At 42.2% G+C, this 72,089-nt stretch overlaps 1 protein-coding gene across 1 annotated transcript; it reads right to left on the bottom strand.

Moving 5' to 3' along the window:
* Positions 1 to 29,380: 29,380 nt before the first annotated feature.
* Positions 29,381 to 54,661, bottom strand: LOC147452456 (Cyclophilin-like peptidyl-prolyl cis-trans isomerase family protein). Its single transcript, XM_086518144.1, has 7 exons — positions 54,445 to 54,661; positions 54,206 to 54,245; positions 30,715 to 30,774; positions 30,540 to 30,625; positions 30,269 to 30,406; positions 29,769 to 29,919; positions 29,381 to 29,691 (listed from the first exon to the last, which is right to left on the bottom strand). The coding sequence occupies exons 1-7, from the start codon at positions 54,594 to 54,596 to the stop codon at positions 29,605 to 29,607; spliced, it is 714 nt and encodes a 237-aa protein (XP_086374270.1). The 5' UTR covers positions 54,597 to 54,661; the 3' UTR covers positions 29,381 to 29,604.
* Between the last annotated feature and the right edge of the window lie 17,428 nt (positions 54,662 to 72,089).

Below are 72,089 nucleotides of genomic sequence, written 5' to 3'. Positions count from 1 at the left end.
GCAATGAATGACGGTCCCTCTCACTCCCGTCGTAGAGTGTCTGTAGTTACCTCCACACACAAGTACGTCTTGTACTTGAAGGATGTTCCTTTTCACACATCCTTATATGAGACATATTCCACATGTAGAGAATATGAGTCTCTGGACTGACACTGGTGCCATTATGTTAATTATGTGTCACGACAAAGTCCCTAGGTGCTGGTCACATCTGTTTTCTAGACCATTTTTAGCACGACGTATCAGGAGCAATTTCATGGCCAGAAATTGTCGAATACTTAGAATGACTTGTTAAGATACAAGTATTGCTAAACAACATTACAGATGGTTGTTTATACATATAGCAAACGCTATAAGCTGTTAATGAAAAAGTTTCATTTTCTGTATCTAGAAGTGATCAATGTTTCACCTTTTATTGTGATTCAGACGTTTCAGCAAAGCTTGCAAACTAAAAGTATTTAGTTTCTTTTCAGAACTATTTACATTCCTTTTATTGCGTGCTAGGCGCATCACATTTGCCATAAGTATTGGTAAGCATCATTATGGATATACAGGTTCAGTTAGTTTTTGCTAAATGCATGCACACTAGGTGTTATGGGCCCTAGTGTTTAGCAAGGGCTGATTTAGAATGGCATGCATATTCCACAGATTGTTGCTTATGAAGCATTTTGCACTCTATGTGCACTATCTCTATGAGATTACTTTTGGATCCACTAATCACCAATAGAGGTCATGGCTCGGTTTGGGCGTTTGTGGATTTTTTTCCAATTAACCACGATGGTTATTTCAGACATTTTTTATTCTTCAACAATGTTAAACACTACTGTGATTTCCCGTTTACCAGTCATCTGGGACGACTGTCTGTAAACCGTGAGGAAAACACACCTCAGTACTGCCAGTTATCCAAGGGGATAGGCAGATTACAAAGATTACAAAGAGTAATCTTGTGTTAAAGGATCTGCTAAGAGCATACGTTAGCACAACGCATTTCTAGATAAATGATTTTCTCCCTATTCTATAATTTCCTTAAGTACGATTTTTGACTTTGAACACCTCTTGTGGTGAGGTTGGAGATTGTGTCAATACTTTCATACGTCAAGGACTTACCAGGTGTGCTGACAGGCCCACGTTGGCACGTAACCTTCATTAGGGATGAACATGTAACGGACTTTCAAAATACTCAAGCGAGTTGGTGATCGTGCCTACAAGCTACTACTACCATCACACTCTCGCATTCATCCGGTGTTTCATGTAAGCCATTTATGCAAGCGATTACATGGGGACGACAACGTCGTCGATCAACAGGTTTTGGTCGACTACATTGAACCTCCTACGTTACCGCATGAACCTGAACATGTTATGGATTACCATGAGTTGCGTACACACCATCATGTACGACAACAAGCCTTAATCAAGTGGAAAGACCGACCTGAAGAAGGTGCCACTTGGGAAAACATTAGTGTTCTTAAGAAGACGTTTCCCACTTTTTTTTTTGAGGACGAAAACTCTTCTTTAAGGGGGGAGCAATGTCAGGACACGGGTCCTGTACCCTAAGAACTAGGCTAGGCAAGGACTATGGCCAAGGGCCGGGCTAGGCAGTGTGGACAGGGGATCCGTCTAGGGCAAGGGGCTAGGAGCCCACCTATAAAGGGAGGTTGGGAGGAGGATCCAGTAGAGCCTAGTTGCCTAGTTCCTTACAAAAATCTCTATTTTTTGCCTCTAAAAGACACCGAAACGCTTCCCAGAAGCTTTTGGGACTTTAGGCATCAAAAAGAGTTAACATTCTAAACTTGCAAAAATTACAGCAAGCTATAATTCTCTATTTTGGGCTTCTTCTCTAATTGTGCATACCTATGAGTAGCCCTTGAGTTGGGTATCACAATTATATATTCAAACACACACACACACACACACACACACACATAGTTGCACGAGAGTGGAATCGTCGTGTTTCATAGAACATAGGAGAAGGCAAGCTTTCCATTAAAGTTGTGATCACCTGCGCCAACTACTCACACACACAATAGTTCACTTATGAATTCAAATCATCCCTCCTCTCTCTCTCTCTCTCTCTCTCTCTCTCTCTCTCTCTCTCTCTCTCTATTGATCGATCGATTTGGGATGCCCAACCTAGCTAATCTGTTTGGCAGAATGCTCAGGAGCTACCATGTGTCCAGTTTTTTGTTTTGAGTCAATTTACTAGTATCCACCAACTTATATAGAGTAGCGTTGAATTGAGCCTAGCCACCATTTTACTACTCCGATTTTAGTGTTGATTGGACCAACCATCTTGTGGTGACCTGGCCTTCGCTGTTATGTGTGATACTCTCAACCACCGTGGTTATTTCACGTTGCCACACAATGTTCAGCCATTTGTGACTTCAACAAGAGGGTCCCAAAAATTAAATCAAAGGGAAAGAGACCAACAACTAAGTTAGTGGTTGTCATAGCCTCGTTGTCATAGTGGTTGTTTCACCTTGCCACACCATGTTCCGGCATTTGTGACTACGAGGGTCCCAAAAATTAAATCAAAGGGAAAGAGACCAACAACTAAGTTAGTGGTTGTCATAGCCTGGTGACAGACATTGCTTACCTTTCTATTCTTCTCTTGTGCCTTGTGCCTTATTGCCATCAGAGGAGAATCGATGGCCTCTCGCTACCTCGAGTGAATCTCATCAATTAGTTATTTCTTTAGGTGATTCACATATTTTGGATCTCTCAATACTTAATCAATCTTTTCACATGTGCTAACCTGCAGATGACGTTTGTATTTCACTCTGGAAAAATTCCCCACTGGAAATTTGCCTAAATCTCTGTTGGTTTTTTCAATTTCCATATTGGGTTTCAATTTTTCTTCATCTTCCTTGTTAGGTTTCATCGATTCTTCATCTCCCCTATGACCCACAACCATAGGGGTGTTGTCTCTGTTGGATTCTCCATGAGAACCCATGTGTGTTGTAGAAGGTATCGGATCCTCCGTAGAAGAAGAATCATTTTGCGCTCTGATACCATTGTTTCAAGCTTGGACACTCCAAGGAAGAAATCAATAGCAACACATGAGCACGGAACTTGACTAGAGAGAGAGAGAGAGAGAGAGAGAGAGAGAGAGAGAGAGAGAGAGAGAGAGAGAGAGAGAGAATGAGAGTTGACATGGCATGGTAGAGTTCCAATCAAGATGCACTGGCCCCAAAGACTAGCACCCTTTCCGGTATTTCTTTATTATTATGCTTGCAAAGTACAACTCCCAACGGCACTTATATATAGTATAGGGGGTGCCCAAAAGCACTGCAACCAAAAGCAATTTCCCTCAAAAGCTTATGTAAAACTGCCCAAAATAGCCTACAAAGAAAAATGCAAAAATTTGTAAGCCTGCCACATCAGCATGTCGAGGTGTTTTACAAAAATCTCAGCCAGAGATCAAGCTTTTGATTTTTAGGGTTTAAGCCCCTCGACCAATGCTCCATAAATTCTTTAAGTTGGTGGGTTAGGTTTTAAAAATTCTATTCCCCTTTTTTGGCCCCTTGGTCCAAACTTCTTTGAGGCTCTTAGGGATTCAATTTCTCTTGTCCACTGTCACAAACAAGAGCGTCCCCCCTTAAAGAGAATTTTTCTTAGGGAGAATCTTTTTACAAGCATAAGAACCACAAAAACCCCTCCATTCTAAATCTCAAACTAGATGGTCAATTCCTTCCCGTGCGGGAAATTTCAAGAGGCAAGCTCGAAAAATTCTTTTTTCGTCTACATTCAAAGCGTGAAACTCTGCAAACCGTTCCAAATTTTGTTTCCAAAATCCCCAAGCATAGCCTCTTTCCTCTTTCTCCACAATGCAGTACCTGCAAAAAGCACAAACGTGAAAGAAAAAACTTGTAGAGTGTATTCACAAACTTTGCATGTCGCTCCAAGTATGGAAAAGTGAACTTGACCGTATGATGACTTCACACAAGCAATTGCAGATTCTTAGTAGCAAGGACTCCTTGTGCTAGCGCTAGCAGAACTGGGTGAAGAGGGAATGCTCGGACTGCTTATATAGGCTCCAAGATGTGGCAGGAATAGCCAATGGAGTTTTGCAACAATAGTAGGGGCCAGGTAGTGTTGGAAGAGAGAGAGAGAAAGAGAGAGCTTGTGATTTTCAGCCATACGGGCAATGCTCTCTTCTTTTTTTATAAGCTTTCTTCTTATTTTATTAAGTGGCTGCCCACTTATTAAGTGGGCGGCCGGTCTCTTAATAAAAAAATGTGAACTTGTTAAAAACTGGTTGAGCTAAAAACCAATGCTACACAACACTTCCTAGGCATCCCTGGATGCAATCCTCAAGTACAAATGCTATGCAAACATAGATTCCTTGTGAAAAAGCATCTGCTTCCTTTATCCAATTTGGATTCCTCCCAAACCAATAAAATATTTCTTATCTGATGCTCTGATTACCCATCATGTGACACATCGAGAATACCCATTTCACTATCTCTCCCATCAAACTGACGGTACAACACTCTTACGATGCTTAATGCCACCCATCCTATGGCATATCAACGTTGTTCGTTCCTTATGGCTTTTATTAATCCCAATAAATCTACAGTTCCCAACTTTTACAATTCAAGTGTACACATTTAAATATCCCAATTTTAGTAATAGAAATTACTGTAAATAATAATAAAATAGTCATTTAACAACATCCCTCTAGATTCTAAGTATTTGTCCTCAATTGTAGTGCTTGTACATATCCTTTCAAAATCTTGGGATAAGACCCTAATTCTTCCTCGGTCAATAATTCTTGAAGTTTACCAAATATTTCCGTTTAATCTCTCCACACTTTAGTGGCAGCTCTTGATGATGAATGATCTACTCTAGTTGGAGTATTTCTTCTGTTTTCTCAACCTCAAGAGGTTTCTTAACAATAGGCTGACTTGGATGCGGTCCCATATGTAGCTAGAGTAAACCAACATGGAAAGCATTATGAATCCTCTAATTAGGCAATAGCTCTAATTGGAATTTCACATTGTTCACTTGGTCAATTATCTTAAACGGCCCATAGTAACAAATGAAAATTTTATCACTTTCCCTTTATGAGTCTCTTGTTTCTTTAGTCTTGCCTTCTCAAACTTGAGTAAGAAAAATTGACCGAAAGTTAAGTCCAAATTCTTGTGTGCTTGTCCACAACTTTCTTATGTTTTTCTTGAGAACGCAATATTACTCTCTTAACTTCATAGGCAGTGTCAATGTCCTAGAAAAACTCATCTGCTGCAAATATCTTATCCTTAGTCAAAAGGATTATGGGAAGCAAAGGCTTACCATAAAGTATCTCAAAGGGTGCTATAGGTGAATGTACGTATGTCACTACGCGTACTTAACAAGGGGCAAATACTTCTCCCAATCAAACTGCCTATCCAACATACAGGATTTCAACATATCCAATACTTTGGAATTGGTGATCTCACTTTTCCCATTGGTTTGGGGATGGTATGTAGAAGAAAAATTCAACTTTGTACCAAGGTTATCAAACAAAGCATGCCAAAATTTTCCTATCATACGAGGATCGCGATCACTCAAAATAGATTAGGCATCCCATGATTATTGAAGATTTGTACTAGAAAAACCCTAGCCATGTGGTCTGCTTTGATTTCTTTCCTGACTAGAATAAAGTGAGTTTGTTTGCTAAATCTATCCACAATGGTCCAGACCTCATCATTTATAGTCTGAGTCTTTGGGACATACATAATAAAATCCATGGTAATGCTCTCTAAGGGTTGATCCAGCATAGGCAAAGGTTGGAGTAGCCAAGGCGTTTTATGCCAAATGTATTTGACTTTTTGGCAAACCAAGCATTGCCTGACATATGGATTGATATCTGCTTTAAGTTTTTATCAAAAGAAATATCTTTCCAATGCTAAGGCCGTAGGGAAAATACCCCAATGACAGGCATTAGGCGAAGCATGTGCTTCATCCATTTTTCTCCCTCAACATTAGGAAAAATATGAACCCCGAAAGAGCCCTTCAGGGTCAAATATGTTTTTGGAATATATTCTCTACACCAATGAGAATGGGCTTGTGGCCACGGTCCCACCAATTTTGCATTTTTTTGAATGGCCATAACTTAAGCATTTTAACTTCAAATTTATCGGACAAAAGCGCATTTGGATCCCATTGTCGAGCTCTTTCCATAGATATGTTACATGACATAGTTTTGAGGTACGTAGATATAGGCTATCCATGGCCCCTCTTATGTCCTATTATTGAGTGAAATCTGATTGGTTGCTCTTCCAAGGCCCTTTTGGGGTTCATATTTTTCATAATGATAGCACTGCCATGCAAATTGCTTGGTCGTGGTAGAGGTAAGCATCTCGAATGGAATAGGGATATTCATTCTCTTCATTATGTAATTTGCTCCAAATAGAGACGAAGTCTGGGTCGTTCAGATAAAAATCTAGAAGCAATTCTAGTTTTTGGTGATATACAGAAGTAATTGCATTCTCCCTTGGTCGTCTCGACAATGCGTCCGCAACCACATTCTTACTCGTAGCCGTATGAAGGATTTGGAACTGAAACATAAATAAGAAGTTTGCCCATCTCATCTGCTTCTCAAATAATTTTTGTTGTGTGAGGAAATATCTCAAACTCTAATAATTGGTTTTGATCACAAAATCCGCTCCTACATGATAATGCTTCCAGGTAGACAAGGCGTGAATCACAACCATAAGATATTTCTCGTTGATTGAAGCATGCAATTATGCATCCTTAATCTATCTACTTTCATAAGCCACTGCATGGGCTTCTTGGTTAAGGATTGCACTGATACAATCACTTGAAGCATTGCAGTAAACCTCCGAATGGTTTCCTTAAGTCTAGCACTATCAAAATAGGACCATGGCTTAGTAAATATTTTAGCCTATCAAAGGCTCCTTGTTGTCTTGTTCCCCATCAAAATGGGATCTTCATTCTTGTTAGGTCATGAAGTGTTCTTGCTACATGACCAAAGCCTCGGATAATAGGAACACAATCCCAAACTGCTATGTACATCATGTATTGTAGTGGGAGTTGGCCAGTCTTCTACCACCTGGATCTTCACAGAATTCATACTCACTTGGTTGTGAGAGACTATATGGATGAGATAGTGTCTCTATGAGAAAGAAATCACTTTTATTTGCATTTACGTTGTCGAGAAATTTGCGGTCTTGCCAGGAAAGCACCCGGCTTATGGCTGTGAGAGTTTGTGAGAGAACTCAACAAAAACTATATGAAGGAGTTAAACCATAGATGCCATGAAGACTAGGGTGGAAAGAAGTGCAATCAAAGAAGACTCACTCTTTCTCTCTTGCATTCACACACACAAAGAAAGAACGCAAAAGAGAATGTCAAAACAATACGAAGATGAAAACATCAAGGCTATGGTCATATCGTATCATGGGTAATATGAAAGGGTTAATGGATGAGTTAATGGCATTCAATCTTGGCTTACCAAATAGGCTACGAATTGTTCTTTGGAATTGTAGTTTTGTGCTTACCATAATATATATATTTTGTCTAGTGATTGGGATTAATTGTGTGTACAAATCCTCTTGGTTCATAGCAAGATAACTACGCTTACATCAAAAGAAAAATTATAGTCTATGAGAGGTAGTATGATGGGATCCGGTGATAGAAGTATTTCATTGAGCCTTTCAGGGCCGAAGAGAAACACTATACGTTGTTGAAAGTGTATTTTACGGCTAATCCATACGTTAATTCTAATAGATCGTACAGAGTGAAAGCGATAGAAATGATCATCATGTGGGTTATTCATCTAGGATAGTATGTAAGAAATGTAGATATGAGAGAAGTGAAGAGATGAGAAGTTTCCCTCCCAAGCCCTATTCTTGCCCGTAGGCAATAAGGATACTACGGGGAGAGATGTACCTGTAGCAAGAGAACCTAGAGAGGATGAATTACTAAGAATGAGAGAGATAGGTTTGGTTAAGGAGATGAGATTAGATATATATATATATATATATATATATATATGTTGGATTAGAGATGAAAATGAAAACAACAAGAAATCAAGAAAACATCAATGTAGAACACATCTTACTTGAAACCCTTCGGCACCATTATTGATGGGAGAGAGAAGAAGAGTGGATAATTCCACTTTGATTGATACACCAAGTGCAAGACCTTCTTTTATTAGAGTTGATCTTCCAAGGTTAGCTTGTTGCAAGAATGGCTAGTCTCCCTCTAGGAGAAAGTGTAGGCTAGGGCTTATGTTAATGGCTAAGTACAATTAAGCATTACCACTCACTCCCTCAAGAATTCCTCTCATCAATGGCTTGAATGCTTGAGTTTTTTTTCAAGGAAGAAGAGGTCCCCTTTTATAGGTGAAGGGAACCCCCAAGGGTTTACACAAGAAGAGAGGAGCCAGTGTGAACAGGAATTGGAAAAGTTGGAAATGAGTTGTCCCTGCATGATGTGGGCAGACTGGGGTCCAGTATTTTGATCATATCTCCTCAACCGTGTCTCCAAATAAAAAAGTAAAAATATGGGCAGAAACTTCAGCTCATTAGCTACGATTTTCATTTTAAAATCATTCTCCAATTCGGATTGGAAACTTGTGTAAAAAATTCATCAAAATAGAGTCCATTTATGGCAGCAAAAGTCTTCATGTGGTCTCCTTAGCCTAGACTTTCATTTAATTCACAAGGACACCTCATGCCATATGAAAGCATGACATTGCTCCTTGACAAAGATTTGTAATCATGCTTACAATAATGCATTAAAATAAGTGTATCTTTGAAATCATGCCACCTAGTGTCCCACTAGGATTTGATTCTCTCCTAATAGCTATTTAAAAAGAAATATAAGAAAAGTATAAAAAATACATAGAATATATATATATATATATTGGAGTTTACCCTAGATATAGGATCTAGCTAGGGTGTGAGATGATAATGAAATAGTAGAAATAAAGAATCAATGCTTTTTGCCCCAAGTTAAAGAGGCGGAGCTATTGAAGCTTTTCCCATAGTATTTTCTGATGGTAAAGTAAGGATATGTTACCCTTGAGAAAAATAATAGGATGAGATTGAAGGCTTATTATTATACTTAAATATGCATATGTACACTATAGAAAATATAATTATGTATCTAAAAAAATACAAGATAGATCTTGTAGCATGCGTTCCCACTATGTACGTGTCACAGCACGACATCCACCCCCTCTAAACCTGCACATCCTCCGGTATGTGCCACATTGTCTCTTTGTAAGATTAGACCTCTTGTACATCTTCCTTGTCTTCTTCTTCACTCGATGATTCCAGAGCTTCATGTTCACTTTGATCTTCACCTGTGTTTCTCTCTTCTTCCTCATCCATATCTTCTAGATCATTGTCTCCTCTTCTCTTAAACATTTTAATCCTTTTTCCTGCAATGGGAATCTTTACTTCTGTACCATCTAGTTCAGACAAGCTGTAAATAGCATTTTCATGCACATGCTTTACAACATACGGTCCAAACCATCTTTTTGAGAACTTACGCATGACTGTGTGCTGGTTATCAAGGCTACTATCATACACTAAAACCCAGTCACCTTTGTCAATTGCTTTGCTCCTGAGTCGATGTCGCTTATCAAAATAGTCCTTGTTTTTCAACCTTGCATTTTTGAGTCGTTCTTTTGCAGCTTCAATGTCTCCAGGTCTTCTCTCTAGCTGCCTTATACGCAGTGCAAGGAGATCTTCCCTACTAAGCCCCTCTTGCCAAGGTAGTACATTCCATGTGGGAATTGTATCCTCAATCGGCATCACTGGCTTTTGACCATGCATTAGCTCCGCAGGCATGTAGCCAGTTACTGAGCTATGTGTTGTACGATCAGCCCATAAAGCATATGGTAACAATTTTGGCCACTCACCAACTCTTCCTTCGCAAGCCTTGGCCAAAGCTTTGATGATAGGAGGATGCCCTCTTTCACTCTTTCCATTGCCTTCAGGGTTGTAAGTTGTAGTAAGAGAAAGCTTGATCCCTAATCTAGAAAAGAACTCCCTTGCTTCTTCGGCATCCAGTTCACCTCGATCTGCAGTGATTTTTCCCACACAACCATAACGGCAAATCACCTCATCAAGAAGGAATTTGCACACAGCTTCTGTGATCTTAGCTCTTAATGCTCTTCCTTCAACCTGGTTAGTTAGGTCCTCTCGTGCAAGAACCAAGTATCTTATCTGCCAGAGTCCTAAAGGCATCGTGACTCGATCCACAACCCATTTATAGTGCATGGCTAGTGGATATGTAGGGTGCAATCCATCACGATGTCGAACATTTGAATACATTTGACAAGTTACACATGACTCTACAAACTGAGATACATCTTTATATATACCCTTCCACCAGTATTTTTCTTTCAACTTGGAGAAGGTTGCCCACACACCCCTGTGTTCAGCCCATAGACTCTCATGAAACTCTTGCATGAGCTTTACTTGAGTCTCTTTTTTACATATAACACGTTGTGGTGTAGCACCCTTTTGTTTAGGATGCTTCCACAAGTAACCATCCCTTAAAAAGTACCCATATGCTTTCCTGCGTATCCTCTTGAATTCTTGTTCAGACCAATCATTCTGTTTTGTTAGAGTACTCAAGTACCTTCCAATAGAAAGCCAAACACCTTCATAAAGATCTTTCAAGAACAATTCAAGTGAATTAGTCATGCAGACATTGTTACCTTTGACATGAGAGATAGAATAGAATTTTGTGCCTACATCATCTCCCTCATCAATCATTTGTGACTCGTCTTCATACCTTGCCCTTGATAGCATATTTGCCACTGTATTGTCTTTACCTGCAATGTGCTTAAACTCGGGATTTAAGGACTTAATGTAGGCAATCCACCGCAACATAGCAATGTCTGGTGTTGAGCAGCTTGTAATCATCCCAAGAAGTGGTAGACAATCTGTTTCTACAACCACACATGCACCAATTAGGTACTCTTTCCCACTTTTCAAGGCTATAACCATACCCCATAACTCTCTCTTTATCTGTGGATAGTTTCTTTGGCGAGCACTTAGTACCTTTGCTCCAAATCTTACCACATACCTGTGTCCTTCTTTGTCATCTTGCCCTATTGCCCATCCAATCCCTGTAGGACTGGTATCTACTGTCACAATCACTGGCCTTTGACACTTATAGTCTACCTTTCTCAAAGTCGTTGCTGACTGGAGTAACTCCTTTAGCTTTTTCAAGGATTTTACATGTGCTTCTGTCCATTTAAACTTTTGATTCTTTCTAAGCAACTGATAAAGAGGATCAGCTACATGTGCATAATGTGGAATCCAAATAACATAGAAGACACATGCTCCCAGAAACCTTCTAACCTCAGTGATGCTAGTGCATGTTTCTTTCATTCTTTGGATGGCATCTACCTTTGATGGACAAGGTTTCCTACCATATGGCCCGCACATGTGCCCCACAATGAGCACTTCTTTGACACCAAACATACACTTTTTTTCTGACAATGTAAGATTCCCTTCTTCCAACCTAGACAAAATTTTATCACAATCATTTATGTGATTTACCACAAACCTGCGACATCCCTTGAGATCCAAAGCTTCATCTTTGTCACTTTCTTCACATCCTTTGATAGGCAAATCATCAATGAAAGGCATTGTGATTTGAGGAATAAAGTCACGTAAGACCTTATTCATCCCATTCATCATATGTGCAACCGAGTTGGTTGCTCCCTGTGGCAAGGTACACATCCTTACCAAACCCAAAGGTGTCCTCATGGTTGTCAAGTCTCTGCTTTCGATTGCAAGCTGAAATTGATCATACCCTGAGTAGATTGCCCTCCCTGCAAACGCCTCTGCAAATTCATCCACAATTGGACCTGTACCTACATTTCTAATTGTCACCTTGTTCACTGGTTGCATATCTTGGATGAAGCGTAGAGAACCATTCTTCTTTGGAACTGTGAACCACCTGTTTGAGTATGGAGCACAAGAAGGCTCCAAGATTCCCATTTTGATTTTCTCATTCAGTAGCTCTACTAACTTTGGCAAATGAGCCTTTGGAACCGGAATAGGCCGCAGATTCCAAGGCACATGAGGTATTGTGAAAATTACCATAGGAGCTACAATATAAGGATCAACACATCCTATTTCATGTGGCTCAAATGCAAAAGTCTTACCATGCTTTGAAAGCATTTCTTTGAAGCACTTTGTCTCCGCCTGTGTTAGAAACTCCTCGCAACCAATCTGCAACTCTTGAAAGGACTCCTTTGTGAAGGTATGCCCGATCTTTTTAGGATTCCGCAAACTTGGTTGTAAAGAAGCCTGTTCAATATTTTCCGTGTTGTTGGGTGGTAAGGGTGATGCTACTGGTTTCACCTTCTTTGCTACACTCTTGTATTTAGTTTCAACATGGACTTCTGGGCCAACTGTTTGGCTTTCTTTAAAGGCTTCTATTAATTGATACATTTCCATAGAGCAAACTTCCACAACTTCATTTTCAAGATGCAAACTAGACCTCATTATAGCATCAAGCTCACCCATAGTATCTACAAAAGAAACTTGTTCACACAAACCCAAAACATTTTCAGTAGGCTTTAGCAACCCACTCTTTTTCATGCCTATTTGTACATTATGCACATATTGCCTCTCATATCTCTTCAAATCTTCAAGTTTTGTAAAACATACTGATCCATTCCTTGTTACCAAGGAGCTCATCGAGAAAGTTTCACCTATTTTTGGATCAAGCGAGACCCTTTTTCTTTCTGTACCACTGCAATCCCGCTTTACAATGGTACTTGGCCAAAACCCATCATTTCTCTATGATCATGAAACTCTTTGCTTACCTTTGGTAGAGGATGTTCTCTGAGGTTGTCACGATTTCTTTCATGGTTTACACAGACTGTGAGAAATTGGATACCTCGTTTACCATCTTTGCTACGTATTCTAGCATATGCTGAACCATCGTCCATTACCTTTGTTTCCATTCGAACTCCCACAATGTAGGGTTGTCCAAGGATGAGATGATATGAAGATGTATCCTGTACAAAGAAGTTTTGGTCAATCTTTACATCACCTATTGTTACCTTCACACCTGGACATGCTGCATACAATTCACCGGATGAATTGTTTGCCACTTTTACCATCCAGCCATGATCTGTGTCCATCGGCCATTTGCACTTGTTGTAGAGACTCTTTGACATTATGTTTATTTCTGAACCATGGTCAATCAAGGCAACAAATGGCTCTTCAAGATCACCTACCTTGACCAAAGTTTCTGTAGTAGCCCTTGCCCAATGACTTCGTGAATAGTAACTCCTAGGAATATCTTCAACTTCTTCATCATCATTTGAGAAATACACTTGCTTCACTCTCCCACTAGATTGGTAGCATCCTACCAAAGCTCCATCATTCGCCTTATTTTGCAGTTGCATCCCTTGTGTCTTTGAGGTTTCCCCTTCAGTCTGTGGACGAGAAACTTCAGCAAGGGTTTGCCTCTTTCTCTTGATGATGTCAATGATCTCCTCATGGAATTCATGCTTTGCAATGCCAAGAACTTCTCCCAGAGTAAACTCAATCTTGCTTCAAGATCCTTTCCTCCAAGACTTTCTTTAAATCTGTAGCAACCTCAATATCAGATTGTAGTTTATAAGTTGGGCCTTTTGTCTTACCTTTCGTTGGCTCTTTCTTCTTTCCTGTTGTAGACTCCTCCATGAGTACTTCAGGTGGATATGCTCCTTGTGTTGAGGGTGTTTGAGAAGGCATTGAGTTGCTTCTTCCCCCACTTCTAGAAGCTCTTTTTGATGGTCCTTCATCAGCATTCGCACGTCTGCGCTTCTCTTCTACAATTGCCTCATTTTGTTGGCATTTTGTAATGTAGGCATGCACTTACAATGAGTCCACTGGATCATTCCATCCTGTTTCTAGACGTATGCAATCACCTGCTTCATGTAGAATCTCTTTTGTAAGCTTTCCCTTTTTAGCTAATTGCATGACATTTGGCCAAATTTGACCATGATGGTCACTCACCTCTTTATCACAAAAATGTTCAATTTTTACTCCATAAGTAGCTGCCTCAACTGAAGAGGTGGCATGCTTGGTTGCCATATCTTCAACTAAGGGTTGCATTCCCCCCTTCCCAAAGTTAGTTCTCAAGGGTAGACCTGTCTCTCTTAAGTGGATTTTACCATCCTTAAAAAAGACAATATCTTTTGACAAAGCATCACTAAAATCATCACAATCCCTTCTTACATGGTCTGTACTATCACACCAAATACGTCTATTAACAAACCCTTCTTTGGGCTGTTGTCTTTGCCTAGGAAGTGGCCCTGATGGTTGGCCTTTTTCTTCAAGCTTTGTAAGCTTCACCTTCAAGTCACGCATTCCCTTCACAAGCTCATCTAGCATGGACTCATCAAACTTAGGAGCGATAAAAGTAGGCTTTACCATTTTGTCAGAAGTTGAGGTGGAAGGACTTGTAGTGTTTACTTCCATCTTGTCCCTTCTTCTTTGTCGTTTTGGCGAGCAGTGAGACAGCACCTTCAACCTCATTCCAGTCGGTCTTTAGTCCTTGCTCAACATCTTTATCTTCAAGAAGAAGCTCCAAATTTTCTTGAAACTCTTTACCTGCAGCTTGTAAGAAAATATATGTCTTCTCTGCATCTAGTGTGGCCCTTTCTGTCCTGGTGAGTTGTGCATAGAGCCGCTCAAATTTCCTAAGTAGCTCTGTTATTGATAGTCCTTGCTTTGGCTTGACTACCCATTCTAAGAATGTCCTTTTGTTCACTCTCTCAGAGTCCTCCATGAAATATTCCTCCTTTAAAGCTACTTTGAGTTCTTCCCAATTTCTCCCATGCCCATCTTTAATTACCCTAACATGCTCTCTAGTTTCTGGAGCAACAACTAGCTCAAAGCTTTGAATCATCTCACCTTCTGACACGCGATGCAGCTCCATCTCCTTCACATACTCACGTAAGTACTTGGTTACATCTTTGCCATTGAACTGATCCATTCTATTGACGACTGCTTGTATGGCCTTCGTTGCTGAAATCTCCCTTCTTTCAGTGGCATGTTTTTGTTACATGAACATTGCAAATGCTTGAAACATTTGCATTGTTGCTGGGTCAAAATGCATACCGTGTTGCTCAACATGATCACCCATGGTTATCCAAAAAATCTCACCCTAGCACTTTCACGTCGGGTTCACCAAAAATATGTCAAGAAATTTGCGGTCTTGCTAGGAAAGCACCGGGCTTATGGCGTGAGAGTTTGTGAGAGAACTCAACAAAAACTATATGAAGGAGTTAAACCATAGATGCCATGAAGACTAGGGTTTGAAAAGAAGTGCAATCAAAGAAGACTCACTCTTTCTCTCTTGCATTCACACACACAAAGAAAGAACGCAAAAGAGAATGTCAAAACAATACGAAGATGAAAACATCAAGGCTATGGTCATATCGTATCATGGGTAATATGAAAGGGTTAATGGATGAGTTAATGGCATTCAATCTTGGCTTACCAAATAGGCTACGAATTGTTCTTTGGAATTGTAGTTTTGTGCTTACCATAATATATATATTTTGTCTAGTGATTGGGATTAATTGTGTGTACAAATCCTCTTGGTTCATAGCAAGATAACTACGCTTACATCAAAAGAAAAATTATAGTCTATGAGAGGTAGTATGATGGGATCCGGTGATAGAAGTATTTCATTGAGCCTTTCAGGGCCGAAGAGAAACACTATACGTTGTTGAAAGTGTATTTTACGGCTAATCCATACGTTACTTCTAATAGATCGTACAGAGTGAAAGCGATAGAAATGATCATCATGTGGGTTATTCATCTAGGATAGTATGTAAGAAATGTAGATATGAGAGAAGTGAAGAGATGAGAAGTTTCCCTCCCAAGCCCTATTCTTGCCCGTAGGCAATAAGGATACTACGGGGAGAGATGTACCTGTAGCAAGAGAACCTAGAGAGGATGAATTACTAAGAATGAGAGAGATAGGTTTGGTTAAGGAGATGAGATTAGATATATATATATATATATATATATATATATGTTGGATTAGAGATGAAAATGAAAACAACAAGAAATCAAGAAAACATCAATGTAGAACACATCTTACTTGAAACCCTTCGGCACCATTATTGATGGGAGAGAGAAGAAGAGTGGATAATTCCACTTTGATTGATACACCAAGTGCAAGACCTTCTTTTATTAGAGTTGATCTTCCAAGGTTAGCTTGTTGCAAGAATGGCTAGTCTCCCTCTAGGAGAAAGTGTAGGCTAGGGCTTATGTTAATGGCTAAGTACAATTAAGCATTACCACTCACTCCCTCAAGAATTCCTCTCATCAATGGCTTGAATGCTTGAGTTTTTTTTCAAGGAAGAAGAGGTCCCCTTTTATAGGTGAAGGGAACCCCCAAGGGTTTACACAAGAAGAGAGGAGCCAGTGTGAACAGGAATTGGAAAAGTTGGAAATGAGTTGTCCCTGCATGATGTGGGCAGACTGGGGTCCAGTATTTTGATCATATCTCCTCAACCGTGTCTCCAAATAAAAAAGTAAAAATATGGGCAGAAACTTCAGCTCATTAGCCAATTCGAATTGGAACCTTGTGTAAAAAATTTTCCTTTTAAAATCATTCTCCAATTCGAATTGGAACCTTGTGTAAAAAATTCATCAAAATAGGGTCCATTTATGGCAGCAAAAGTCTTCATGTGGTCTCCTTAGCCTAGACTTTCATTTAATTCACAAGGACACCTCATGTCATATGAAAGCATGACATTGCTCCTTGACAAAGATTTGTAATCATGCTTGCAATAATGCATTAAAATAAGTGTATCTTTGAAATCATGCCACCTAGTGTCCCACTAGGATTTGATTCTCTCCTAGTAGCTATTTAAAAAGAAATATAAGAAAAATATAAAAAATACATAGAATATATATATATTGGAGTTTACCCTAGATATAGGATCTAGCTAGGGTGTGAGATGATAATGAAATAGTAGAAATAAAGAATCAATGCTTTTTGCCCCAAGTTAAAGAGGCGGAGCTATTGATGCTTTTCCCAAGTATTTTATGATGGTAAAGTAAGGATATGTTACCCTTGAGAAAAATAATAGGATGAGACAGAAGGCTTATTATTATACTTAAATATGCATATGTACACTATAGGAAATATAATTATGTATCTAAAAAAATACAAGATAGATCTTGTAGCATGCGTTCCCACTATGTACGTGTCACAGCACGACAACGTGCAGCTCATGCTTTCACAGCTCTTGAAACACCGTATCCAAGTGTTGTTGATGTTTCTCCTTGGTCTTCGAAAAGACAAGTACATAATCAAAGAACACTCCTGTAAAAGATCGGTGTTGGCTGAAAATTTGATCCATCATTTGATTGAATGTGGCAAAAGCATTGGTCAAGCTAAAAGGCATTACCAAAAATTCATAGTTCAAAGGTAGTGCAAAAGGGAGTCATGGGCATCCTCAAGGACAACTTGTATCAATGATACCCACTCTTTAAGTCGATGTGACCAAAGATGCTTGCACCCTGTAACTTACATAGAATGTCATCAATCCAAAGAATTGGAAAGTGATTCTTAATGGTGATCTTGTTTAAAGATCGGTAATTTATGCACATTTGAAACGTGTCACCTTTCTTCTGCACCAGTAAAATTGGACAGCATTAGGACGAAGTCCTTGGTTGAACTAGATCTTTTTCCAGAAGTTTGTTGACTTGCTTCAAAATTTCCTCTTACTGAGCAAGACTAACCCTGCAAGGGAGTTGGTTTGGAGGAGAGCTATCCGAGGAGATCAATGCGGTGATCTTCCAGATGTTTTGGAGATAGTCTATCCGGAAGAGTGTCTGTAACAAAGTCCTTATACCTTTCAATAAATTAAACACATTTATTTTCCATTCTAGAGAGAGAATCCTTGTTAGTTTTAGAGACATACTTGTTAGTTCTTGCATTGTCGAGGCTTGTTTGGAAAGACAGTATTCCTGTAACAGTGGTGGCAGTCCGGTGGTGGAAGTCCGATTGTACATCGCTTGCATTGGTCCTCTAAGGCAGCCCACATGAATAAGACAAATTGTACACCAGATATACTCAAAAGAAGAGAAAAATTATCTCCAAATGGCATGTGAGGCAAGGCATATCCATAAGCGATGACTAGGGATCTTAATAATATGAAGCATACATCTCATACATGTAGGATCATGTCCCATGGAAGCAACCCATGTACCATGAGCAAGTAGCCATTTGAAATAAGAGATCCATCTAACCATATGTAGATCTAGAGTGTTGATACATGTGAGAAACCTGCATGTAACATTTTCCTCATCTGAGTAGCCGGTTCTATCTCATCTATCCTTTGACTCGATCCTCTACATCATTTTTCCATCTAATGTGATAGCAAGAGTTTGGCCTCACACAAAGAAAGCATAGAATGTGCTCATCCACAATCCTAGATTGCCCAAATTCCAATCAATGAATTTCCTCTCCTCGAACAATCTGCACTCAAAACCCAAAACATGAGAGTTCCATACAAGTGGCTTTCTATCTCCTCCCTAGAGCGGGGTGACAACCTGATCAAGTTTCTTTTCATGGAATTCCAGATTTGTATTATAGAATGCACAAAAGGAAATTCATGTGATACTGACATTGCCACATTAGTAAATAGGAGCCTCATGCTCAGATGCCAGGGGAACATATCTCCATCTCCAAAGCGTGGTAGAATTGATGCCAGGGTAAATTGTAGTAGAATGCTTTGGACAATCAACTTGATATGAAGTGCTCTACTCTACATCTCTCGATCAATGATACCCAAGTGACCCTTTGTAACCTCCCAAAAGGAAGTTCCTAACCACCCGCCTAACCTGACACATGAGTCCTACATAAGCAATGAACCAGACCGAAGCAAGGAGGACCCAGTGGGGGTCCAACGCAAAGCAGTGAACCAAACCGAAGCAAGGACTTGATTCTCCACCACGGCTCTGCCATCTAATGATAGATGTTCAAAGGACCATTAACATAGCTTCCTCCTCATAGACTACATTACAGGGGGCAAATTGTTGTTAAGGGGAGAATTTTACTCCAACCTAAAAGCTGAGATATCTACGTGTTTGTTTAGGGTGTTACCAAGAGAATTCCTCTAAGACCTCCCATGTAGGAATTTTGTGCTAGTTGATATAGGCACCACTCTTTAGTGTTTTTGACCCTCATCACCAGCTTTTACATCCGTACCCTTAACACTAGCAAATCCACCCCATAGGAGCATCTCAGCCCAGTGTTTTCAGCATTCAGCACCAGCGTTTTCAGCATTCAGCATGCAATCACCATGGATTATAGATTTCAGCCTTAGCTTCTCCATCAGTTGCAAATCCCACTCCTCAGCACTAGCGTTTTCAGTTTTCAGCCCATCCTCGATATCGACCATACCACATCAGCTCATAGCTTCTTCAAGTTTGTAGATCACCATCAACATCCCTAGCATTTAGCATTTTCAGTCCGTAGCCTCGCCGATCCATGCATCTACAGCCACATCCCATCAACATCTCAACGTCTAAATCCATTGTCTTAGCATTTGTGCCATGTGACTATTTGACACCCCCTTGTCCAGTGGGATTGACGGTCCACGATCTCTAGATAACGTGGACCGTCCGTTCATTCCCAAGAATAAAAAGATTCCTGATAGGTCTGCCCCTCGACTTGAACCCACCACCTCTCACATTAGAGACAATAACTCTCCCATTAAGCTATCATGTGTCACTTAAAATGGGGGTGATAACGTAAAATAATATAAGAAAAGTGACGGGGTGGGGATCATACAGTGTTCTTAGTGATCACTTGATGTTCACATTGAGTTTACTTGGGGTTCACTTTGATCACATGATGATCACTTGGGGATTAATCCGCCATCGGACAGTGCAAAACAATCCTGCCGCCCCCATTTCATAGGGACCACTGATCCCACCTGACACAAGGGGTGTTAAATAATCACGAGGGCATTTGTGTAATCTAAAGCAATTACCTCTCTAGCAATAGAGGAGGGCCCTTGGAGGGAGGTTTGGGTCCCCATCCTGCGTTAGTCTTCTTTCTCTCTCTCTCTCTCTCTCTCTCTCTCTCTCTCTCCCTCTCTCTCTCTCTCTCAAAAAACGCAGCCGTTTTTTGACCTAGTAGACAGTAGTCCACTCTTTTGATCATAACTTCTTCATCCGAACTCCGATTTGGGTGATCTATAGCCTCAATCGAAGAGCACGAAGTCCTCTACGCATTGATGTAAATACAGAAATTTTCAGAGTTATGGAAGGCATTTCTGTAGCAGCATTTCCGAAGTGAACAGGTTCAACAAAATTGATTCTCATCTCCTATTTTACATACAATGTCTTCCGGCACTCGCAAGGGTTCTTCTTCTTCAACAAGGTCCACAACCATTGTGGAAAATGATCCAAAATCTCCTAAGTGTGGAGATAGCAACACAACCACCCAACCAACGACATCGGAAACCATGATCATGGAGTACTTGGTATCATTGCAAGAGACCGTAAACAAACAAGGCGAAGACTTACGAGCACTTACAATGGAGAATGGCACACTAAGGGTACTTGTGGTTGAGAATGAGAATCTCAAGAGGACACTTGAGATGCAAACAACACGTTTGATGCAACTTGAAGAGGAAGTCAAGGAATGTAAACGCTCTCTTGTGGACTTGAATGCTTTGAAGGAGCGGATGAGCAAAGTAGAGCATGACCATGTATTGAAAGAGGAAAAATTTGACACTATGAGCCGGGATGTATGCGACATGAAAAATGTATGCACAAACAAGTCTTGGGCTGATGTATGTGGTAGCAATGTGGTTTCTAATTCCTCATTCATGCAAGCTATGGTTCAAACAAAGAATGTTGAGAATGTGGATGTGGAGGAGTTGAAGGAACGGGAGCGACGTTCCAAGAACATTGTTATTCGTGGAATTCCCGAAGAGAAGTTAGAGACACCTCCTTCTCTTGCCATTGTTATTGAAGATTTCTTCAAAACCCACTTTGGCATGTCCGGAGTTATGGTCTATGGAGCACATAGAGTGGGGAAGCAAGGAGCTCCTCGCTCGGGAGAACGGCCAATTGTATGCACCATGCCGAATGAGACCAAGCAAAAGATTATCCTTGATAATAGTTGGATCTATTTGAGGGATACAAAATTTTTTGTATGTGAAGATCGCACTATTAAGCAACAAAATATGCGTCGCAAGGCATATGAGGAAAAGAATAATAAAAACAAGGAGATCTCTCATGAAGAAAATGTGCCCAAGGAGGAGGCAAGTCTCTCAAGCAAATAGGGATGCGTGACCTATGAGACCGAGTTACAATTGAAAATATGCTTTTGGAATTGTAATGGATACCCATGGAATGCGGGGGTTGGCATTGATGAACTAACCAGCAAAGCCGATGTTGTACTTCTTGTTGAAACTTGGGAGCATGATACACAAAGGATTAACGGCTTGGAGGATTACAATGTACATTCATTGATGTGGTCAAAGAATCTCAAGCAACGAAGAGGACAAGGAGGGTTAGCATGTATGGTTAAAAAAGGATTGGAAGATTTTGTATCAATTGTGAAAGATGACAAGTACAAATGTTATATATGGCTGAAAATTATGACACCAAAAAGAGCACCCATTTTTGTAGCCGGTTGCTACATTCCTCATCATGATTCTCCCTTTTATGCTTGCATGGATAGAGATCAACCATTTTCTGATTTGGAAGAGGACATTGCTTATTTCAAAGGTGAAGGTGATGTTATTGTATTTGGGGATATGAATGCTCGCACAAAAACATTGCAACATGATACTCAACAATTTGATATGCCATACATTTCAAGGGAGTTGGAGGAAGTTCACTTGTATGATCGTACTTCAATGGATGAGAAAGAGTCGGATCACTATTGAAAGTTACTTTTACACATGTGTAATAGCACGGGTATGCTCATTGCCAATGGTGTATCTTTGTGGAGTGGAACCAATGGATTTACATGTAGGAGACATAATGGGGATAGTGTGATTGACTATATGCTACTCTCTGAAGCCATCATGTATCGCATAAAGAGTTTTATGTTTGGTCAATGGACCCCGGAATCCGACCATCGCACGTTATGTATTGACCTTTCATGTGGAGAAGCAACTAAGCATGATAATCGCAGCCAAAGGAAAGAGAAGTTATCACTATGTATGGATTTCAAACGGACACCAATGTACATTGAAATGGTTGAGCAAAAATTATGGATGACAAAGCTTCCATGTGATGCACCATTGGAAACTAAATGGGAAGCTTTCAAGAAAGCTATTTGTTCTTGTGCGGAAGAATGCTTTGCCATAAAGCATCTCCATGGTATCAACAAAGATAGATCACGCAAAAGGTGGTTTGATAAAGAATGTCAAGATGCTCGAAAGTCCTTGATAAAGCTTGATGCAACTATGGACAAAGACAACTATCGAAGTCATTTGCATACATACAAGGCATTGATTCAAAAGAAGAGAAGATGGGAAGTAAAGCAACAAGAATTTCAAGTCCAAAAAAAGGCACATGCATGTGGAAGATTTTGGAGAAACTTGAGAGGCAAGCGGGTTGAGAATTTTGGTAACTTGAGTCTAGTGGATATGTACACACATTGTAGGCAATTATATGAGCAAGAAAATACTGAAAAAATGCCATTTTATGGTTCACTCCCATGTATGCCATCTTTTTTTACTATTGAGGATGTATGCGGTGGGCTTGAAAAGTTGGCCACTCGCAAAGCGGGAGATCTTCAAGGTATCAAGCCGAAGATGATCAAATGGACGGGACATTTTACCCATGAGTGGATGTGTGATATGTTCAACCTTGCACTTCAACATGGTATGCCTTATGATTGGAGTACTAATTGGGTTAAGCCTTTGCATAAAGGAGGGGATGTAAAGAATGTAAGCAACTACCGGACTATAATGATTGGGTCTCTTATGGCAAAGTTGTTTGGGTGCATAATGGAGATGAAATTGAGTGATTGGGCTGAAGAGAATGACAAGCGTGCAAAGGGACAAGCGGGTTTTCGTCGATGCCATAGCACCATTGATCATCTTGTCACTCTTCGTGTTCTCATGGAGGAAAGTCGGTTGAAAGGCAAGCGATTGTATTGTTGTTTTGTGGACTTTAAGAAAGCCTTTGATATGATTCCACGTAACAATTTGTGGAGAAGGATGGAAAAACTCCAAGTGCCAAGTGAGTTTATGCTTGCGGTTTCTCAAATCTATGAGAAGGTGATTTGTCAATTGCGCATGGGAAGAGAAATTTCAGAAATTTTTGTAAGCACTATTGGGGTTAAACAAGGATGTCCATTGTCACCAACTCTCTTTGGTCTATGCATCGATCAATTGGAACAAATGGTACTTGACTTTATGCAAGAAGAAGGCATTGAAGAGGTCACTATTTGCAATGCGGTAATCATGCTTTTGTTGTATGCGGATGATGTAGTGCTTCTAGCACACACTTTAGAAGATGCACAAAAGCTTATGGTTGTCCTTGAGAACTTTTGCTTGCATAGTGGGCTGATTGTAAATGAATCCAAAACAAAGGTTATGCTTGTGAAAACCAACCATAAGGAGAAGCCATGCATTGTGTACAACAACGAGACACTTGAAGTTGTTGAGAGCTTTAAGTACCTTGGCCTTGAGGTTCCATCCAATCACAAGTGGCATGAATGTGCTATGCGTCGTTTGGAAGCGGGAAAGAGAGCATATTATGCATTTGAGAACATGTGTAATGCGGGAAACATCAAGTGTTGGGTTCTCAAGAAGTATCTTTTTGATGCATTGGTGACACCGGTTCTTCTTTATGGAGTTGAAGTGTGGGGCGGGAGCATCTCAAAGTCTACTTGGAAAGAGTTTGAGAATGTCCAAAAGCGTTTTCTTACAAACTTTCTCCAAGTTAAGACACAAACACCATATATGCTCCTACTTCTTGAGTCGGGATCTCTTCCAATTGAGGTTATGGGCATGGAAAGGGTTGTGGAGTACATGATAAAGATGCGTCAAAACCCCTCACATCGACTTCCTACAATTGCATGGGAAGCAAGCATAAAAGTTCAAAAGACGCATAAAAGCAAGATCTTGAGCACGGGATGGATGCAAGACATAAAGAAGTGGTTTGGGAGATGGGATGCATTACACTTGCTACATGATGCTTCAATTGACTCTCAAGTGAATGAAGCTATTCTACAACGCCAATGTATTACGGCTTGGGAGAAATCCGGTGGGTCACGCTTTATACATTACACCACCTATATTGCCCCCAACTACAAAACCATGTTCTTCGCTGAGAGAGGAAACCGTACTCACACTTACATGCTTGAGCCTATTCCCTTGTCCGCGATACGCACTATCGCAGCAATTCGGCTTAGCTCCCATTTCCTTCGATGCGAGATAGGGCGTTGGGGCAATGGAGAAGAGTCAAATCGATTGTGCACATTATGCTCACTGCAAGTTCGAGAGTCTGAGTACCACACACTACTAGAGTGCTCAGCTTTTGATCACATCCGAACTTGCTTCTCTCACATTTTCAGCCATAACTTAGACCTACACACTTTCCTCTCCCAGCCAAAGTGTGGGCTCTCCATTGCGACTCTCATCACTACAATTTTGGAGCATCGAGAGTCACTCATCAGCCATAAACATACTACATCACATGTAACTTTGGTCCCATAGGTCATATTTGACCTCCGAGGACGATAATAAAATCTATCTAAATCTATCTATCTATCTCTCTCTCTCTCTCTCTCTCTCTCTCTCTCTCTCTCTCTCTCTCTCTCTCTCTCTCACACACACACACACACACACACAATATGTCTCATGAAATAAAAGGAACCTTGAGTACGCACTAAATAATCATCCTGAGTTGTTCACTTTTGTTGCACATTACATCGCTAGAGGCTTCTTCTTGATACGCTGTTGTTGAGAGATTGTCAGGATAGCTTCACATCTAGACATATGTCTAACTCCAACTCCTCTTCTTGAGATTTGTTTAAGCATTAGGGATCCTTGCTAACAGGCTGCACTCCTTCCATGAGTTTGATGCGATGATCCAACGCTCGGGAGGGAGAAGGGGTGGGAGATTCTCATGCAAGAACAGATGCTCATACTTCTCAAAACATGAGTACCATCGAGTAGTCTTGAGGTTTCCTGAGTTTTAGTCTTTCCTTTATTATCATTGTTAGGTAAATATTTCTATGCTTTCGGTTAGGATTGAGAAGAAGAAGAATTACCATTATTCTTATCATTGTTCTTACCATTTTGTTGGTATTCTATGGGGTACTTGAAGATGACTTGTTCTTTTTAGTCTTACCTTTGTTGTGGTTCATTTCTTGTGCGAGAGTGACTCTAACAGCGGCATTGTAGTCAATACTATTGAAGACTTGCACATTGTATTTGATGTAGTTGTCCAAATCACAGGGGAAGGCCTCCTTGTGATTCATATCTGACTTTCATGATTGCACACCAATATACAAAATATGGTTTAAAAAGAGTCCCATTTTTTCTTGAAAAGAGATCAAGTCTCTATTCTCTGTACCAACCTTCCTTCTTGTCTCTTGGTCTTCCTTCAAAGGGAGAGATTGCAGGAGCAAAGGATGCATCGGGACCACATATTCCCCCTTCCCTCGAGAAAAATAGTAGACATAGATGGAGGCTTATGCTCCTCCCTAGAGTGGCTCCAACAAAGCGCTCTCACCCAACCCTGTAGACTTAACCATCTAGCTTGCTCTATCGTTGACGGAGCAAGCAAGCCTTGTAGTAGAGGTGGAGTGCCTTTAGGCCACCTTTGTCATTTGCAAGATTATTGGCACCCAACCCAACAAAGGTGAGGTGTGCGACATCCTCCAAGCCCTTCTTGTGGAGGTGGGAAATATCATTCACGTACAACTCCTTGGGCGTGGTTACTATCAAATTAAGGTTAAGACTCGCGAGACAGCTTTTAAGGTCATTTTGATGAGCCTGTGGCCATCTGAGCAATCATGGATCATTTTTTAATGTGGCGCCGTGGTTTTTGCCCAACTATAGATGTTCTTGTTGAGAAAGCAGACTTGCCCATTTCGGTCTGCCTCCATGGCCTGAAGAGAGAGTACCTACCGCTTCTATCCAGGATTGGTTCTGATATTGGGACTGTCTTGGAGATCCCATGCATGGCAGCTTCAGTCGTTGCCAAGGAAACAAGTATACCTACTATACGCGTTTTGGTTCGAGACATCCACATTCTCGAATGTGGTCCTTCTACCTAGGGTGTGTGATGGCTAGCTCTACGAAAGCATAAAGTATTCGGGTCTTACAAACAAGTGCTTCATATGGAAACGGATGGGCCATCTCACAAAGGCTTGTTTGCATAGATGAAACCTTGACCCACGACACAAACTCATCTTCCCAAGGCTGGACAGACACAATAAATAGAGATCCAAGGTGCAGAGGCTGGCACTTCTTTAGAGATGGGTGGCCAGCGGGTACATAGCCATCGCTGCCGCCAAGGACGGGCTTGCCATGTCACAAACTATTGATGGGTCAAGCCATTAAAGACCCAGAGAGTTGGGCACCCTAGCCCATACCCTAGATAACTTGTAGATCTCGATCAAGGGCCTAAACCCTAACAGAAGTGGAAGGACTTACCAGCTTACAAAGTCTCATTGAGTGGCCCAATTATTAAAGTAGAGTTATGATTTAAATCCTAAGCCCCAACAACTTATGGGGCCCCGACTGATGGGGCCTAAAAATAAGCACACATACACACACACACACACACAAAATACTTGCGAAAAAGATGATGACATGTCAGCTATTGTACGAATGCTCGTGTTTTGCATCGATTGTTGATGTGGCAATTGTACGGATTTTTGCGAATTGCACTGGCAGCAAAGGGGCACTAGCTTTTGGGACCAGATGCTTTTAGAGATGATTCTTTTCATGTAAATTTCTTTTGATAGCCAAGCGCCTTTGAATATAACATGTAGGCTCACTCTATGGCATTCTGCCCGTGGGAGATGCAGAGTAGTGTTGCCGCTGACATTGTGCTGAGTTAAAGCAATACAAAGAAATACCAAAAGGGTCTCTTGGGGTGGAACTCTATCACTTCGTGTCTCGTTTGCAGTGTATATTTTCAATTCAGTTGTTTTGAAGTGTCTAAAGTCTATTCAGTCCGTTCTGTTGGCACATGATGCCCTTCCATTATAGTGGTATTAGAGCTCTAGTCATGTGCTTTTCTAGAAGCATATTGGTCCTACCAAGAATAGATAGAGCACAATGGAATTTTTGGATTCTACAAAGTATCAGCAGTTTCTTCTCAATGAGCTTCGTGACATACTTTTGCAACATCCTCCCTCAACAGAATCTTTTGATGTTGCAAATTTTCTAGTAGTTCCTAAATTATATGTTGACCCCCTCTTTTTTTGAACAGAATCTACTGTCCCATATTGTTGTTGATCGTGGACTATCTGATCCATTTGAGGGGAAAACATGGGTTGGGTGGTTTGACTTCATAACCTCCCCATCCTAAAGAGATTGTCATACCACTATGTTGGTGTATGCCTTTTGTTAAGTATAGAAAATGGTTGCATTATATTGAGTAGTTTCAGCACTCGTGATCCTAGTTCATACCGAATTCACTTCAGGTTTACATCAAGTTCACATCCAGTTTACACCACCAAAATGTAGTACACGTAGCTTGCAGAGTTCACATGTAGTTCACATGCAAGTTCCCAATGAGTTCACATTCATCCGAGTTTTACACCTATTTTACATCAAGTTCATGCTCAACAGTTGGGATCTTCATTGACAAGCGACGCCGATTTTCAACCATAGATCCCCTTTAAAAGTGCGGTGTCCATTAGTGACCAGGCCAATCACCCCTGTTGTAGAATGCCAGCTCCTTGGTCAATGGCATCAATCATAGCACATGCTTTTGAGGACAATAATCTTTAGCAATAACCAGCCAGCACCTTGGCAGCCTAATGGCCCTATCCCTATTCCCATTCTGCATTTTGCATGGACAGCAGTATCATTTACCACAAACTTTGATTACTGCATGTTCTCCCAACAGAAGGACAGGGTTCTGTCTCACAACAATTTTTTGGCTTTGCCATAGCAAAGGCCTACGCAATGTCTTAAAGGCAGGTCACTTCTCTCTGTCCTTGTTTTACTGTAAAAGTCTGGGGCATTAACCAGCCATTGTGACTAGGGTGACACTCAAGTGTTCACACAAATGGATTAGAATATTTTTTTTTAAATGTCCTTGCAGCCTTTTTTGGGTGGCCTATTTATCAGCTGGATGTCGTCTCAATTTTTCGCAACGGCTACTAAAATCAATAGAAGTCAATAGAAGCCCGTTGTATATGAGCTTGAGGTTGTCTTGGTGTCTTACCTCTTTTAATAGAACATGGAATTTTCTAGTTTTGAAGAAGTTACATGAGCTAAGCTCAAAAATATCAACATTGCCACTGCTAATGCTTTTTTTTTTTTTGAACTGGACGGGGGGGGGGGGGGGGGGGGGGGGGGGGGGGGGTGGTTGTGGAACAATCCCAAAAGACCCTATAGATAGCAAGCTCTTAATGTTGCCACAGTCCACCTACACACTTGGCTAGCTAGAGCAATCTAGGACAGCAATTACATTCCTCTTATGTAAGTGGCCTACATAAGGCCTCACTAAGCATGGATTTCTTAGAAGCAATTTTGTTGTTACAAAACATCGTCTTTAATAGGAGGGCATTAACTAAGCATTGTCTTATGAGAGTGAGGGCCATTCTTACAAAGAGTACACTATTTCTATAAAGTGGGACATTGAGTTGTGGGTTACACTCTTTCTTATCCTCTGATGTAGGCCATTGTTGACCTATTTGCGACCTTGAATACCCTAGGACTTGCTAGCAATTGAAAGTTCCCAAAGAATTGCCAGCCACACAGCCAGCAAAATAGACTTCCCAATCCCCATTTTTTTCGGAAATAAAGCAGGAATTACAATTGTCTTAAGAGGCCCACCTTCATTGCACAAACAATGTTAAACAAGAGAAGCCAGTTCTAATAGTCATGGGAAACTGAGGGAATGAATTTGTTTGGGCACTCTAAAATATCTCAGCTTGGACTTCCACCTCACAGAGCATGCATGCTAGGGCATGTTTGTTAGACCTCTGTATAAGAAGTAGTGCATAGCCATTCACAGAGTGCTCCCAAATTGAAGCTTCCAAAGCGTCCTAAGATACACCACAACAATCGCATGGCAATTGTGATTGTGAGCATGACCTCAGAGAGAGAGAGAGAGAGAAAGGGGGGGGGACCCGAGTAAAAATATATACGTATACACAAAACTACCTGCTTACGTACCAATTTTGAATACAAGTCCTCATCTTCTGTCGTATGCAAAAATGAAACAATGCACAGGGGATGATTTCCAAAAAAACTTGTGAGGTTACGGCTTTCAAAGCTCACTTTCTTCTAAGCCTAAAATGATGTTACATTGCGATAATCTGTATTCCTGCTTGCTTTACCCTTTGCTTTAACAATTGGGAACGATTATGAAAAATACGACACAAGAAGCTATTTTTGTGATAGGGATTTGAGGTGCTCTGGGAATCGATAATATACACGACCTAAAGCTCATCATGGAAGGTAATATCATTTATCGCAACAGCAGATTTTGGCCGGAAATGTTCGTCTGTGTCGACCTCTTCTATATCCTGTAAAGCATAGCCACAAAATTAATGCATATTGCTTAAAAGAATAGCATTCAAACCTTTGAATCGTAAGATATTACCTGAACAACATTTTCTCCTCGAACTACCCTTCCAAAGACCAAGAGCTTGTCATCCAAATGAGGAATTGCAGTTGTCGTGATGTAGAGTTCAAACCCAGATGAATCGGAGTGAGCCTTTGACGTCGCAAACATAAATGGTTCATGTTTCAAACTGCACAAGATGGAGCGCACAGAAATAATTCAAATTTCATTCAAAATCTAAAACTGCGCAATGTTCACCCAAGAAGCGTAGCTCAGTTGGTGAGGCCTTCGTGATGTAACCCCAAGGTTGAGGGTTCGAGGCTCACAAGCTTCGTTCTCGATGGGTGTATCCTCCTTCCCCACCATGGAGGAGGTTCCCACGGTTGCCTATCGAGGGTGTAATGACAGTAATGTGCAGTTGTAAATATATGGATATGAATGACGTTTCTCCCTACTACCTTTCCCATGCTAATGGTATAAAAAAACTGTGCTGCAATGTGCCGTTCACGCATTTCTGCTTAAGAATAGCAGCAGATTACCTCGCCTCAAGCTCATCATTCAAATGTCCAACTTGCGTCCAATCTTCCCTTGCTCCTGCTCTTTCTGGATCACCGCCTTGAATCATGTAATGCTTAATAACGCGATGAAAGATTAAACCATTATAGTATCCATTCTGACTGCAGAAGACGAAAAAGTAAACCAAGATGAATACAGAAAAATTCCAAATCCATATATAGAGGTTCTGCGTAACAGACCTGTAAATCACATACACCAAGCTTAAATATGTAGACTAAGCAACTACAATTTTACCTATATTTGACAAACTGCTCCACAGTCTTCAAGGCTCCTTGAACAGAAAGCTGCACACTGATGACTCCTTTAGTCGTATTCAACACCTTCAAATTCAAGCACAAATCCCCATCATTATAGTCCCAACCTGCCAATTCCTTTATAATGTTGATACTTATCATCAAATCAGACTCACAGCATAACGTGGGGTCTTGAGTAACTTTTGTCCTTGTCCAAAATCAAATGTTTCCTTTCCCTGCAGACCAAAAAATTCAACTCTCCACATGAAAATCTTTGCAGCACTAGCACGCAGAGCAAACAGTGCACTGCAAAAAGGTAACAAAGGAAATAGACTAGACAAACGCACTAAATGAACAAACATCCAATCGCACAGGTAAAGCTTCAAGGACCTTAAAACAGCTTAATTGTCCAGAATCCAGATATATACAGCACAACCAATCACAATCAAAAGATGCCATCCATGTGCTTAGTGGTGAATAGTTGACACAGAGAAACGCCGGCTTCTGCTGCTCCCTCTACACCCAGTCATTCTCTGCTCCGTACTCAGGTCACAACACACGGGATCAGAGGGCCTAGAGCTTTAATGCAATGTCAAAGCTGTGCAGGTAGCAGCAGATGGCCTCTTGCAAGAGAGAGAGAGGGAGAAATTAACAAAACCAATGGACTCTAGCACTGAATTAGATAGTTTAAAATGGGGGTTGGGTATGTTACATACTTCCCAAATGAATTTTACCTACCTGATTTAACATGTCAAAATAAGTGAAAAGAATATTTGAAGTGGCCAACTGAATACATGGGCACGACAAATTTGGGCATTCACTTGAGATGCGTAACTTTAACAGGTTCAATATCATGAGAAAGCACAGCTAGTAGCCAATCAGCTAGTAAAAATGCCTTGTTTTGTCTAATGCTGTATTCACCTTCTAGTGAGTTACAAAAAGGGTCTTCTTATAAAAGGCGCATTACTTGTCTTTTAGTTTTCTATGGAGCTTGTAGCTATGCAGATGAAGAGAGTGAGCTTTAGCAGGCTAAGAGAGGAGAAGTTAAATATGTAGTGATGTAAGCTTGTGTAGCCTCAGTTTGCCGGGTATCGGCATTGGTTTTTTTGTCCAACTATATATATTCCTTTGTTTTAATTCTATTTATTGGATCTCAACTGCTTGTGCGGGCAGTACGAAGTCAATTCATCCTTTTGCTTAAAGAAAGTGTATGACCAAAACCCCATTAGGGTTGTTACAGTTTTCCAACTTCGTACCTTATTCGCTCAATCAATCATGTCATACATTATAACTCTCAACCACAGTTGCTTAAACCAAGCTATTTACATTTAGCTTAAACTAAGAGAGAGATTGCTAATCTCAAAGAGTGAGAGCTAGTGTGCAAGTCAGAAAACAAAGTGAAGTGCAACCTTTCGAGCTATAGAGGTATGTAGAGTGCGTGTATGAGTGCTGTGCAGCAGTTGTCCCAACCGTTAAAAGCATCATGCCCAAAGTTGAGACATAACAATTCGTTGCTAGCTATTTTCTAGCTATTGGAGAGAGAAAATAAGTGCATCCAAGTCTCATTTAGATAGAACCTTCGCAATGGAATCAGAGAAAATGGAGATTCCACCTGTGAAGCGGCCCCACTGTTAGTTTGGAAGCAAAGGAAAGGTGACAAAGTTCTTGATAATGAACCATAGTATGTAACACAGTAATAGCCTATTGAAAACTGGCACGAGAGACATATGGCGGTGTTCAAAGTGGGCATCGAAAGATGGACGGATATGGCTCAAAACAGTGGCAACACGGACAGCAGTTGTCACGAGGCTGTGACAACCAGTAACCTTAGTTGTTGGTTTCGTTCCCTTGATTTTTGTTTAATTTTTGGGACCCTATTTTGAAGTCACAAATGGTCAGGCATTCACACTGGCCAACAGATTAAATTTTCCACACTCATCAGCTGGGAGGGGGCGCCCAAATCGATTTGGGCCTTGTGGGAGCTGCACAATGTGTGTGAGTAGTGGGTGCACATTTCACAGCTTTAATGCAAAGCTTCCCTTCTCCCCTCTTCTATGTAGCACGATGATTCCACTCTCGTGAACCTCTCTCCCCTTTTGAATTCAGAATCGTGATGCCCAGCTCAAGGCGTGACTGCCGACTGGATTAGCTAGCGGCTAATCCCCCGCAGGTACAGGTTGATTCGGAGAGATTTCACGCGAGAAATCTCGTCCGAATCAAAGGGCAAGTAGCCCTACAGGTGTGGGAACTCAAGGGCTTGCTACGGATGCGACCGGCAAGCACGAACCAGGAAATTACAGCCTGCTGTGTATTTTTGCAGGTTTAGGATTTTGACCCTTTTTTGTCCTTAATAATCCCATGAGCTTCGGGGAAGCTAGGGGATCACTGTACACCTAATCTGGTGCATTTTTGGGGCCAAAAACAGAGGATTCAGTGTGCTGTAATTTCTCGCCAGGATTGGGAAAGTGCTCAAATGCACCAAGAAAGTCACCTTTTGCAAGGGGATTTTGTCTGTGAAGCCCCCTACTGCGGTGATGCTGCCGAAATTGGACTATCGCGAGCCATTTCCAGCCCAATAGAAGTGGGCAGCTCATAGGAAATTACAGGAGTTTAATGGAATAAAGAAATACCGAAAGGGGCAAACCTTTGGGGCCAACGCGGTGTCACTGTCTGCTTGGAAGCATTCTAGCTGCCAAGCCGTGTTTTTGTTTTAAGTGTTAAATTCCAGTTACAAGTTTATTCGTGAAGTTCCTTTATGAAGTAAAGTACAAGTAAAGATCGGGAGAAAGCTAAAGTCTACCGTCCTTTAGCAAGTCTACGGGCCAGTTCAACAACAACCTTCGAATGTGGAACCTCCTAGAGCAACTACATCATGGTGATCTCCACCATCTCCTAGATCTGCAAAGACGTTGAAGCGGGAGGGTCGCGCAAGGCAGGACAGGACACGAGACAGAAGGAGAGTTAACCTGCAAAAACGCAAAAGCAGAGAGAGGGAGGGCAATATGGCAGAAAACGCAAGACGAAAAAAGCTAGAGAAAGGACTCTGCCAGGGGGGGGGGGAGGGAGAGAGAACGTTGGCAAACTTTACTAATGCACAAAACTGGCACAAACTAATGACTAAGGGGTGGGCACCCTCCCACCCTGTATAGGGATTATAACAAGTTGCCCGCCGTCCCCCAAAAACCTGGAACTGATTATAAAGCAAAGAGGAAGCAAAAAAATCATGTAATACTTCTCCGCCTTCGTCCTCGACTTCAGACAGCTCAAAAAGTTGTTCCTCCTCTCCCTCAACCCTAAAAATAGGGATAAAAACGGGGGAAAAAATAGAAAGACCCTACCCGTAGGTAGAAACAAGTGGCACTCAACTCTTAAGATATAATGCCCGAGACCTAGGACCACCAAGAGGCACATTGTAGTTCTTCTTCCTCTCCCTCAACCCTAAAAATAGGGATAAAAGCAGGGGGAAAAATAGAAAAACCCTACACGTAGGTAGAAACCAGTGGCACTCAACTCTAAGATAAAATGCCCGAGACCTAGGACCACCAAGAGGCACACTGCATGACTGTCAAGAGTGTAGGATGGGCAAAAGGACGACGGAAACACGTCGAAAATTACCACATAGGCCGGGCAAAGCAAAATAATAGCCCTCACTCCCTATGATCAGCCCTTGGGAGATAGCAGCTCCGCCAGGACCGGCCAGTGAGATGCAAAACTCTAACAACCCCCTCTCAACTCCTGTTCAGACTGCACAACTGTTGAGCTACTAAGTTATAATCAAAAGAAGAAGCTAGTCCATCCCACATCCGAGAAGACAACAAGGCAATACTCTCCCTCAAAACTCTACTGTGTAACTGTAACTCGCATCTCCAAGTGTCGACACTAGCTCGCACATCCGATAGAAACTCCAACATGCAAGAATCTTGTAGACCAACCCATATCCACTCGGTTACCAGACAATATTCCTGCAATAGTGATGGTATAGTCCAATGGTGTATTGCTCACACTGGTCCTCCAAGGAAATGAACTCAAAGAAGGACAGCGGAAGGTAGACGTCAAGAAACCTTTGGTTATAGTTGTCCATGGTCTCTGTGGCAAGCATTTTAAAGTTGCTCCATTCCGCCAAGTTCTGTACTTCAAGGAGGAAAGTCATATAACTGCGTGCAAATTTCAATACCTGTTTGTAGCTATTGCCAAATTTCACCGAAATCAGTGTCGTGAGAGTACATCTCGGTCAAAGATTCCAATTCTTAATGATGTATACTCGTTATGGCATTCACATGAGGCCGTCGAGAGAGAGCATCTACCACTCTTTCTTACTTCCAAAAGTGTGTAGAATTTGGAAGTGAAACAAGGAAAGAAAGTTTGCCCACTATATCTGTTTCTCAGACAACTTGCGTTGAGAGAGAGTACCGAAGACTTTGATGATCTATCTTGATAATAAGATTTGCTCCCAAAAGGTAGTGTTTCCAAACTAAGAGAGCTTGAATGACTTCCATTAGTTCCTTCTCATAGATGGAAGCATGAAGCTCCACATCACGAAGTCGTCTACTTGTACAATTAGGATGGGTCCATGGGTGAGAGGGTACTTAAGCTTTTCAAAAGATTCCTTCTGTTTAGTCCCCCCATACAAAGATATATCTTTCTTTGTGAGATCATGGAAAGGTGCAACTGAGTAAAATGTTGAATAGAGTGTTTGTAATAGGAATAGAGGTTCGAACATCATGAACCGAAGCAGGCTGTGGCCAATCTAAAATAGCTTGAGCCTTTGCTCGGTCCATGCATACTTGATTATGGGAGACAATGTGTCCCATATAGTGACCTCTGTCAAGAAAAATTCACTCTTCTTAGCATTAACTTGAAGTTTATGTTGTTGCAACTGTCACCAGGAGGTGTATTTTTCTTGTTGCCTTCCGTAAATAAGTACTAGATATTTTTATTTATTTATATTTTAACTTTTTTCCCCAGAACCCTTGAAAAGGTGCAAGTGGACATTGCATGGCCAGTGTGAAACGGCTGCAGCCGAGCAGGTTTCTCACATCGGGAGTCTAGGTCGGTCAATCTGGGACTGGTCGGGCCAGTTAGCACTGAATTCTAATAAGTATGGAAGCTTGTGTGCGCCAAACGAAGTCTGGGCCACTCGGAAAAGTCACTTATAACTTTATAAGTCAGTGAGAACTAGGGAATTAACTCAAAAGGGGCAAACTGGACACATGGCGGCTCCAGGCAGTTTAGCCACTTCCAGCATGAAGAGGGGGCGCCCAATTTGAGAGAGGAGGCTGAATTTTACACTAAGTGACCTACAGTGTGTGTGTGTGTGTGAGAGTAGTGGGTGCAGGTCTACAGCTTTAATGGAAAGCTTGCCTTCTCCTCTGTCTCATGTAGTGCGATGACTTGCTCTCGTGCATCTCTCTCCCCCCTTTGGCACATATGGTAATGCCCCACTAGTTGGACTACTCAAATGAATATGTACAATTATGGGGGTTTATGCGTGTTTGCCAAGGCAAGAGCCTTCTGAACAGGAACCGGATTAGCTAAATGCTAATCCCCCACAGGTACTGTCACGAGGACGTGGCAATTGCTAACCTTAGTTGGTTTCTTTCCAATGATTTTTGCTTTGGTTTCTTTCCAATGATTTTTGTTTTATTTTTGAGACCCTCTTTTTGAAGTTGCAAATGGTCGGACATTGTATGGCCAATGTGAACGGTAGTTTCACTCGCAGACGGAATGTTGGTCGGCACTAGAATTCGTATAGTAAGAGGATGTCTAGGCTCAATGCAAGGTCATGTAGGTCCCCCCGTTGCACTTAGCAAGTTGGTGGATACTAGGAAGTGAACTCAATAAAGGCATAAAGTCAAGGTGGGATCACCAACAGAAAGTATCCGACAGTTTGGGCCACATTGCACTTTTGGATACGGTCCCAATGAGGATAGATGGTCAGATGACCAATGGGAGCCTAACGGAAGCATCTCCTAAAATTAGGGAACTACTATTTCGGGCCATGAAATGTGTTCGCGTCATTACCTTCGGAATTACAAGGGGAACATTTTACAACTCTGCCGCGAAAGTCAACTGGGCAACCAGTCGGGAGATTTTTAGGCGGCAACCCCGAAACGGGAAAATGCCTTTGAATGCGCCAAGTGGCACATTCCTCTGCACTTTCCTCTTGCATCAAGAAGTGGCGCTGATTTTTAAGCTGGGAGAGGCCTCATTTTGCAACTGTCACAGGTTAAGAGCTATGGAGTGCTTTCTTTCCACTCTATGTACAGTGTGGTGCTAGGAGTGATGCACTGCACACTACGCATTGCTCTCTCTCTCCCCTACGTGCAGTTATGTTATGCCCCACAAGAGGGCTCTTCATTTGACTGATGTACAGCTGTGAGGTTTCATGCTTTCGTGCTGAGACAAGAGCCTCCTTGAGCAGGAACAAGGGTAGCTAATTGCTACTCCAAAGTAGGCACTGGTGAGGGTCATAACCTCACTGTACAAGTGCGTTTTCAGCACTGTGTATGCGCTGTAAATTGACTGTTTTTCAGCCATACGAACGCCAGAACCATTGGGAACAGTGCCACACTGGCAGAGGACAGTTCGAGGACTGTTTAGGGCTGAAAACAGGGCAAAAACCAGTAAATACAACGTGCTGAATTTACTGTTTTTGGGCAGGAATCAGAGGGTTGATGCCAGTGGAAGTGAGTTCCAACAAGGGAATTGGTTTCGCGCAAGTTCTAGGGCTGTTATGCTGCCGAAATTTGGCCAAAATAGGGGGTACCTAGCTAGATACAAGTAAAGGATTCCCAGGACTCTACTTTGTAATTCACCCTCTCAAAGTATAAAGTAATACCGAAAGGGGCGCCAATTTTGGGGCCTACAGGTTGTTGGTGTCTGCTCGGAGCATTCTAGCTTCCGAGCCGTGTGTATGCTTAAGTGTTAATTCCCGTCGTTTCCTTTGCACGTTCTCTCTGTGTGTGTCTAAAGTAAAGAATTTCGGGTGAAAGCCAAAGCTTACCGCCCCACGGGCCGGCTTCAAGGTTCCATTGCCGGCATATCAATCACTTTTTCCTCAAAGAGTGAGCCTCGGTTGTTTTGGGTAAAGACACAAAGTACAGGAACACGGGGTCGTGGGGGATTTTCCAGGCATTGCCCTACCTCCCCTTGGGCACCTATTTATGGGGCCAAGGGAGTACCCACTTCCACATCTGGTTATTGTGTATTGGGTCTTCTGCTCATGGTAGTCATGGGAGGTTGATCGCCCCCTCTTCACCATCTCTAGCTTTTCTCTCTCTCTCTCTCTCTCTCTCTCTCTCTCTTCCGCACATGCGCACTCACACTAAGGGCTGAAAACTGAAAACGCTGGTTGATCTGGAAGGCTGAAAACTGGCGCTGATGTAAGGGCTGAAAATACGTGTAAGGTGCAGTTGAAGTGAATGTTGAACTTTGCTTAAGATGAGTGCTCCGAACTGTGCTCAAGGGTTCCTTTTACTTACGGAAGGGAGAGTGAAACCGGCCTGTTAACTTCAAAAAGGGCGGGTAGACTTTAGACTTAAACCTTATTTGCTTTCACCCATTTAATTCGTCGCCCACTTTACCTGTACTTTCAAGACACAACAAAGGGGAGAGGGATACAGGCTGCTAGATTGCACCTGTATGAGTAGACCGACACCAGATTGGCCCCTAACTTAGGCGCCCCTTTCGATATTTCTTTATTGTTTAAAAGAGGGAATAAACGCTGTGGTTCCCTACAAGCTGCCCCGCACAAGCTTGGCTGAATTTCAACTGTTGCAGCCCGATTTCGGCAACATAATTGTACTAGGACCCTTCACAGTCAATATTCCCACGCATTGAATGACATTCCCGACGCATACGAGCACTTTGCAAAACCTGGCGAGAATCTGCAGCATGCTGAATTCTCTGTTTTCAGCCCCGAAAATGCGCCAGATCACCTGTACAACGGTCCCCTCGCGTCCCCGAACCTCCTGAGGGTATTAGGGACCGTTTAAGGCCAAAACCCTAAACCTGCAAAAATACACAGCAGGCTGTAATTTACTGTTTCGGGCTCCGTTTCGCGTGCCGGTCGCATCCGTAGCAAGTCCTCGAGCTCCAGCACCTGTAGCGCTACTTGCCCTTTGAATCGGACGAGATTTCTGACGTGAAACCTCTCCGAATTCACTTGTACCTGCGGGGATTAGCCGCTAGCTAATCCAGTACCTGTGCAAGAAGCTCTTGCCTCAGCAATCGCGCATGAACCACACAACTGTACATTGGTCAATTGAAAAGCCCACTAGAGGGGCATAACATACTGCCATAGGGGAGAGAGGGGGCAGTGCGTAGCGTGCAGGGCATCACTCCTGGCACCGCACTCTACATAGGAGGGAAAGGAAGCACTCCATAGCTCTTAACCTGTGACAGGAACTTGCAAAATGAGCCTCCCAGCTATAAATTCAGCGCCACTTCTTGTTGCATGAGGAAAGTGCACAAGAATGTGCCACTTGGCGCATTTACAAGCTATTTCCTGTTTCGGGGTTGCCGCCTAAAAATCTCCCGACCGGTTGCCCGGTTGACTTCACTGCAGAGTAATAAAATGTTCCCCTTGTCATTCCGGAGGTAATGACGCGAACACATTTTCAGGTCCCAAAATAGCAGTTCCCTAAATTTTAGGAGATGCTGCCATTGTATCTTTCTAGGTCATCTGACCCTCTTTGTACACTGCGGCCACATCAAAAACTGAAATGTAGCCTATGTAGCAAAGGATTCCACTTTGGCTAGTCAATGACCCCACTTTGGCTAACCATAGTCCTTGTCCAACCTTAGTGATCTCTTGCCCTCAGGCCTGGACTCCCTCTGGACAGTTCCACACTAGCTATGCAATGCAGGGCAGTTAGATTTTCCGAGGGGTGTTTCCAAAAAGTGAAAGTAAATAAATAATAAGAAAGAAATCAACAAAAAGGATAGATAGTAGTCACACCCTGGTGACAGAGAGCCTTCCGTTCCTTTAGTGAGAGAGTGCAATGATCACACACAAAGTGAATGCTACTGTGAATGAAGGTGTTGAGACTGAGAGAGAGAGAGAGAGAGAGAGAGAAGTGTACGACACCAGACGGTTCTCAAACCCTCCTCCAAGGGCCTCCCTCTCTATGGCGAGAGAGGTCTATGCTATTGATTGCACAAATTTGGTACAATGGTCTAGATGCAATGGACTTGCCGATGATGTGAACGGCAATGATGATGACGACGAGGACGGGCTGAAATCTGAAATCTGCAAAACGCTGACTTTCTGACACTGTGTCGACGAGGACGATGATGGCGACGACGCGACAACGATGCGCTGATAACGCAGATGCTGAAAACTGCGGACAACGGACTAAATCTGAGAACGCTGGTTGATCTGACGGTACGGCAAGGATCTGTTGCGGGTAGCTAAGATCTACGAAGCTAAGGGGGTCAATCTCCAAGGGCTAAGGGCTGAAAACTGGCTGGATCGGAGTGCTAGTGACTGAAAACGCTAGGCAATCTACAAGATGCAAAAAACGCTAGGCCTGATCTGCAATCTGCTAACGCCAACTGCTGGGATCTGAAAACGCTGGCTGATCTGAGATGTCCAAAAACGCCAAGCTTGTCTTGTGGCTGAAAACGCTAAGTCTCCTGCCGGTCTTGATGAGAAGGTGCATTGCAAGTTGCTGGAACTTCTTCTGCCTCTTCTACCACAGAGTGCTAGTGCTAGGTCTCTTTTATAGCAGCTTAGCAAATTTGCCCTACCCAGTTTTCCAACAAAAGTCACTTATTAAATGATAAGTGAAAAATGTGTATTTTGGAAAAAAGGGTTCTATGCTCTATAAAATGCTCATGATGGGTATTGATTGTCATGCTGATGATCATGCTGTGTGCAACCAGAGGATATGCAACTACTCTAAGTACCTAGACATGCACCGCTTGCTCACAGGCTCACAAGGTGCCAGAACACTTCCTAAGATGACTTGAACCCTAGACCTGAAGTAGATTGTCCCAAGGTAGTTAGGTACGTAGTGTTCGGTACAAATTCGGTACGTAAGGTACGTAGTACAGAATGGATTGAGTTTTTAAGTACGTAAAAATTCGTCCTTTGTTCCACAAAGCCTAAAGTTGAGAGTACTTCGTACATTTACTTATGTATTCACCAAGACTTCAAATAAAGACTAGCAAATCAACAGTACACCGTTACAAATACCAAAAATGGAGTCCACGACTCTAACTGAACAATGAAAAGGCAAAGCTGAGATTAGCTAACCATTGATCAATGTCTACAAACAAATAGTATCAGATGTCTGCTATCATGGTCACATAACAACATCAAAACAAATACATAATAAATCATGAAAATGATAAATCCAAGAGTGAAGTCTGGAGTCCCGACTCTAATAACTAGTAAGCACTAAAAACCGCACACTCAGCTGAAACAGGGCTGAGATAGGACTGAAGATGATGATGAGGATTCAAATCGGTTGAAATAGGATTGGGGGACCCACCAGGAGAGAGAGAGAGAGAGAGGGGGGGGGGGGCTATTCGTACGTATTGAACCGTACGGCACGGATGTACGGTACATATAGAATCCATACGTACGTACGGATGCAACCTTGACTTGTCCACATGCACATAGGGTTAGATGTGCACGTGACAATACAGTACTGTGTCGTGACGACGACGACGATGACGACGAGGCTGAAAAACGTTGAGGCTGAAAACTGAATTCTTCACGAGGGATGGCTTTCCGACGAGGATCTGCTGCCAGTAATGGAATCGGGGATGCGACGAGACTAAAGGGATGGTACTGTTGCAAAAACGCGGATGGTTGAAATCTGCTACAAAAACGTTGATACTGCTTGGGGTACTGCTGCGTGGGGCACTGCTGCCTGAGAGGCTCTACTGCTGCTGCTCCTCTACTTCTATTGAGTGCCCAATGGGTTTCCCTTATAGATTCTTTAGCAAATTGCCCTACCTACTTTTCCAACAAGTCACTTATTAATAAATAAGTGAAAAATGTGTACTTTGGAAAAAAGAGTTTTATGCTCTGGAAAATGCTCATGATAGGATAATTGTTCTATGCAAGAGAGGGTATGCAACTATGACCAGCTTGGGCATGCACGTCCTACTAGAGGCTCACAAAGTGTCAGGCTCAGTCCTAAGCTAGGCTATGACTGATGCTAGACCATAGCAGAAGCATGTCCACGTGGCCCAAGTGAAGTGCGCACGTGACATTGCACCGAAAATTTACCCGTTCATAATTGGTACCAATAAATTCATATATTCATTCTATGTGCACAAAAATCATTTTTCACTTAATTGTAGTCGTAGCTAAAAATATTACAACGGGATTCGTCGACTGAATCCATGTGTGTTGTGAGTAAAGAGATCGGATCCTTCGTAGGAGAAGCATCAACTGAGCTCTCGTACCACTGTAAGTGGGGAATCTACCACAATACACGAGAGCAAATTGAAAGACCGAACTAAATTGAGAGAGCCGACACGACACGGTGTGGTTCTGCACCCAAAGAGGTTGGCCCTAAAGACTAGCGTCCTTTCGGTATTTCTTTATTTTTAATGCTTCACAAGTACAATGCTCCCAAGTGTATATGCCTGAAACTGAGACTATGGCATAGGCCCTTGGCCTTCCAAAATCAATACATATGAAAAGCTTCAAGTCTAAAAGCATTTGGGTCCCAAAAGCTAGCGCTAGGACTGCCAGCGCGATTTACGAAAATCCGTACAGATGCCGTGTCACAAACTACTAACGTGTCGAGCCACTGAAGAACGAAGCGAACATGTAGATCTTGGCCGAGGGGCCTAAATCCTAGAACCAGTAAAAGAAGCACAAGCAGTAGAAGAAGTTTCACCAACTTGCAAAGTTGTGCCGAGTGGCCTATTTTTAACGACGAGTTCCCACCAACTTGCGAGAACCCGTCTGACGGGGCCCAAGTGACCTAAAGAGCTTAAATAAAGCGTAGCAGTTGATAAGGCCAAGGGCCTTTGAATATGTGCCATGCGCTCATTCTCTGATATGCTTCTGCATGAAGGTGCAAAGAATGGAGTACCGGCAATGTATTGAGCTCGAGCAATATAAAGAAATACCGAAAGGGGCGCCCGGATTTGAGGCCCGTGCTCTTTTGGGGTGGAACTTCGCCACTCCCCGGCTTGTGTCACAAAGTGATGACGTGGCGGACAGCAGAAACCCTAATTTCTGCCAGAAACCCTACAATTCCTGCAAACCCTAATTTCTGCCAGAAACCCTAATTTCCGGAAATCGCGGAGGCTATTAAAAATTTTATTAAAAAAAATTGGGAAAATGATGAGCGACGCGAATTTTGCTTTTTCTAAAGAGAAAAAGACTCTCTAAGAGAGAGAGAGAACTGATGCTTTTTATTTTAAAAGCTTTTGGGGCTCTGCTTTTGGGCATCCCTTGTAACCTTTAAATTAGTGGTGAGGGTCTCACTTCTCAGAGCATCTGGACGCAGAGTCTGAGAGTGAAAACCTAACCGCTCTCTTGTACTTTGATGATTGATTAATACAAAAAGAAATACCGAAAGGGGCGCCAGTCTTTGGGGCCAATATCTCTAGGCACGGAACTCCGCCGGGCCACTGCAAATCTTTTGTGATCTGTGAATTGTTTTGAAGTGGTTATTTGGTGCTGTTGCAATTGATTTTTGACTTGGAGTGTCCAAGTCTGTTACAGTGGTATCAGAGCACGACTGATTCTCTTCTACGGAAAATCCGATCCCCGAATTTTTTTTTTCCGCGGCACCTATGGCTTCAGGCAATGATCAGTCGACTCCCTCTACGTCTGGAGATGCGGGCTGGGATCACAACGAAGATTCAGACAGAGAGTATGGCCCGCCTCGGCCTACTCAGGCGGAGCAAAGAGAGATGGAGCGTCGTCAATTGATTGGCGATGCAACAAAGATGATGCTCAATTTTGCCAAGGACCCGAAGATGGCAAAATATGTGACCTAGACCTCTTTGGAAGAGGTACAGATGGAGTGGCAGAGAACCACAACCACACTCCCGAAACCCGCTCTCAAGAAACCTTTTGCCTCCAAGAAATATACGGAGAAGGAACTGGAGAACGTGGTTGATGCACGGATTGCTCAGCTTTTTGACGTGCAAAAGAAAGCCAAAAAGCACGGCAAAAAGCAGAAGAAAAGCACTGACTTTCCAGGTTATTTGGGTCGTCAGTCGACTTTTGACAAGGCAAAGAAACGGAAGAAGCGTGTTCGATTTGAAGGAGTACCCAGTTCTTCTTCTTCTTCTTCTGATAGTTCTTCTAGCTCCTCGGATTCGAGCGAAGGAAGACAGAAAAAACAAAAAAGCGAAGCAAGACACAAAGCTTCGGAAAGGGCAAGAAAAAGGCAAAGAAGGCTACATCTCGCCCAGAGACTGACAGTTCTACTGAGGACTCGTCTACAGACAGCTCAGATTCCGATGACGGAAACTTTTATGCGAACAAGAAGAATTTTTACAAAGCTAACCAATATGACTTTCTCGAAGATAAAAGCAAGAAAGTCCGAGAGTTTAAGGAAGGTGGGTGGCCACTCGATCAAGTTTGATACTTTTTCAGGATACTCAAATGCTTCGAAGGCTTTGTCTTTTATACAGCAGTTTGACATCGCTTTCGCCGGAGGACGCTATTCAAAGCACTCCAAGATTCGGAGAGCTGCCTCTTATTTTAAGGGGAACGCTCGCACTTGGTGGTCCACGCTTCTTTTAAACAAGACTACGCCAGTTAAATGGCTGAAATTTAAAAAGCTTTTTATTTGCGAGATATACGAGCTGCTTGGAACCATCTCCGGATGACCAAGAGCGATACAGTGAATTCTTATTGTGAAAGATTATGGAGCTCTTTTCTACCCGCCTCTTCATTCAAGAAGATCTCGTTCAGAGAACAGATTGAGCGGTTTACCTTGGGTCTACCTACAGAGATCCCAGATCACTGCTTGGAACAGATGTCAGCTTCTATTCAAGAGTTGATGAGTCATGCGAAGTGGGGCTTTGTCATTCACTCTGGCAGTCTGACCTACCCCACAGATGAGGCCATGACACAACGAGCCGAACAGACTTCTGGGAATGAAAGTAGAAAGAAAAAGAGCAACCCAGAGAAAAACGATGCACGACCCAAGCTTACTCCTGAGGAGAGAGCTCGCTTCATCAGAGAGGGGAAGTGCTTTGGATGCGGGGAACATGGACATATCTCCGCGAAGTGTCCTAAAAAGGCACAGAAAGAACAGAATAATAAAGACGACGACAGGTCTGAGAGTTAGAGAGCAGCTGAGGAATGTGGCAGAAAAGGCAGATAGAAAAGCAGAACTGGTACCACATGGCGTGGGACCTGCACCGAATCTAATGAATGAAAGTACAAACTTTGCCGATTTTGGGACAAAGTAAAGGATCGGGAAGCTCTTTTGAAGGAGCCAAGGCCAACTTCTTTTCACTTGGAATTGGCGGCTCGATTTGGAATTACGCCCGACAGACTGATGCCACAGGCAGAGGTAGTTCGACTGGCACCCGGATGGGATGTTGCCATTACACCGAGCATTGGCAAACTTTGCTTGCAATGACAGGGATGTTCAGGGCACGCGAGTGACGTTCTACTCAAGATCCCTTGGTACCACAAGAACTACGCCATGGATGACTACCGGACCAAGAAAGCGACTTTGATAAATAAAGGGCTTAGAGATTGTACTTGATGAACTTCAGTGTCTTACTCATTCTTTTGGGAGAACACTGAACGATGGATAAAGGTTGAATATGTTTTGACCTGATCAAAAGAACGCCAAGATTTTTCTCTACACTCATGCCGATTGCTTTTCAAAGGGCCTGAAGATCAAACCATTGATCTGATACCTGGAAGCACGCCACCGAATCGGCCACCTTACCGTGTGAGCCGAGTACAGAATGAAAAGATTATGAACCAAGTGAAAGATCTCTTGGAAAAGGGTCTTGTCCAGCCTAGTACTTCACCGTATTGCTCTCCAGTGTTGTTGGTTTTGAAGAAAGACGGATCTTGGAGAATGTGCATCGATTATAGCACTCTCAACGAAATCACCATCAAGAACAGATTTCCGATTCCTAGGATCGATGATATACTCGACAGGTTACAGGGATCCTCGTACTTTAGCAGGATTGACTTGAAGAGTGGATATCATCAGATCAGGATAGCGCCAAGAGATGTCTACAAGACAGCTTTTCGGACGACTTTTGGGTTATTTGAGTTTTTGGTGATGCCTTTTGGCTTAACCAATGCTCCTGCGACATTTAACGGGATGATGGACAGGATTTTTCGAGAGTACAGGCTATTTGTTGGCACTTTCTTTGACGACATCATTGTTTTCTCCAAGAATGAGGCAGAACACAGAGATCATCTGCTTCAAGTCTTTCAGGCATTACGAGATCACACGTTAGTGATTAATGCAAAGAAAAGTGAATTTTTCCTACCAGAGATACACTTTTTGGGACACATTGTGTCAGCAGAAGGAGTGCAAATGGACCCGGCCAAGATAGAGACTATCCGTGATTGGCCCGATTTGAGCAATGTCCATGAAGTTAGAAGCTTCTTGGGACTGTGTTCGTACTACAGGCGGTTCATACGAAAGTTTGCAGAGGTTGCTTCCCCTTTGCATACCTTGACACAAAAAGGAGTACCTTTTTCGTAGGGACCCACAGAGGTGACTGCCTTTCGGACATTGAAAGAGAAATTGACTACGGGACCTATTTTGACTTTGCCGGACTTGCAGAAGTCATTTGAAGTATATTGTGATGCTTGTGGTCGTAGTCTGGGTGCGGTCTTGATGCAAGAAGGCCATGTCATAGCTTACGAGAGCCGTTTGTTCTCTAGGCCGGAGATGACAGCACAGATCTATGAGAAAGAGCTTTTGGCGGTTATCCATGCTCTTACTCAGTGGCGGCATTACCTACTCGGAGCGGATTTTACTGTCTTTACAGACCATCAGAGTTTGCACTACTTCTTGTCACAGAAGCAGCTTTCGGAAAAGCAGATGCGGTGGGCGAACATCTTGTCACAGTTCCACTTCCAGATTGTCTATGTGCAGGGACAAAAGAATGTGGTGGCAGATGCTTTGTCTCGAAAACCGTTGGTTCTGGCTATTTCCGCAATACATCATAGGAGCTTCGAGGATATGGTCGATCAGAATGCCACAGATACAAATTTTGCAGATATTTTCACACGGATATGGGATGGGGAGACAGTAGCGGGATACTCCCTTCGGGAAGGCTACTTGATGAAAAAGACTATGTTGTGCGTTACACAGCCGTTGAGGGATAAGGTTATGACTGAATGCCACTGTCCACCTTTTACGGGTCACCGCGGCATTGCTACCACCATGAAGGGAGTAGAGAGATACTTCTTTGGGCCGAGACTCAAAAAGGATGTGGAAGAGTTTGTGCGCAGTTGCTTGGTATGCCAGAAGGTCAAGTTTGACAGGCATAAGGCACAGGGATTGTTACAGCCTTTACCCATACCCACCCACCCCTGGGAAAGTATTGCAATGGATTTCATTTTTGATCTCCCAAGAAAACAGAATGATCACGATGATTTTCTGATTACATGGCACGTCTGAGACGATTGTCTCCGACAGAGACCCCAGATTTATGAGTTTGTTTTGGAAGGCAATTTGGGAGAACATTGACACGCGGTTGCAGTTCTCGTCATCGTTCCACTTGCAGACTGACGGGCAATTTGAGATTGCCAATTCAGTGATTTTAGATTTATTGAAGTCTTGTATCTCGGATCAAAAGACTCAATGGGAAAAGAACTTACCTTTGGTGGAATTTGCCTACAATAACACGATACACTCTTCGACGGGGAAGACGCCATGTGAGATTGTTGAAAGTGCTGCGAAGGTTCCATCCTTCCTGAGCACGAAAGATTAGATTTTTGAAGCGGATGAATATTCGCGAGATTTGGATACAGCTTTTGCCAGGGTTCACGAGACTTTGCAGGAGTCTCAAGAACGACAGAAAAAGGCAGCGGATCGCCATAGTCGCGACTTGAAACTGAAGGAGGATGATTGGGTGCTCTTACTTTTGAGAAGGCACGCCTACGAAAGAAAAAGGGAAAGGAGAGGCTTTTTCCAAAGCTTAGTATGCGATACTACGGACCTTTCCAGATCATTGACAAGATAAATGATGTCTCCTTCCGATTGAAACTGCGAGATACTTGGAGGATTCATAATGCATTGCATGTGAGTCTCTTGAACCCTGTTAAGGGTGATGTGCTTGACGATGGGGAGCCTGATGAGCAACCCGAAGTAGAAGAAAACGAGGAGATCCTTGTTCCTGAACAGATTTTGGCACATAATGATACGAAGAAAGGTAAAGTCCGAAGGCGGTTCTTGGTTTAGCTCAAGAACTTTCCTGCATTTGATGCGAAGTGGATGGAGGAGGAGGACCTAGCAGATACTCCTCGGATTGTGAAACTTTACCTCGATGTTTTGGTTTAGCATAGTCTACTCCAAACAGAACCCAGAATTCAGCTTGGCCGGAGATCTGGTGCAGTGGGATGCACAAGAGGGGAGTCACTCCACTCCCTTGTCAACAGATGCCTCGATTTTGATACTGAAGTCACTGATGTCTCTTTGAGCTTCAGGGATACTGAGAGCTGACAGTATTATGCTAGATGACTTTATGAAATGGAATTCCTGATAATGATATTGATTTCTTCTTGACTTCTTGTGAGTGCAGGAACTGATAGACGAAATGACTGCAACATTTTGGTCTGATTGATCTCGAATAGACATGGTTGCAATAGGGGTTAGTCAATCAGACATCGATGAGGTCCCGATTGGACCTAGATGTGATTGCTAGCTACATTGCCGATAAATCATGGTCTAAGATCCAAATGAATGTTGAATGTCATGTGATGTCCTGTGATGTCTGGTGATGTCCTGTGATGTCGTGTGATGTGACTGTCAATTTTGTACATGTGCTAGATGTGTGTTCCTAGTACGTAGGTACTACCAATCAGTGTCTGCTAAGACGGTTTATGGCTTTTGTCGGTTTTGCAGGCGTAATCGCGGTCGATTACAATGCTTTCAAGAGGGGGGTATGTCACAAAGTGATGACGTGGCGAACAGCAAAAACCCTAATTTCTGCCAGAAACCCTAAAATTCCTGCAAACCCTAATTTCTGCCAGAAACCCTAATTTCCGAAAATCGCGGAGGCTATTTATAAATTTTTTAAAAAAGTGGGAAAATGATGAGCGACGCGAATTTTGCTTTTTTTAATTAAAAAAAAAGAGAAAAAGACTCTCTAAGAGAGAGAGAGAACTGATGCTTTTTATTTTAAAAGCTTTTGGGGCTCTGCTTTTGGGCATCCCTTGTAACCTTTAAATTAGTGGTGAGGGCCTCACTTCTCAGAGCACCTGGACGCAGAGTCTGAGAGTGAAACCCTAACCACTCTCTTGTACTTTGATGATTGATTAATACAAAAAGAAATACCGAAAGGGGCGCCAGTCTCTGGGGCCAATATCTCTAGGCACGGAACTCCGCCAGGCCAGTGCAAATCTATTGTGATCTGTGAATTGTTTTGAAGTGGTTATTTGGTGCTGTTGCGATTGATTTTTGACTTGGAGTGTCCAAGTCTGTTACAGCTTGTGTGTCCTGCACTCTCTATCTCTTTCAGCTCATTTATTATTTGAAGTGTTTAAAGTTATTCAGTCTATTCTTTTCCATTGGCACGTGGTGCCCGGTGCCCGTTCCCGTGACATGCCACGTCAGCAGCAAAATTCGCAAAGGTCCGTACAACACAATTTGCAAGTTCGTACAAATCCCACGTCATCAGCCCTTTACGCCTTTCTTTTTAGCCTTCAGTCCCTTTGGGCCCCATCGGACAAGACCCATAAGTTGGCACAGCTTATAAAATTGGAGGTCCTTCCATTTTTGGCTTCTCGGCTTGGTTCTGCAAGTTGGTACAACTTCCGCACCTTTTAGTAGGGCTCTGGCCTCTTTCTGCCCAGATTTGTCCTTTAGGTCATGCCACATCATCACTTTTGACAATAGCTGAAACCAGAAGACTATCAGGGAGATAGGTTGTCGAGGTGGTGGGTGTGGCACTGCAGAAGGCGACGCCCACCAAAAGGTATGGAGACGAGGGGCCTTCTGCCAACCCTTCGCTACGCCTTGAGGTGGGGGATTCCACGGCTCAATGCGACAAGGAGGGTGGGAGGGGCAATCTCTCACCATGTGCCCAAACTAATGGCATCTAAGACACTGGTCCGAACAACCAATAACCACCAAGCTCCTTTGTAGACGGACCTGCTCTGTGGTGGGATCACAGTCATACTATATCCGAGAATTGGGTCTCGCGGGGCGTAAACCTGTATCCATGGTGTGTCAATCCTTGTAGCTAGTGAGCCTAGTATAACCAAGCGCCACGGTGACCCACCTAGCAACTACGCCTGTAACACAACCTGAAAGATGGACCGGGAGCGATGGAAAAGAGAGAAAGTGACCGGAAAACGAGGGATCCCCTGCTATTGATCAAACTCCTCAACATTGAAGTCCGGTGTCCAATGCTCTAAAACCGATAGTCAGGTCCCTGCAACATTAGGAGAGCGACTGTGGAAAGACTCGGCACAGCGCTGTACCCTAAAGCTGCAGCTAAAAGATACCACGGCCCAGCATGATGAGCTCCAAGATACGTCGGAGCCACCGAGGGCAGATTGAAGCCACTCTCGAACTGTACCGTGTGAAGGGGAGAGGCCTGCCATGCGCAATCAATGCCCCGCACAAATAATGTCTAGTGGCCTCCTCAATACTAGCTAGCTGCTAGGTTCTCTGTAGTCATGTCATTTGTCCAGGTGAAGGGTGCGTCGGCAGACGTCGTGATGCGCGTGCAAGTGTGGTGGCTGCCATAGAGCAAGAACTGACCAAAGGGTAGAAGTTGAAGAAGTCAAAGCCTCTCTCTCTCTCTCTCTCTCTCTCTCTCTCTCTCTCTCTCTCTCTCTCTCTCTCTCTCTCTCTCTCTCTCTCTCTCTCTCTCTCTCTCTCTCTGTGTGTGTGTGTGTGCTAGGGTTCGCGAGCGAGCTCTCTTCGAGGTTGTCCTCCCTTGAGCGAGGGGGAGCCCTGCAGGAGGGCGTTTGGATCTAGCCCCGCCCTACAGACAAGCCCACCGACAAGAACCGGTAACAGTCGTGGTTTCGTGAGTCCACAGAATCCCTGCCATGGTTTCGATAGCATCTTGGCTCTGTGCTAGGGATTCGATAGCGTCTTGGTGGCCTTGCCACCTCGCTCTTCAGGCAGTACTCGGCAGGGGAGTCTCAACAGACCTGTAGGTTGCGACCTTGACAGGCAACAGGTTAAGGGAAGTACGAGCTTAGATATGATCGGGCTCGACTATAGCAGGTCGTCAGGGCACATGAAGTTTTGAGCAGTTTTCAAATGTTGAAGTTTTGAGCAATTTCAAAGGTTTTTCCTTTGGAATTTGCAAATCAGTGAGTGGTTCCTCTCTACCTCCTCAAGCATAGATGACTACCCCAAAGACCCCCGCCAAAACACGACCCAGTTTTGCAACGATGATGGCAACCCCTAGCAAACTCGATCGCATCACGCAGTTGCAAGCAACTCTCGATCGAGTCTTGGAAGAAAACTTTGAACTCAAATCTCGCCTCAGCAAGTTAAAAGAACAATTCAATTCTATGGTTGATCTCACCACCAACAAGGTAAAGGAGGCTGAGGCTAAGGTTAGCCAAGCTCACTCAACAACCATCGCCCAAGTGAAGGCGTGTGTAACAAAGGAACTCTCCGAACAAAAATTTCAAGAACATAATGCCCTCAAGGTCCACATCGGTGGGCTCCCCTCGCAGTGGTGCACTGTTGAGGACACCCTTGAAGAGACAATCATCAAACTCAACAACATTATTGAGCAAGTCAACATCAACTCAGAGATTGTCGCTTGGATCAATGATACACATCGCCATGTGCGTCCCGAGCATTGTGTCCTTACTTTCAAGAACAAAGAGGAGCGGGTGAAGCTTCTACATCAATCCTACCTCCTCAAAGGAACCAACCTTTGGATTGCAGAAGAACTGACCATGAATCAACTCAAGAGTAAAGCGAGTGAGCTCAACAAGGTGCATGAAGCGCGTAAGCAAGGCAAATGGGCAGTCTACCGAGGTGGCAAAGCGATCATCCAAGAATTTCGAAATCCCAAACCAGCTCTCCCCTCAGCCGACCCTTGGGTTTTCGTTCGCTCTTTTTTCCTACTCTACCCTCTTGATGGACCCTCAGTCCTTAACTGATATGTATCAGCCCGCACTGAGAATGAATTGTTGTAATTTTGTGTTTTTTGTCCCATAGGTCATATATGACCTCCGTGGACGATAATTCAATCTCTCTCTCTCTCTCTCTCTCTCTCTCTCTCTCTCTCTGAAAATGAGCACATGCAAAAGGTTTGTCTTGTTAAGAAACTAATACTGACAACCAAACCAAGTAAAATACAACCGTGGGCAGCTCTTGGTATTTTGCTGAAAATGATGCTTAAAGTATAGCAAAAACCTATCACCGTATTGTAGCAGCAAGGGAATTTTCTTGAAAATTACACCTAAAGTGTTGCAATAAACCCTGTTGTTGTAGGAAAAATGGCCAAAATGCAACCACCGCAAACCTTACGAGGGTTGTACGCAATGGAATGCAAGTAGCTACAAGCTTTGCAGGTCACTTAGAGCAATGTTGGGCCTGGAATGGTTGCAGGGCGTGCAGAGTAGCGCACAGGTCAGAGTATGCACGGGGCTGTTTGCAGGTTGCACAAAACAGCACGCAGGCCCTAAAAGAGCAGCACTCAAGCCACAGTAGACGCGCTACGGTTTCACACCGCAGGAGCACAAAAGCAGAGCATGCAAAGCATGCCAAAGGACGTGCTTAGGGTTTCGCGAATAGAGGCTCTCTCTCTCTCTCTCTCTCTCTCTCTCTCTCTCTCTCTCTCTCTCTAACGAAGTGGGGCTTGGTACCCTTTTGTATTACGTAATCAAAGTTACAAGCCTGAAGGCATTACATCTATCCGTAGGCACACAGGATATAACGGATCTGATAGTGAAAGAACCCCTGAAAATTTCAAGATCCCCAAACCGTAGGGGAAAAACCACAAGTGATACAAAGTTACAAAAGATGGGTGAATTTACAAAGGCTAGGAGCAAGGGAGTAAGGGAAGAAAGTAACATCGAGCTGAAGTAGAAGCAGAAGCAGGAGGCTCGCACATCCCACCAGAAGAGGAATCACCACCGCAAATCAACTCTCTATTAAAAATTCGGGAGAGAGATGACCTCTAGCCATCCCTCGCAAATCAACAGGGCTATGACATTCTTCAACCTGTAGAAGAAGCTGAAGGCGAGGGTAAACATCCCATGCTTACCACCCTTAAGCCACTCCAAAACCACCGAACCTGCTTCCACCAAACATGAAACGAAACAGCAAGAACATACAACAACAAGCAGCCGAACAAGCATACATGCACCCACACCCTACGCAGACAATCACACATGGACACACAGAGGCACATGCAACAACATGCAATCACACAAAACAAAAAAGTCACAGACATACTCAAGAAGCAAACAAGTAGAAACCAAGCAAGCAAAAGGAAACCTGAGAATGAAAGGGAAAAAGCAGAAATCAAGAAAATCAGCGCACGGCACAGAGGCAGTCGACGGGTGAAGGGAGAAGAAGGGGTGTCGAGCAAAGGGAGGGGCTGTGGAGTATCAGATAGGGAAACTTCGCTGCAGAGGCAGCATCCGCAGCAGGTCCGCGACACGTAGGAAGATAGGGCTTGCACGCAGATCGTGTCGCGAAGCAAGGGAGAGCGATGGAAGTTGGTGTGGCAGATGCGAAGGAGGAACGCATGACTCTCTCTCTCTCTCTCTCTCTCTCTCTCTCTCTCTCTCTCTCTCTCTCTCCATGCATGATCCAACATCCATGCATAAGAGAGCCCTTAAATTTCAATCAAGACGCACAGGATATATATACTTCTTATCACTAGGTCAAACTTAACAACAAGATAAATGCATAGACTTTTATGAAAATCTTCCAGCTTGTGACCTTTTGCATTGTGAACAATCTCAAGTGGCTCAAGTTTAACTCCAAAGAAAGAAAGACATCAAAAGTTCTTAAGTGAACAGATTTCAACCCAACTTGCAAAGTTCTTAATTTTCAAAGTTTAGCACACCATGTCAAACGCGTCTCTTGAAGGTGCAAATGTAAATCTTTCAGGTTTAGGACCTTATTGAAATACTGAAAAGCTACTTTGTTGTGAGAAGACTTAAGACCTTGCTTCATTTCAAGCTTGTCAAGTCAAATCCGCCAACAGATTTCGCATAAGTTTCAAAATAAGCAGAAAGGGTTAAAGTTTCGTAAAAACTGTAGCTTACGTAAGGTAAGGGGCAGAATGAAGGGGATAGAAAATCCAAGTTTGCAACTCCAAAAGGGGCATGCCACAAAAAAATAGGAACAACAGGCACATCAAGTTGCAATATGATCAAGATAATAGAAACATTCAGCAAATTCTTGCAAGAGATACCTAATATGGAGACGTTTTAAAGATCCCAATCTAATAAGAAAGCTACAAACTTATTGTGCAAGATCATTAATGTCTGCCAACGTATTGCAAAATTTCAAAACAAGAGTAGAGAGTAAATGGTACCTGAAATAATTCAAACTGGGAATTCGTCTGAACTTGTTCCCTGCCATCAACAAGTACACAATGTAATGTAAGAGAAAAATGCTAAACAGTGACTAAACAAGTACTTCTTTTTAAACGAATCAGGCAAAAGAGTGATCCTACAGCACGAACTAAGCTTGACACTCGGTAGACAAGAGCATGGTGCGAACAATTCCTGTAATTTAACACATACACACATGCTGTGCAAAACAAGAAAGTACCTCTTAGCTCGGTGGCGATGCAGTATTACGGCGGACAGAAAAAGGAGAGCGACGACAGAAAAGGCGGCAAAGACAGTAGGAATTCCGATGCGAGCTGGTCCCTTCTTCTTCTTGCTCTGCAGGAGCAACGCCTGCGGCTTGATTCGCGCCATCTCCAAAACCACTGACTCATGCTTCAGATGAAGGCATTCTACGAAGTCTTTGAACTTGGAGAGAACGATATACTTGAATCAAGCTTTACTTATGAAGGCAAATGTAGGCCAGTCCCAGGCCTTTCAGGCATCAAGTGGGCGGCCTCCCTCCAAGTCCACCGCTTTGTTCACACACGTAGCTGGAACATAAAGCAAAGAGCGGCAACATGATTAGTTGAAGATTGAGAAAGCCAGAGCAAGCACGTTGTGAGCAGAGTGGATATGCCAGAACATCTTCGAGAGTTTTGGGACGTGAGTCAGCATGCCACATGTACATCGTTGCAGCTCGTCTCTTGGCAGTCTGAACACCTTCACCATCAGCTCGATTCTCTCATTGGTATTTTCATTGGGTATGCACAAGGTTGTGGAGATTGAAGATCTCAATGGGTGTTACCATATACATGTGAAAGTGATGTGTGTGAACACACTAGGACCGCTGGGTTTTTTTTTCCCTCTTTAGGAGGTTTTTTCCCGTGCATTGTATATATGGCCATTCATTCTAAGGCTATCTATCTTTCCATTGCACACTAAGTAACACACACTCAATTGTGTGCCTTGAGCTTCCTTTGTCTTCTCCAAGCTGTGTGTGTTTCTCTGCAACCCTAATTTCAACAATTGGTATCAGAGCAGGTTGCATCCTCCTGGGCTTAGTCGCCAGCAGCTCCAGCACACATGTGCTCACTTTCTCCGATTTCTGTGAGCTTTGGCGAGCGTTCGTAGGTCGACAAAAATTCGGGCAAGCTCGTAGAGTTTAGCTGCTCAGATTTCTGATTCGGGCTCATTTCGGCCTCTGTTTTCACTATAGGCAGGTCTGCACAGGCAATTTCGTCATTTAGTGCAAAAATTCTGTCAGTGTCGTTTTCCGAATAACAGGTCCTATACAGTCTACTGCAAGTTGTGCTATATAGCACGTGCTGGTCTCACTCAGTTTCTCCTCATGTTGAGAAATTTTCACAACAGGTGCAGACATTTTCCATGCTTGACAACAACACAGATGTGTTCAAGATGTTTGTTGATGCTGAGGGCAGATTGGATGGGGACAATTACCCTATGTGGGCTTACACGATGCAACATGTTCTTGTGTACGTCCTAGTTCTGAGGATGTAGGCGATGTTGCAGGTCTTGCTACAAGGATTGCTGCTATTAGAGTTGTTTTGCCTACGGCAGAACAAGCTCGTTGGGATGTAAAGGATGAGCCATGCATTGATTGTGTTGTCTGTGAAGCGCATCATTACTCCTCACATTCGTTCAGCGAAATCTGCAAATGAGGCTTGGGATATTCTAGCAGGTCTTTATGCAAGCCGCAATGAGGCTAAAATTGCTTTGCTGCGTAAAGAGCTGGAATCGAAGATTATTCATGAGGAAGATGATATGGACACTTTCCTTGCTGGTGTCAAGGATATCAATGAGCAACTTATTTATGCAGATGAAATCCTTTCAGACAGTTCCCTTGTGCAAACTGTTCTTGATGCATTACCAGATTCTTACCAGACTTTTGCTAGTACTTGGAGACTTATGACCCAAGGAAATCCTGAAGTTGTCAAGTTTGATTCATTATGAACATTGTTGTTGCAAGAGTCACTTTCCAACAAAGAAAAGGACTAGGCAGCGTGCAGTTGAACAGGCTTTTATTGCTTCTCAAAGAAAGGGTGGTAACAGCAATGCTGCCACTTCTTATGGTTCTGCTACAAATGGCAAAAATTTTGTTCCTAATGCTTTTGTTGGCAGCAATTTGTCTGGAAATTCTGGTGATAAGGGCAAAAAGAAGATGCGTTGCCATTATTGTAAAGCTAATGATCACATCAAGCAGTGCCCTAAGTTGAAGGCCAAAGAGGCTAAGAAGAAAGAGGGTGGTTCCACTACAAATGCTAGTTCCACTACAAATGCAGCCATTGTTGAGTCTTCTGTGAAAGGAGACTGTGATGCTGATGTTGATGCAGAATGGGCTTTTAGTGCAGAGTGCACTTACAATCCTGTTGTCCATAATGCATGCATGTCAGTTTTGCTGCAGATTCACATGTGTGGTATTTCGACAGTGGTGCTACAAAGCACATTACCTCACATCGTGAATTGTTCACCTCTCTTGAGTTTGTCCCTCATGGGAATTCAGTCAGTTGTGCCAACAATGCCTCTTATCATGTTCAGGGGGTTAAAAATATTGTGCTTATTGCTGCAAATGGCAGTTCTTTCACACTTGTTGATGCACTTTATGTACCTGAGATCAAGAAGAATGTCTGTATCTACACTTGCTAGACTTGGACTTGTAGTCAAATTTGTGGATGACAGATGTACAGTTCACGATCTCAATTTTGGTGATGAAATTGTTGCATTTGGCCTTTTGTGCCATGGGTTGTATAAGCTCATTTTGTATGACAAGTGTGAACAGAATTTTGCAAATGCAGTTGCAGATTCAAGGACGGTTTTAGATGCAAAACTGTGGCATGCATGTTTTGGGCATCTGAATTTTGCCAGTTTGCTGCGTTTGCAGAAATCTGATATGGTTGCTTCTTTCCCGCCTCTTGAAGCACTTGTCAAACATGTATGTGAAGGTTGTATTTTGGGTAAGATGCCGCATTCGAAGTTTCCAAAGGATGGTTCAGTTAGGGCCACATGCAGGTTGCAGCTTGTGTATAATGATGTTTGTGGGCCCATGCAAACTCCGTCCTTGGGAAATTACCTGTACTTCGTGACTTTCATTAATGATTACTCCATGCATGCATGGGTATTTCCGCTTAAAGCGAAGTCTGAAGTTTTTATGTGCTTCAAACAATTTCTGGCCATGGCTGAAAATGTATCGAAATGTACTATGGGCACCCTCCGTTCCGATCGAGGGGGGAGTATATGTCTCATGAATTTAATGCATTTCTGGCTAGTCGTGGGATAAAACACCAATGTACAGTGCCTTATACACCTCAACAAAATGGTGTTGCTGAGAGGAAAAACAGGTCACTTACGAAAATGGCACGATGTATGGTCAAAAGTCAAGCTTTGCCGCATTCTTTTTGGTTTGAGGCCATCATGTGTGCCACTTATGTACTTAACAGGTGTCCTACGAAAGCATTGTAGTCTATTACTCCATATGAAGTGCATGGCCTTCTATTGAGCACATGCGTGTTTTTGGTTGTTTGGCATATGCTTTGGTGCCACAAACACAGTGCAAAAAATTGGATGGCAAGGCTGTCAAATGTGTTTTTGTTGGTTATAGTGCCGAAAGCAAAGGTTATAGGGTGTATCATCCGCAAACAAAGCGTATTTTGGTTTCACCGGATGTAGTGTTTGTGGAAATTCTGTTCGGCCCTTGTTGTCATGTACTAGAGACAGTAATGTAAGCTCACAGGACAGTTATGACACTTTGTTGCCTCTTTTCAGTGGTGGAAGTTCGAATGTAAATTTCAATGAGGCAAATGTACAACGTATGGGGGTTTCTAAAAATGTTACAGATCAGCCTATTACTAATGCAAATGTACTTGATGAGGAAAGGGTTGAAAATGAGTAGGCTATAGGTATGCCAAAATGGCTGGTGCATACATTGCATGACAGTAAATTGGATGCACCTTTGTCTAGTCGTACTTGTTCAGGCTCTGGCCATGCATCTTATGCATCAGATTGTTATGCTTTGGTTGTGTCTAGCTTACATGATGTTGAGGAACCTCTATCTTTTGATGAAGCACATAATTCAAAAAAATGGATGGCTACCATGCAATCAGATATGATGCACTTATAGAAAATGACAAATGGACTTTATGTGATTTGCCTCCTGGCAAAAAGGCCATTGGTACAACGTGGGTTTACAAGTTGAAACGCAAGCTGGATGGTGAGATCGATCGCCATAAGGCTCGACTTGTTGCAAAGGGTTGTGCACAACAAAAAGGCATAGATTATGAAGAGACTTTTGCTCCCACTTGTTGTATGACTACTGTTTGTTTTCTATGTGCATTGGCAGCTCATTTTGGTTGGGATGTACATCGATCAGACATTGTCACTACTTTCTTGAATGGTGACATATTTGAGAAAGTTTATGTAACGCAGCCTCGCGGTGTTGTCAAGAAAGGACAAGAGGACAAAGTGTGCAGATGTAAGAAGGTTTTGTATGTGTTGAAGCAATCTCCTCGTGCTTGGTATGAGAAGGCTGTCACTCATTTGGTCAAACGAGGCTTTCGTAATAGTCCAATAGAAAGCACATTGTATGTAAAGCATGAGGGTGATGTACTTCTCATTGTGGTTCTTTATGTAGATATTTGATGATCATTGGACCAAATGAGAGACATATTGCTGATTTTAAGGCTGATTTGAATGCTACTTTCAAGATGAAAGATTTGGGGCTGTTGCATCATTACTTGGGTATACAGTTTAAGCAGTGTGATGGTGGTATTGCCTTGTGTCAAAAAAGTTACATAGAGACATTGCTATGTAAGTTTGGACTTGAGAATTGCAAACCTATTGCCACTCCCATGGAAACAGGTTTGAAATTGTGTCTTCATGACGTTGGTGATCCTACTGTGTCACTTTTTACCAAACTGCTATTGGATGCCTCATTTACGTATGCAACACGAGGCCATATATTTAGTTTGCAGTCTCACAAGGTCAGCAAATTTATGCATAATCCAGGGTCTAAGCATTGGCAGGCTGTCAAAAGGATTTCCCACTACCTTAGTGGCACTTTACATCTTGGCTTGTTTTATCCCAAGGGGGGATCATTGCCGCCAGACTTACATGCTTTTTCGGACTTAGATCGGGCTGGTTGTTTTGACACGCGAGTGTACACAAGTGGTTTTTGATTCATGCTTGGCAGTTCATGTATATCATGGTTGAGCAAGAAGCAACCTACTGTGGTCACTTCTAGTTGTGAGGTTGAGTATAGGGCAATCTTCACAACTATGGTTGAGTGTGTATGGCTCAGACGCCTTATGGCTGATTTGGGTGTTGGACAAGACACTGCCAACACTATCTACACTAACAGTCAAAGCGCATTGGTAGTTGTGAGGAACCCAAGTTTTCATGCTCGCACAAAGCACATTGAGGTGCATTACCACTATGTCAGGGAGAGGCTCTCAGTAGGAGAGATCAACTTGGCTTATGTGCCAACACAGGACAACCTTGCAGATTCTTTTCACAAAGGCATTGTCTCGTGAGAAGTTCGAAGCTTTTCGCAAAGCTTTGGGCTTACTCCCCTTTGTGGACTGATCATGTCCTCAGAGCATGACACTTTCCTTTACTCATGTGCCAGCTCTCGTTCACCGCATCACTCCAGGGGGATTTGTTACCATATACATGTGAAAGTGATGTGTGTGAACATACTAGGACCTCCGGGGCATTTGTTCCCTCTTTAGGAGGTTTTTTCCCCCGTATATACGCCCATTTATTCTAGGGCTATCTATCTTTCCATCGCACACTAAGTAACACACTCTCAATTCTATGCCTTGAGCTTCCTTTGTCTTCTCCAAGCTATGTGTGTTTCTCTACAACCCTAATTCCAACAATGGGCAGCCATTGATGAGGTCATTCCTGACAAGACTCTTGTGCAAATAGTTATGGATGCTTTGCCAGATTCTTATAAGACTTTTGCCTCCACATTTAGGCTTTTGATAGAGGATAGATTCAAAAGACTTGTCTCTATGGTACATATGCCACAAGGTTGGAACAACCGCAAAATATTGAAAAAGAAGAAAAAGAGGACATTGAAGGTCCAAGGACAGCCATCAATTTTGCATTATTTTTCTTGCAAGCCACTATATGGTTATAGCTATTATATCCTCATTTACTAAAGCCCCATGTACTTTCAAATATAAAAGCCCATTTTTTGGTATAGAAAGCCTTATGAGTTGATTAGGAAGCTTCGTGATATTTCTTGAAATTATGTGACGGTCCCAAAGCTTAAAACTAAGTGCAGGGAGTATAATTAATTATTTATAGTCCATCAAGTGCAATCACTAGTTTTTAAGCTTATTATGATAAATAACCACTTTTAGCTCATTTGCAGGGTTCCAAAGTTGAGGAGCTACTCACATCAAGCTTGTAGGATTGAGAACATCAAGGAGCTCCATAGATTCCATATTCACTTGAAGGAGCTACTATATTGTATTCTCTAACCCCGACATGCTCCCTTATGCATGGTGGTTGAGCATTTTGAATAGAAACAACTTTAATCTCTCTCCTTGCTTAGTGAATATGTGTTTGAATTTTCCAACCAAGCTTGCTTGTATATTTGAATACCTAATCCTTGCAGCAATGCTATTTGGTTAAGCAATTGTGCTCTAGGTCATGCATTAAAGTAGGAAACACACTCGTTTGATCACTTGTGCATACACATTGTCTCTTTGGTGCATGCAAAGAATAGCTACATCATTGTTTGTTGCATCGAGTATATGTCTATGAAGCACTTGAGCATTTGAGCATTGAATGAGAAGAAAAGGATAAGCATTGAGCTCCATTTGAGTAGCTCTAATGATACAAATGGTAGAGGCAATGCATTCAACAAGCATCTCTTGAGACCACCAATGTAGTGGTGTGTTTAAAATGTTTCTACGCTCAAGAGTTTCTATAGGGTTAACTTCCTTATTCATTGAATTATGTAGTTAGTTGGTGTGATGCTATACTACTAGGGCTTTTTTTTGCCAAAATCTCCTACTGGGACAAAACGATCTGAGCTCTGATTGTTAGGGGACTCTCGTAATTTCTAGTGAAATTTTGGAGCGTTGACCCTTTGTGGCCCTCCTCTCAAGCTCCTGGACCCTAGATTGATTTTAAAAATTACTTTTGGCTCTAAAGTGACCTCTCTATCTGCTACCCTAAATGATATAAGGCACAGCAGAAGGGGTACTAACTTGCATAACTGAGCACCAAAAGGAGATATTTATTCATTTGTACTCATAAAAATAAAAAAACTTAAAAATAAACGAAGAATCATTTAAAAGCTTAAAAAGGGCTACAATTTTTGACCACTTGTTGTGGAAATCGAGGCAAGAAGAAACCCTTAAGCACTTCATGCAACTGAGGTATGGCACCACACTAGCTTTCAAATCCAAGGTACCCTCTAGAGCCTCTACTCATACTAGTCCATCAAGACCAACCAAGGATCCCTTAGACCTAGGGGATTCACTAGTAGAACTAGGGATACATCACCTATGTCCACTTATATTTCCTTTTTGACCCCTATATACGGGACCTTAGACCTAGGGGATTCACTAGTAGAACTAGGGAGACATCACCTATGTGCACTTATATTTCCTTTTGGACCCCTATACATGGGACCTTCCTTTGTAAAATCTATCTCTTTTTCTTTATAAAACCCCCCTATTGTACACGCATGTGATACCATATGGTAACCCTTAGTTAATACCCTGGGTCCTTAGAAACCATCCTTGAGGAAGAACTCAATTTTGACCTCGTGTTATACTAATTTAATAACATCTTTGGCCAAAAATCCAAATGAGATTATGCATATATGTTACGAGTGCATCTTGCACTCCCATAGCAATGTTTTTGGTGTGGATGTCTACACAACCAACAATAAAGCCAAAGCGAAAAGGGTAGGGGGGAAGTGAGCATTCATTCCCTCTACACTTGGTCATTGTAGAGGACAAAGGGAGATCATTTAATTCAGCATGGGAAAGGCACCATCTTTCTCAAGACTCTCTTCTATGAAGCCATGAGTTCTTGGGGTAAATTTCCCCACAAGGATACCCCAACCCAAAGCGAACCACCACCTACTGGCAATAATTCTTTTTTTAACCTATGATGAGTACAATAAATTAAGATCAATGCCCTCAGCCCCCACATGGGAACCTCACTTGTTTGATATCCCTATAGATGAAACTCTACACACACACACACACACACACACACACACACACACACACACACACAGAGTCAAAACCAATAACCCAAATTCTTGCCCTCCTCCTCTTCTTCTCGGTCCTCCTTCAACACCAAGCGAAATAGCAAAACTCCCTTCCTCTTCACCTCCAAGTCCACACAGACACACACACACACACACACACACACACACACACACACACACACACACACACACACAAATTTTATTATCATCCTCGGAGGTCAAACATGACCTATGGGCCCAAAGTTATATGTGATGTAATATGTGTGTGGCTGATGAGTGACTCTCGATGCTCCAAAATTGTGGTGATGAGAGTTGCAATGGAGAGCCCACATTGTGGTTGAGAGATGAAAGTGTGTAGGTTTAAGTCATGGCTGGAAGCAAGTTTGGACCAAAAGCTGAGCTTTCTAGTAGTGCATGGTACTCAGACTCTTGAACTTGTAGTGAGCATAATGTGCACAGTCGATTTAACTCTTCTCAATTGCTTCAACAGCCTGCCTCACATCGAAGGGAGTGGGAGCTAAGTTGAATGGCTGCAATAGTACATATCACTGACAAGGGGATAGGCTCAAGTATGTCAGTGTGAGTTCGATTTCCCCTTTCAGTGAAGAACATAGTTTTGTAGTTGGGGGCAATATGGGTGGTGTAATATATAAAGTGTGACCCACCGGATTTCTCCCAAGCCATAATACATTGGCTTTGTAGAAAAGCTTTATTCACTTGCGAGTCAATTGAGGCATCATGTAGCAAGTGTAATGCATCCCCTCTCCCAAACCACTTATTTATGTCTTGCATCCATTCCGTGCTCAAGATCTTGCTTTTATGCGTCTTTTGAACTTTTTTTCTTGCTTCCCATGCAATTGCAGGGAGTCGATGTGAGGGGTTTTGATGCATCTTTATCATGTACTCCATAACCCTTTCCATGCCCATTTCCTCAATTGGAAGAGATCCCAACTCAAGAAGTAGGAGCATATATGGTGTTTGTGTCTTAACTTGGAGAAAGCTTGTAAGAAAACGCTTTTGGACATTCTCAAACTCTTTCCAAGTAGACTTTGAGATGCTCCTACCCCACACTTCAACTCCATAAAGAAGAACCGATGTCACCAATGTGTCAAAAATATACTTCTTAAGAATCTAACACTTGAGGTTTCCCGCATTATACATGTTATCAAATGCATAGTATGCTCTCTTTCCCGCTTCCAAATGACCATAGCACAATCATGCCACTTGTGATTGACCGAAACCTCAAGACCAAGGTACTTAGCTCTCAACAACTTCAACAGTGTCTCATTGTTGTACATAATGCATGGCTTCTCCTTATGGTTGGTTTTCACAAGCATAACCTTGTTTTGGATTCATTAACAATCAGCCCACTATGCAAGTGAAAGTTCTCAATGACAACCATAAGCTTTTGTGCATCTTCTAAAGTGTGTGCTAGAAACACTACATCATCCGCATACAACAAAAGCATGATTACTGCATTGCAAATAGTGACCTCTTCAATGCCTTGTTCTTGCAAAAAGTCAAGTACCATTTGTTCACCGCAAGCATAAACTCACTTGGCACTTGGAGTTCTTCCATCCCTCTCCACAAATTGTTACGTGGAATCATATCAAAGGCTTTCTTAAAGCCCACAAAACAACAATACAATTGCTTGCCTTTCAATTGACTTTCCTCCATGAGAACATGAAGAGTGACTAGATGATCAAAGGTGATATGGCATCGACAAAAACCCTCTTGTCCTTTTGCACGCTTGTCATTCTCTGTAGCCCAATCACTCAATTTCATCTCCATTATGCACCCAAACAAATTTTCCATAAGAGACCCAATCATTATATATTCCGGTAGTTGTTTACATTCTTTACATCCCCTCCTTTATACAAAGGCTTGACCCAATTAGTACTCCAATCATAAGGCATACCATGTTGAAGTGCAAGGTTGAGCATATCATACATCCACTAATGTGTAAAATCTCTCGTCCATTTAATCATCTCCAGCTTCATATCTTGAAGATCTTATGCTTTGCGAGTGGCCAACTTTTCAAGCCCACTGCATACATCCTCAATAGTAGAAAAAGAGGGCATACATGAGAGTGAACCATAAAATGGAAATTTTCTAGCATTTGGTTGCTCATATAGTTGCCTACATTGTGTGTACATATCCACAAGATTCAAGTTACCAAAATTCTCAACCCGCTTGCCCCTCAAGTTTCTCCCAAATCTTCCACATTTCTTGGACTTGAAAAAATTGTTGCTTTACTTCCCACCATCTTCTCTTCTTTTGAATCAATGCCTTGTATGTATGTAAATGACTTTGATAGTTGTCTTTGTCCATAGTTGCATCAGGCTTTATCAAGGACTTTCAAGCATCTTGACAATCTTTATCAAACCACATTTTGTGTGATCTATCTTTGTTGAGACCATGGACATGCTTTACGGCAAAGCATTCTTCGGCACAAGAATAAATAAATTTCTTGAAAGCTTCCCATTTAGTTTCCAATGGTGCATCATATTGAAGCTTTGTCATCCATAACTTTTCCTTAACCATTTCAATATACGTTGGTGCTCGTTTGAAATCCATACATATTGACAACTTCTCTTCCCTTTGGTTGAGATTATTATGCTTAGTTGCTTCTCCACATGTAAGGTCAATACATAAGGTTCAATGGTCTGATTTCGACGTCCATTGGCCAAACATAAAACTCTTTATGTGATACATGATGGTTTCGGAGAGTAGCATATAGTCAATCACACTATCCCCATTATATTTTCTACATGTAAATCCATTGGTTCCACTCCACAAAGATACACCATTAGCAATGAGCATACCCGTGCTATTACACGTGTAAAAGTAACTTTCCATAGTGATCCGGCTCTTTCTCATCCATTGAAGTACGATCATACAAGTGAACTTCTTCCAACTCCCTTGAAATATATGGCATATCAAATTGTTGAGTATCATGTTGCAATGTTGTCGTGCGAGCATTCATATCCCCAAAGACAATAACATCACCTTTGCCTTTCAAACAAGCTATGTCCTCTTCTATATAAAAAAAATGGCTGATCTTTATCCATGCAAGCATAAAAGAGAGAATCATGATGAGGAATGTAGCAACCGGCTACAAACATGGGTGCTCTTTTTGGTATCATAATTTTCAGCCATACATAATGTTTGTCTTGTCATCTTTCACAATTGATACAAAATCTCCCAATCCTTTCTTAACCATACATGCTACCCCTCCTTTCCCTCTTTGTTGCAGCCCTTTGAAGAACAAACCCTTTTAAAATCTTTATAAATCTCTCCAAGAAGAACATCCACATGTAATGGGCTGTCCTAGCTACTGCAACTTCATCAACCACATGCACAAGTAAATGCATTTAAATAGTAAGAATGTTTGTTGGAAAATACTTCTCCACCATAGACACTGCCTTTGTTGCATTTAAGCGAGTTGCAACTATGCGGTCTTTTTTTATCTCTTTTGATGAGATCCAACACACTAACTCACTAATTTTGTAAATTGTGTTTCTAATGTCATCGTCTAGATAATCTTTTTTGTCAATCGATAAGATAAATTGTAAAAATTTGTGCCAATCATGAGACTGCAGACCACCAAGTTTGTCATTTCTAGTAATAGTTGTTTTCAAACATTGCATGCACCCAGCAAGAGTCTTGAATGCAGGTATGATATTCTTCACTTGTTGCTCCTCTACCTTTCTCAAAACCCATGGAGCTTTTGGAATAGTATATTTTCCATTGGGTCTAGCTCAAGGCCACATCTGTGGCATTTGTTCCACAGCCTGCAGGTCATCTCTTTGGGCCTTGCTAATTCCCTTTTTCTAGTAATGGTCTTCCATAGGATCTCCCCCACATTCTTCAAAGTATGCATTAGGTCAAACAAATGATTAATAAGTAAGTAACTCCAATATTGGTGGTCATAAAAAATAGAGTCTTTTCATGTCGGGTGGCATAAAATCTCTTGATTCTTGCCATATGTTTCTCCAATCACTCGTCTTCAGTGGGTGCATGTCGTATTTGCATATATTTGGTCCACGCAACTCATGTCCTTCTGGCAAAAATTGTCCATGCTCTTTGCAATCTGTCTTGCCAAAATAATCAGAGAAATGGAAGCCAAGTTGAGGACTACATAACTGCTATAGGCTTGCACCTGAACATTCTCTTTATTCTTGGAATGATTGGAAAGTGTCGTAGAAGCTTTGCAGGGACAAATTTTCCTTGTATGTCCTCTCTATACATATTTGATCCACATTTGGGACATTGTTCCAAATTCTCATACTCATTTCAAAAGAGTACACAATCATTAGGACATGCATGGATTTTATTATAATCCATCCCCAAGTTCGTAAGAAACTATTTGGTGACAGGTCGAGCAGGGGGCATGTGATTGCCTTTTGGCAAAATCTGCTCGTAGAGCAATCTGCAAATGCAACTTAAACAATTTAAACAAGAAATTTGTCTTGAAGGTAACTTAGAATGTCATATATTTATATGAAAAGCTCAGTGGCTCATGTCAGACCATCCATAAATAGATTGTAGTTTAAGCATTGCCAAAGTTGTACAAAGAATGGAAATTTTGGCACCATTATAAAGCAACATGCAGGCAAGTGTTTGCATCATCTCTACTTCCTCTTTGTCATTCTCATGCCATCAATGTGGACATGATGATTGGGGTTGAGAGGTAGTGTTACCTTGAATGCTTTCTCCACCTTAACTTTCAATGATGGGGTCCATATCAAAGAAGGCATCCAACATTTCTTCCATCTCAACTTCTTGGAATGCTGTATTGAATGGCGGTGGGGTAGACTCCACCAATGGCAGTTGATTTGATATTTGCCTCCTTTGTTGAGTTTGTGATGAAATTGGAGCAATATCTAAGAGTGGGGGTTGTCCTATTGTCTCCTGGCCATGAGATTGATAACGCAGATCTTGATAGTTGCTCTACGAGAAAACGACCATTGTTGCGTATATGCTGATCACAGATCTTTTGTTTTTGAAAGATTCAATTCTTACAGAGCACACAAGGACATGCCGTCCTATTGTCCTTAATTAATCTAGAGATTACACAAAAAAACTATAAGTAATAGTGAGTGCGGTTTGTTATTACAATATATCAACACATAAGTTTGAACAAACAAGTAGGTAGCCCTAAGCGGATTGAAACTGCCAAACCCTAAGCTGATCGCGATTTAGAGAGGCCAAACCAAACCATGCTTGGGAGATTGAAGGAGAACCTATAAGAAAAAAAAAACATACACACACACACACACACACACACACACACACACACACACAAATACACAATCAATCTAACATAAGCCCCCCCAAAAAAGCATACTTTTTGTTCCAGGAGGGTGTGTGAGTGGAAATCCAGAGCCGTGTGAGGCTCAACGTGGTAGAGTTGCAGGTATGGAGGAGAAACGCAACAGAAGGATCACGGAGAAGAAGCAAAAAAATGGGGGGAAATGCAAAAATGAACGCGTTGGTTCTGTTTTACAGGTTGGCATCCATAGTTGCATCGATATGTGTGTCAATACATGTCGGTATATGCATTGGAAATTACGTCAATATAATCGTCAGTATACATGTCTGAATAAATTTTGGTATGTAAAATTTGTTTTTTTTAAAAACATCGAGTCTCCCTCTAGTTTTAGCAATGCATATATCGACGCTGCCAACGACGTCGGTAGCTTGGTGTCGATAATGAATTGATCTCTTGTAGTGTGAAGTGAATTGATAGTGTCCTTCAAGCTAGGTACAGAATCCGTCTCCATAAAGACTGTCACTATTTGCTCAAACTTCAAAGGTACTATCAGGCACAAGTTTGAGAAGTTTATCCACTTTATCTTCATCATCAATCGGGCATTGTATGTATTTGAGTTGAGTACAATGATTTCTATCCTATTGACTATCGAAGCTATGTCTTCTCTTGGCTCCATTGTAAACCCGTAAAATTACATCTTGAGTATAGTTTTGGACCTTTTAGCCTTTGCTCCAGAATGTCTTTTTAGGATGAGCCAAGCTTCATGAGAGGTTTTGCATTCATCCAAGTAGTGGATACAATTATCATTGAGAGAATTAAGGAGAATAATCTCATACATTTCCTCATCTCTTTCTTGATACTAGTAGTAGTTGTTGTAGAGAAGAGGAGGAGAGATCTCAGAGAGAGAGAGAGAGAGAGAGAGAGAGAGAGAGAGAGAGAGAGAGAGAGAGAGAGAGAGAGAGAGAGAGCACAAAGGTGCGTAGACAAGAAGCAAGAAGGCGATAGGCAAGAAGCCGATGTGTTATTGATGACCAAGGGTGCGGGTATATACACATGATGGGAGGTTGTTACATGGTTATAAGGTTCATGTGATTCATGGGGATTCAAGACGTTTGACATCTCATGTGATGACATGGATGGATGATGTGGATTAATGTTCCCACACACCCCCGTAAGACACATCATCCATACAGAGGCATGTGTAGGTGTATAGTGGGAAATGCAATCTACATGCTTTGGGTATATACAATATGCTTATGCAATTAGGCAATTTCTTGATAGCATCTTGGTGTGACTACCAAGGTCTTCAACCTGGATCAAGATTCTCCTTCATTAGGATGTTGAGGTCCCACATCTTGTGAATCGATGAAGCTAAAATACCAAGGACTTTGGCTTTGAAATCATCATCAACAGTTTTAGTTCTTGAAACTTGAACATCATCATACCGCCCCCGCAAGTGAAAGAAGTAGACTGCTTCATGGTTGCTGATTTTGCGCCCTCGCAAGTGAGATGAGGGACATTACTCGCTAAAAGAGTGACACTCTAGATCAAATGGATCTGCCGCAGGAAGAACAAAACCTACCTGCAATCCGCAAATCCCATATGGCAAGCATGTGATGAGCGTGCATGTAACCAGCTGTTGTGTCTGTTGCCTTGTCTAACTTTGACAGTGCATCGAAGAAGGGAACTGTTGCACCTCCAAGATCGTGATGGGGCCACTGCCACTCTCTTGGATCCCAGTAAAGCTGCAAGATCAAGCTGCCCTCCCAAATCCACAACCTCCAAGAGTGTGCTTCTTGAGAGGAGATGAGAGGATCCACACACAGCGACACTTGCCATGAGAGCTCACAACACACATATGTATACGGAGGACATATACACATGCACTTTGATTTCTTTGGCCTCTCTCTCTCTCTCTCTCTCTCTCTCTCTCTCTCTCTCTCTCTCTCTCTCTCTCTCTCTCTCTCTCTCTCTCTCTCTCTCTACGGCTACCTACAACGCACATTGACGATGTTCTTCAGCGACGACCGATGCAATACCACCTTGGATAGCAGCCGACGTCAGCCTTCCTCAGCTATTGATTCCATTTTAGTTTTTATTTTATTTCATTTTATTTTGTACCCAAATATTGTATTAGCTCTATAAGGATTGTATCAGTTGGTCCCATAGGCCTTTGGTAGACGTCATTTCATTTCATTTCTCTCTTATCCCTTCCAATTCGACTCCTTCCCGCGGCAGCCATTGACGAAGCTCTGTAGCGAACGCTGCCATACTTCCTCAAATGATGCCCGCTGCCGGGCATCCTCGGGCATTCACGCTAATGATGCCGCCTTTCTTGCGATGCTTTCAGAACTTTTAGTATTAGTCTTTCACTGTACTCATTTTATTTTTGTACCCAGGCATTACAATAAATTCACAAGGATTGTATCAGTTTGGCCTCATATTTCATTTTGGCATTTTGAAGACTGCTAATATAGCATTCCATTTCATTTATCCCCCCCCCCCCCCCTTTCTTCTTCCCAATCAAGCCGTGGGATTATTTCCAATGAAGAGAAGGTTGAAATCAATTCTAGCAAAACTTGACGTCGAAGACAATATTGAACTGTAAATACACCTTCAGGGACTCTTGGTTGTTTTCTATAATTGTATCTCCTTGCAATAGTTATTGGCTTGGCAGTAACAAACTCCTCATCATTGGTTTTTGGATAATTTATTTGTTATTGGTCTTTATTCTTGCAAAAAGTTAGACTCAAATGGTTAAATCTAACTTTTAATGGCCTTAGCTTAAGATGCGACAAATCGTTCTTGTACATTGGTAATTGGTCAAGTTTATGTCATTTGCCCATTGACATTCACAAGTAAACTGCTGATCTGTCCCCTTCAAACCACCCTAATTAAAATGTATATATTTTCAAGGGAAAGAGTGCCCATCAACTAACCCTGAGTTGATCTTCAATGTCTCTTGACATGATGAGTCATTTATGTGTATTTTGACCGATGGACTATAAATGTTAGTGATGTTGCCAACAATGGGTGGCAGTTCGTATCACATATTTACACCACCATTCTAAGCTAGTTGAAGACTCATTAGAGACCTATGTTTAGCCCACCCCAACAGTTATTGGTTACACTTAGTACCACTTTGAAGAAAGACCAATATCGATCCTCCCTGCCCCACAAATCATTCTACAAATTTATATACACCTTCGTTATCTGCTCAAAACTAACTGCTCTCATTCTCTTTTATTGTTAGTCAATACCACTTTTTACATCATTTTTTTTGCGCCTTTTAAAATGTCAATGTACTTACTATCTGATTGAATTGTTGTTGAATTGAATAGGCAATCACCTTTAGTAGTTTTTTCTTTCTTTGAGTAACACTTTTTCCGATAAAGCTCAGTACAATGCTATCACTTCAAAAACCCCCATTAACTATGTTTTGGTCTTAATCTGTTAGTCACAACTCTCTCTAGTTTATACAAAAATTCTATTTGTAACACCCCCCTCATCCAAATTATGACTCTTTCAATGATAGCTCACTCCACATGTAGACACACAGGTACATACATTTTTCGATGCAGAATATCCTCCAGGTATGTCCCTCTAGTACGTCACTTCCTTTTTTCTACTTTATTCATATGCATTGTCTTGTCAACTGAATACTCCAGCACTGCTATGGTTAGGGCTTACTACTTGCACTGTATGAAATTTTTATTGACATGATTATTCATTAGCTATGCAGCTCCTCATATGAGCTAGGGTGCTCTAGGATATAGAGCCACAATTTTTAAGTGCTTTGTTACTGGAACATACTCTAATTTGGTGTCAAATAGGTGGCAAATGTTTTCTTTTTATGCCTTGCTTAGTCCATTGGTCACAAACACACAGATTCGCCGATCTAGGCAGTGTGCAAACATTCATCCTGTGCCGATTCGCCAATTTAGGTAGCACACAACACACAATAGATTCAGAAGTTTACATAATACAAGTGCAGATTCATCGGTTTAGGCAGCACAAGTGTCGATTTGCCGATTTAGGCAACACGTTGGGTGTAGATTTTCCAGTTTAGGCAACACCGATCACAAAATCATGCTGTAGTAGCTAGCCACCATTATAACTGGTATGATTTTGTCACCCGGGTATACAAAATGAAGGATATTTGGATTTGGATTTGCAATGGGTACATGTTGGTAGATGTTTGGATTTGGATTTGGAATGGATATATGATGATTTTCTATCGTGATAGTGTTGAACTTGAGATTGATGAGAATTCATTATTGAATGATGAGTGTGACCAAAGATATTCTGATTTATCAGGGTATGACATATATTGTTTATT

This window comes from Adiantum capillus-veneris, chromosome 8 (genome assembly GCF_014529385.1).
Source record: "Adiantum capillus-veneris isolate H3 chromosome 8, ASM1452938v2, whole genome shotgun sequence".
In the NCBI taxonomy this organism is placed as follows: domain Eukaryota; kingdom Viridiplantae; phylum Streptophyta; class Polypodiopsida; order Polypodiales; family Pteridaceae; genus Adiantum; species Adiantum capillus-veneris.
The sequence above is the reverse complement of the archived record's forward strand: the minus strand, read 5'-3'. Positions and strand labels throughout refer to the sequence as shown.

Excerpts from the sequence above, each read along its gene's own strand:
- LOC147452456 (XM_086518144.1), bottom strand. The coding sequence starts at position 54,596 with ATGGCGCGAATCAAGCCGCAGGCGTTGCTCCTGCAGAGCAAGAAGAAG. Across the intron at positions 30,407-30,539 it reads GAGCAGTTTGTCAAATATAG|TCAGAATGGATACTATAATG; the intron begins GTAAAATTGTAG and ends CGTCTTCTGCAG. Across the intron at positions 29,692-29,768 it reads GAGGAGAAAATGTTGTTCAG|GATATAGAAGAGGTCGACAC; the intron begins GTAATATCTTAC and ends TATGCTTTACAG.